At 46.3% G+C, this 71897-nt stretch overlaps 1 protein-coding gene across 1 annotated transcript; it reads right to left on the bottom strand.

Moving 5' to 3' along the window:
* Nucleotides 1-29987: 29987 nt before the first annotated feature.
* LGI2 (leucine rich repeat LGI family member 2) lies at nucleotides 29988-63128 on the bottom strand. The gene is made up of 8 exons (XM_054998855.1): nucleotides 62938-63128; nucleotides 62109-62180; nucleotides 55309-55380; nucleotides 53480-53551; nucleotides 51305-51376; nucleotides 42863-43032; nucleotides 35032-35196; nucleotides 29988-32392 (listed from the first exon to the last, which is right to left on the bottom strand). Exons 1-8 carry the CDS (start codon nucleotides 63126-63128, stop codon nucleotides 31575-31577), a joined length of 1632 nt encoding a protein of 543 aa, XP_054854830.1. The 3' UTR covers nucleotides 29988-31574.
* Nucleotides 63129-71897: the final 8769 nt, after the last annotated feature.

Raw genomic sequence — 71897 nt, 5'->3', positions numbered from 1 at the left:
AATTATCTCTGGCTTCTGTAGTAACTGCTTTGCTTCCCACTCTGATCTGCTGGGGGAGGGGGGGAGGGAGGATTGCCCCGATATTAGGTTGGCCTAGCTGTTGCCAATGCAGCATGACTGTAGGAATTGTCTCTTCATTCCCAAGAAATACAGTCTGGATAGCCTTTTTCCTAGCTCTGCTATTGGGCTTGTAATTGGGTTTTAATAGCATGAAAATAGTTAGTTGTTAATAAATCCACCAGAGGGAGCTCACATGGTCCTGTAAGGATAGGAGCTATACAGTCAAATGGACAAAGAGAATCAGAAGAAACGATCGTGCAGGACAAGCCCAATGGGAACTATTTTATTTGCTCCATATTTGCCGTATCAGTCCAGTTAATTTTCTTTTCAATTTTATGATACACGAGTCACTTGCATTGGGCTGGATCCTGCAGATCTCTTCTTCTAGCAGTGGTGCTTTTCTCCAGCACAACAAACCTCCTGACAGGCTCCAGAGAAAAATGCCGCTGCTAGCAGAATGGATCCGCACAATCCAGCCTCTATCTTCACTTGACGCAAGTTCTGCTGATTTCCTTAGGTCTGACTGCCACGTGTGTGTGCAGCGGAAGGTCATCATACTTGTTTTGTTGTTTCAATGCCATATTTATTATTTAAAGCCAAGACCATAGTCACTATCAACCAATTCGAGGGCAATTCCATATAGAGGAAGAGGAAGAAGAAGAGGAGGAGGAAGAAGAGGAGCAGCAGAAGAAAGAAGAAGAGGAAGAAGAAGAGGAGGAGGAGGAGGAGGAGGAGGAAGAAGAGGAGCAGGAGGAGGAGTGTGCTGTGGAGTTGCAACCAACTCATGGCAAGCTCATCCGTGGGACGTTCCAGGCAACGGATGGGCAGAGGAGTTTTGCTGAGCTGGTACGCCTCAGTGCCATCATGAGCAGAATTACCACCCTTCTGAGTCAACTGCCTTCAATGGATGCAGAAGAGCGGCAACTCTGCTTAGGATCAGATTTCAACGGAAGGGTTCGGCATGTGCTCAACAGGGCTAGCAGCAGCAGCAGCATCACTATCCTCTCAATCTCAGCTGTTAACAATATTTTTATATTATTTTATTTTATTTACTTTGGATTTTTATTCCACCCTCCACAAGGGGAGGGTGGAATAAAATTAAACATAGAATAAGACAATAAACAAACATCAAAATTGCCACTGAAATCAATACAATTAAACAGCACTTTGAAAAAAATCCAATGGCATTAAAACTTGATCATACCACCAGTTATTTTCAAACATCTCCTAGACCACGACGTGTGTCTTCAGATCCTGGGATAGTGCCAATTGTACTTCTTAAAGGAAGGTCAAGATGGGTAGCCGCGCTAGTCTGTCTGTAGCAGTAGAAAAGAACAAGTGTCCAGTAGCACCTCTAAGACCAACAAAATTTGTGGCAGGGTATGAGCTTTTGTGAGTCACCTGAAGAAGTGAGCTGTGACTCACAAAAGCTGATACCTTCCCACAAATTTTGTTAGTTTTAGAGGTGCTACTGGACTTCCGCTTTTTTTTAAGGGAAGGTATTTTGCTTAGCGGCAGAGCTACTCCAGTCTAAACTCATTGATTTCAATTGATTGCCTTGTAAATTGTCTAATTTTGGTCGGATATGCTCAATAACGTGTAACTTTTAATAACCTTTTGTGAATGTGAAATCCTGGGAATCTGCCTGCAGCCTAGTACATTCTCAGCGGCAACTGAGCAGAGGCCACCAAGTGACTGTCCTCCTGGGCTTCTGTGGGTGGAAGATTTCTTAGTGTTGTATGTATCCTGAAGAGCTCTTCATCTCTACACTGACTTTCAAGCACCATTTTTCCACAGGCACGAGCTCATCTATCTGCTTTTATTTGGTTTAAATCAGTGAGTTTAATTTTGCTTCTAATTTGGGGTGAACTAAGCTATAAGCAAATTATCTGTTAGGATTTGAAAGGATCTTATCTAGCTGGGAAGTAATCCACGGTGCTTTTGTTAGGGCTTTAGCAGGCCCCAGGAGAGTTTTGAAAAAGGAATGGCTTTCTGGCATAGCACACAAACAGCTATGATTGCTGATGTTCTGTGATTATGGCTTTCAAAAAAGGGGCAAAAACAAGGATAAAGGTTTTATGTAATGCACACATTCAAACAGAAATATATGGATTTGGGAGGTTCATTAATGACAGGAGGGGGAGAGGTGTTGTCCTTTGATGCAGAAGAAGTAAGAGGGCATGTCAAAGTGACCTGGGAGAAAAAGCAAGAATGGAAAGGGGACACTTCACAGGGGTTTTCGACGCTATGGCCCCTTTGATACAACCCAGGATTGAATTAGCCTTTTTTGCCACCGCATCACACTGACTGCTCATATTTAGTTTACAGTCCACTCTTACCCCAAGATCCCTTTCACATAGACTACTGCCCAGAAGTGTATCCCCCATCCAGTATTTGTGCTTCCCATTTTTGTGGCCCAGATGTAATACTGTGCACTTGTCTTTGTTGAATTGCATCCTATTCACAGCTGCCCACTTCTCCAGAGTATTCAGGTCTTGTTGAATTTTAATTCTATCTTCTTGGGTGTTTGCTACCCCTCCCAGTTTGGTATCATCAGCAAATTTAATGAGCAGCCCTTCCACTCCTTCATCCAGATCATTGATAAAGATATTGAGAAGTACCGGGCCCAAAACCGAGCCCTGCGGCACCCCACTGAACACCTCCCTCCAATCTGGTGAAATGCCGTTGACCACCACTCTTTGAGTGTGGTCCTCTAACCAGTTCCCTATCCACCGAACTGTCCTATAGCCCAGTCCACAGTCTTCCAGTTTGCCGATCAGAATGTCATGGGGGACCTTATCAAAAGCTTTACTGAAATCCAGATAAATCACGTCAACAGAGTCCCCCCGATCTATTAAGCTGGTCATTCGATCAAAGAAGGAAACCAGGTTGGTCTGGCAAGATCTGTTAGGAACAAAACCATGCTGACTTCCCTGGATCACTGAGTGGTCCTTCAGATGCTTACAGATTGATCCCTTTAAAATCTGTTCTAATATCTTCCCAGCAACAGAAGTCAGACTGACCGGCCTGTAGTTTCCCGGGTCATCCTTCTTCCCTTTCTTAAAGATTGGGATAACATTCAATCTTCTCCAATCTTGTGGCACATCCCCAGTCCTCCAGGAGGCCTTGAAGTTGATGGACAGGGGTTCTGCAACGGACAAGGGTAGTGGTTTGAGGACTGGGGATTTATCTGGATTTCAGTAAAGCTTTTGATAAGGTCCCCCATGACATTCTAATGAGTAAACTGGAAGACTGTGGACTGGACTATAGGACAGTTCAGTGGGCAGGGAACTGGTTAGAGGACCATACCCAAAGAGTGGTGGTTAATGGCATTTCCTCAGATTGGAGGGAGGTGTCCAGTGGGGTGCCACAGGGCTCAGTTTTGGGCCCGGTACTTTTCAATATTTTTATCAATGATTTGGATGAAGGGGTAAACGGGCTACTCATTATATTTGCTGATGATACCAAATTGGAAGGAGTAGCAAACACACAAAAAGACAGAGTTAAAATTCAACAAGACCTGAATACTCTGGAGAAGTGGGCGGTTGTGAACAGGATGCAATTCAACATAGATAAGTGCACAGTATTACATCTGGGCCACAAAAATGTGAAGCACAAGTGCAGAATGGGGGATACACTTCTAGGTAGTAGTGTATGTGAAAGAGATCTTGGAGTAAGAGTGGACTGTAAACTAAATATGAGCAGTCAGTGTGATGCGCTGGCAAAAAAGGCAAACTCAGTCTTGGGTTATATCAAAAGGGCCATTGCATCGAAATTGCAGGAGGTCATAGTCCCTCTCTATACTGCCCTGGTCAGGCCACACCTGGAATATTGCGTGCAGTTCTGGAGGCCTCACTTCAAAAAGGATGTGGACAAAATCGAGAGGGTGCAGAGGAGAGCGATGAGGATGATCAGGGGTCTGGATACTGAGCCTACGAGGAAAGGCTGAGGGCCTTGGGAATGTTTAGTTTGGAGAAGAGGAGGTTGAGGGGGGACATGCTTGCTCTCTTTAAATATTTGAAAGGCTGTCATTTGGAGGAGGGCAAGGAGCTGTTCCAGTTGGCAGCAGTGGATATGACTTGAAGTAACGGGCTTAAATCACATGTAGAAAGGTACCGGCTGGATATTAGGAAACCGGCTGGATATTAGGAAAAAGTTCAAAGGTGGAATCAGCTGCCTAGGGAGGTGGTGAGTTCCCCTTCACTGGCAGTTTTCAAGAAGAGGCTGGATGAATATTTGTCAGGGATGCTTTAGGCTCATCCTGCATTGGGCAGGGGGCTGGACTAGAAGGTCTGTATGGCCCCTTTCTGTGAGTTGGATTGGACCAGCAAGGCAACACTGGGGAATTCTAATGCTCTAATTTCTTCATTGGTTCTGTTTGCAGGAGGAGACATCAAGGAAAGAGGGAGGGGGAGGAAGAGGAGAAGCAGAAGTAAAGAGCAAGTAATTCATACAAATGTGTGTACTTTTTATAGGCATGTGTATGAGTTTTTCAGTTCTTTACAATGTTTAAAACGTTTTATTTGCAATACTTAACATCACCTTTCTTATTTGGAACTGCATAATTTAATACATTTAATTAATAAATTGTATTTTCATTTTAATACACATCTGTTTTATGGAGGATTTTTAAACTGTATATTTTGTGAGAAACTGTGGGGGAAATATTAGTTTTATAGATGATGAGTAATTTAAGTATTTATTTCTTATGGCATCTGCAATTAAAGCTTAACTTTTGAAACTTTTGAGAGTTTCAGTAATTGGGAGGAGAGAAAGACAACACAGATCTGTCTTTTTCCATCTCGTTGCAACCTCTATCCCATGTACCGAATTCTGCGTTGCCAGACCATTTTGATCAGCACAGCAGCTGTCTGCCTCCTCCTCAAAGTAGGCCTTGTGAATCAGAATTTTATTGTATTTGGCCATTGGCCATTACAAGTTTACAGAACCATAAGATACAATAGCTAATAAAAACTTTAAAATCTAGTGATATAATTAGTTTAAAACAGTTAAAAAAATAAAACAGACTATTCCAACCAGAAAATCATGAAACTACCCCAGTCAGTCCCACCCTGGATCTCATCTTCTTGGCCGCGAAGGCAAACTGAGAGACTCTGTAAGATATTAAGGAGGAGTCCAGTAGCACCTTTAAGACTAACCAACTTTAATGTAGCATAAGCTTTCGAGAAACACAGCTCTCTTCATCAGATGCATGGAAGGTATGAAGAAACTGGCCAGAGATATATAGGTGGTGAGGGGAGGGGGGAGTAGATGCAAATCAGAGCCAAGCTACAAGTGACATTTTGCACGTGAAGGACACTTGATTGTTTTCGCAAGTTTTTCTGAGAACTGAAGTCCCTCTCCCCCACCCCGTTTCCTTCTGTTCCTTCCCCTCTCTGTTAGAATCGCTGCCTGAAGAGCCAGAGAAAGCCAGCAGCAGCAGCTTTTGCAAATCGTCTTGCTGCCGGGGAGCTGCTCTGGAGAAAGCTGGGAGTGGGTAAAAGCTGGATCCAGATGATTTTAAATGGATCCTCATGAATTCATATGATTTTTATATTGAAACAAAACAAAAAGGCTGTCATAGTATAGATCATGTCCTAGTCTACAGACAGCAACAAAACAATCATGCATCCACTAATCCGTGGCGCTGCCACGGCACAAAAACATGCTAAAAAAGCACGGATCCGCATGGATCCTCTTGATTTTTAAGTGGGGGCACCCAAAATCCACCACACAATCACAGACTATGTCTGTTGCCACAAATGGGACCAAAAAAATTCAGCCATCCACTACTTCGTGGAACCACCACGGCGCAAAAATATGGTTCAAAAGCACGGATCCTCATGGATCCTCTAGGTTTTTACATGGGACCACCCAAAATCCACCATACAATCCCAGATCATGTCCATTGCCACAAAGGGGGCAAAAAAAAATCAGTTATCCACCGCTTCGTGGCACTCCCACTGTGCAAAAACATGGTCTAAAAGCAGGGATCCTCATGGATCCTTGTGATTTTTATGTAGGGCCACCCAACATCCACCATACAAAACCAGATCATGTCCATATACACAAATGGGACCAAAAAAATCATTCATCCACCGCTTTGTGGCAGCGCCACGGCGCAAAAACATGGTTCAAAAGCACGGATCCTCATGGATCCTCTTGATTTTTACATGGGGCCACCCAAAATCCAGTATACTGTCCTAGATCATGTCCAATGCCACAAACAGGACCAAAAGATCTAAAATATGACAGCCTTTTTGTTTTGTTTCAATGTAAAAATCATATGAATTCATAAGGATCCATGTCTCAGATTCATGTTTTTTCACCGTGGCAGCGCCAAATATTTTTGGATCTGTGTTTTTTATATTTCAGTCTGTGGACCTGGCTGTGATATGTGATTTGATGTTTCATTTGTGTTTTTCCTATTTAAAAAACCATAGGATCCGTGAGGATCCGCGTGGATCCTGGTTTTACTTTCTTCCTCTCCAGAGCAGCTCCCCAGGAGCAAGACGATTTGCAAAAGCTGCTGCTGCTGCTGCTGGCTTTCTCTGGCTCTTCAGGCAGCGATTCTAACAGAGAGGGGAAGGAACAGAAGGAAAAGGGGCGGGGGAGAGGGACTTCAGTTCCCAGAAAGACTTGCGAAAACGATCAAGTGTCCTTCACGTGAAAAATGTCACTTGTAGCTTGGCTCTCAGTTGCAAAAGTCGTGAAAGAGGTGGAGTGCACAATCCAGGCTGGGTGTGATCCCTCCCCTCCATAGCTGAGTCTGAATAGTATGCCTGAAAGGCAGTTACTTCTGATAATGAGAGAACCATTCATAGTCTCTATTCAGTCCAAGTCTGACTGAGTCAAATTTGAGCATATTTGAATGTACAGAGATTTTGTGTTAAATAGTGGGTTCAGACATGAGGTAATTCAACAGCTCTTTATTTAGCAGGAACACAACACACACTGACAGACTGAACAGAAGCCCTCAATATATATACAGCAGCTCCACCCCCAGAATAACTGATGGCCAATGAGAATACATACTTTAGAATACCATCATTTGCATAAACTATATACAATGTTTGAAGTAACCAGTGTTTAAAGACCACTGATTGGTCTTTATTATAGAGGACCGATTGGCTGCTGTCTTGAGAAAGTAACCAGTGATATTGCAGGGATTATGAACCAATGAGAATGCAGGCTTTGGGAGCCTTGACTGAACCTCAAGCTCAACACAGTATAGTGCATTACAATCAATACAGTAACTACTTTAGAGGCCTTGCTCGGCCCAGTACACAACATTTTGTATGAGGATATTGCCTGTGATTATTATGCAACATACTATTTGTACTTGCTTGTAAATTTCTGAGCACTTGTACACTTTATAACTTATAGAAATTTCCAAAAAATTGAATTTATCGGAGTAGCTTTTTTTCCTGGACTGTGGATTTCCACTATTGATTCTAGCTTTTGGTACTGGGGAGGCTTGTCTTGTAAGAATTATTTTTGAGGCTGTACCCACCAAATGAGGTGAGGAAACAAATCTACTGTTTGGCATCAGTTCTGTTTCTGTGGCCTAGACCTTTGACAGCTATAGGACAGCCCTGACAGTAATTGTGGTGGCAGCAGTTGAGGGACAGTCTGCCGGAGCCAGCTTGGATCTGAACATACAAAGAGTGCAGGTACTGAAAAGTAGTATATCAATTGGCAATGTCATGAATAGGGTTCCTAGGTGTCCACTGATGGCGGACAATTTTCCTGTGGTTTGCCCCATTGCCAGCATCGCGGGCAAGAATGCAGCAGGCATGTTCCCAGAGGGGTGCGACAACATAACTTCCTGAACCTTCTTTTAGAATTGGCCCTTGTCATGATCTGGCTGTGCCAGGAAGGCCTAGCAAGTTCTCAGAAGCATGTTAGCAGTGGGAGTAGGCCTGCCTATAATTCCCAGGAGCCCCCGGGCCATTTTGGCACCCTTTTTGGCCAGTCAGAATACAAGGGGCTGGTGCTATATAAGCCTGAGGGCCAGACGACAAGTGACGAATGACACAGGCTTGACACTTGTCAGCTTCCCTCAAGTTTTGATGGGAAACGTAGGCAGCTTGTTGGAATGTTGGACAAGTGACAGTTGAAAAGTCCATTGGACAGCAGTCAGAGAGCCAAGCTGCAAGACCAGGATGCCTACATTTCCCATCAAAATTTGAGGGAAAATGACAAGTGTCCAACCTGTGTCATTTGTCACTTGTAGCTTGGCCATGAGAGGGGAAAAAAGCCAGGGTTCTTTCTCCCAGGGAGCAGGCCAGAGGAGGTTTCTCTAGGGGGAGAGGCCCTTATCCAGGTAGGGTGAGAAGGCAGGCCTGGCAGACAGGGAGCTCAGTTGTGCTAGGGCCTTTGGTTTATTTTGCTTTCACCCATCTGTTGTTGCTAAGGCACCTTGCTTGTTTGTTTGATATTAACTGACCTCCTTGTAAATAAACCCTTTTGTTTGTTGTTACTCTGCTGGGTCCTCACGCCTGTTTACTGGCCAAGCTACGGAGTTCAGAAGGGTTGGAAGAGTACTCTGGGCCTTCCCAAGGGACCCTAAATCCCAGAGTGGTGGCAGCGTAAGGTGGCTCACCGCACCTGAGGCATGACAGCCCTATATGAGAAGTGTGGGAGCATTCCCACACAAAACATGGAAGTAACATCATCGCATTGGCACCGGGAGCACACACACACAAAGAGCTCCGTACTGGTGAGAAATGGATTCCTCCCTCCTGCCGGGAGCGTATGGGAGCCTGGCAACCCCAGTCATGGAGGTCTTTCATGCTGCACAGAATATATCCCCCCTTCCTAAGGGGAGCTGGATTTGAGGGACAAATAGTTCGCAGCTGTGTTGCTGTGCATTTTTTATTGGTGCCCTGGGCCTAGACTTACAGTATTACGCTGCCTCCGCAGAAACTGATCTGATGCATATAAGACTGGGAGAAATAGCTGTGTGTGATGGGGAGGGAAAAAAGCAGGCGACATTGCAGCAGAATGAAACATCTGCACAAGGTTATTCTACTGTAAGAAGCGTCTGTGCTCAACAACATCTTCTTAACCCAAAATTTAAATTTCAAAAATGTAGTTAGCCATTACACAGCAAGGTCAACAAAATGTCCATCAGAGGAAGAGGAGCAGAACCAGTATATTCCAAGTGAAAAACAACAAACAGGTGTCACCGGGGGGGGGTGTTGTTTTAAAAAAAACGTGCTAGTATTTATCTGCTAGGTGGACAATGCATCTGGTCACACCTCCTGGTCACACCCTACCTGAGTCAATCTCCTGCCCTAGATACTTCCCACTCAGCTTCATCCAGGGGCCAGGGTAAAGTTGCCAACCTCCAAGGAGGCCTGGAGATCTTCCAGAATTGCAGCTGATCTCCAGACAGCAGGGATAAGTTCTCCTGGAGCAAATGACTGCCCAAAGGAGGGTGGACTCAATGGCATTATACCCTGCTGAGGTCTCATCCTGACCAGGCTAAACTCCCAAATCTCCAGAATTTCCCAACCTCTAGCTGGTAATGCTAGGCCAGGCTGATTGCTCAGGCATGGTTTGGCCTAACCTTTCCTGGGCCTTTCATCCCATCATTGCACCCACTAATGAATGACCTCAGCTAGTGTGATGGAGATATTATATTGGCTGCTGCAGGCAGGCACAGGCCTCTAGCTACGGATCCTAGGTGCCTGCTGGTGGCGGGCAATCTCTCAGCTGTTTGGGCAGTTGCTCGCCAGTTACTGGTGACCGGTGAGTGGTTTCAGGCTGCCCAGCCATCGCCCGCCACCAGCAGGCCCCCTGGGAACATGTGTGGTACACGCTCCCCCAAATACGACGATGTCACTTCCAGAAGTGATGTCATTGCGCCAGCCGCAAGAGTGCTCCAGCACTTCACTTGGGGCCGATTCTCAAAGAGTCATTGGTCAGATCCAAAAGCTGATCAGAAGGGGTAATTACAGCATCTGTATAAGTAAAGTTTGAGTTCTCCAAATTCTGTTCCATCTTTCAAGTTCCACAAGATATTTATTTTCAGAAAACACCCCCCTCTTAAAAGTGCAGGACTCTTTCAGGGTGTGGACGAGGTATATCCAAAACAATGCTACAGTGTTCAGTATGACAAAAGGATGTATAAGCAAATGGCTGACCAAAGGAACCAGCCGCGGAAGGCAAGAAGGTGTGATGAAGAGGACCCTCAGCAGTGCGACAGGAGTTCGCAAGGCAGCTATCTTGTAGACACTGTCGCAGCTGTGTCCCGTGCAGCTGCGCTTGTTCTTTTGTTCCCTTAATTATAGTGCTGTGCAGGATGTTCATTAGGCAGGCATCTTCCCTCTCTTAGTCACCAAAATGCTCCGAGCGCTCTGCCGATGCTCCATATGCTCTGAAAAGCAGGGACTGGGCCTTCTGGTGGAATGTGCTTGGTCTAAGCAGATGTGAAAGAAGCTGTGTGTTTGCCAAGCAGGTTTTGCATGGGTCAGACAGATTCTCACTGTCAGAAGGTAGCATAAATACAAATATTTACAATGGATTAATCATTTGACCATGAAAATACTCAGAATATTTTCCTGTTCCCGTCTTTCCAGCCACTTCAGCTTCTGTGGGAAGCTTTGCCTCAGATTCACTTCCACCCAGTTCCTTTTTTATCCAACTCCACGGCTGTACCCCTCAATGTTTTCTCAAATCCCTGCTTTTTAGGCTACTCTTTACTTTGTTCAGCTTTTACTAGCCATCCTGTCTCTTGGTGCGCCTCCCTAGTACTTCTTTTTCCCTTCGCTATCTAACAATACTGCATAACTCTTCCCTTCATTGTGAGGTTTCCTGAAACACTCCTCTCCTTTTAGTTCCCTGCCTCTTCATTTCTTTTTCTCAGCCTTCCTTCTCTTTTTCACTTGTTCTTTCCTCAGGTTCTTCTTAGTCTACTCTGTGACATGATGGGTAGCCGTGTTAGTCTCTCTGTAGCAGTAGAAAACAGCAAGAACCCAGTAGCACCTATGTGTGTGTTATATGCTGTCAAGTCACCTCCGACCTATAGCAACCCTATGAAGGAAAGACCTCCAAAACATCCTGTCATTACCAGACTTAGTCAGCTCCTACAAACTGGAGGATGTGGCTTCAGCCATCTTGTTTTAGGCCTTCCTCTGCCTTTCACCTTTCCTAGCGTTATTGACTTTGCCAGAGAATCTTGTCTTCTCATGGTGTGACCAAAGCACGATAGCCTCAGTTTTGTCATTTTAGCTTCTAGGGAGAATTTCAGCTTGGTTTGATCTAGAACCCACTTATTTGTCTTTTTGGCCATCCACGGTATCCGCAGAACTCTCCTCCAGCACTACATTTCAAATGAATCAATTTTCTTCCTGTCAGCTTTCTTCACTGTCCAACTTTCACATCCATACTTAGTAATGGGGAATACCATAGTTTGGATTATCTTGATCTTGGTTCCCAGAGAGACATCCTAATCTTTAAGGATCTTCTGTAGGTCCTCCACAGCTGCTCTTCCAAGTCTCAATCTTCTTCTGATATCTTCATTGAAGTCTCTCTTTCAGTTGATGATTGAGCCAAGGAATAGAAAATCTTGAAATCGTATAATAGAACCTATAAGACTACCAAAATTTGTGGTAGGGTATAAGCTTTCATGAGTCACAGCTCACTTCTTCATATACCTTCCCTATCTAATAATACTGTATAGCCTACCACAAACTCTGTGACATGAGGCCTTTTCAGACGTTACAATCACACATACCAGGAGCCTACACACTGCATATAATGGGAGCCTGGTGATCCTTCCCATACATGCAGTTGTCATGTTGTGCGAACAAGGTCAACACAAGTTTTTTACCATGGGTGTACAGGTTTGGCACATGCAATACGACTATTATAATTTTCAGGGTTTGTGTTCATGTCTACAGAGGCTGTATGTACAGTCCATACCAAACTCTTGTTAAGTCTGTTCTCAGAGCATGGAGACCAAACGTCCCTTTCTCAGTCTAATGTACTTCGTAGAGTTGTTGTGTGCTAAAATGGAAAAGAGGAGAATAATGTAAGCTGTTTGGGTCCCTATAGGGGAGGAAGCCAGAATATAAATAAATAAGTAGATAAAATATCTCTTCCTATCATTGTCTTCCAACAGCAGGTAGAGACTTTTCTGTTTTGTCTGGCATCTTATTGAAAAGGAAACAAAATCTACATAATGCCTTCCACTGGGCCCAACCAAAATGACAAAACACTTTGGGTATGCTTTGGAGTTCATCACAATTCTTCATCAGGCAAATTGTACAAAAGTTTTAAAATGAAGGAGGAAAAGGCAGTTTTTCAGGACTAGATTTTAAGATGTTGTTGTGCCAGCTTTGATGTTAGGTGGCGACAGGCTTGCAGTTTAAATGCTGTAGGTTGTTAAATTCCAGCAGAAGATGCAAATAATCATCTCATTGGGGAAAAACAGAGTTTGGCAAGGTTCCTTATTAACCCTCCTTCCTGTTTTAATTGGTGGTTATCACATATATACTGTTTTCAAAGCTGGTCAGTATTGTCTTTTTGAAATATTCACTGCCTTAAGTGTCCAAATTGGGTGGAAAGGTGGGATGCAATGTTTTAAATAAAATAATAAATATTGGGAAGATCATGAGTAGACATGGGCACGAACGGAAAAAAAAAATCAAACAAGCCGTTCGTTGTTCATTGCCATCCACGAACAACGAACAATGAACAGTAACGAAGATGACCCTGTTCACAAACATGTTCCTTGTTCGTGGCCCCTTAAAGATCCCTTTAAACTGTCAGCTGGCAGGCGGCAGGGGGAATTCCCCCGTTCTGCCTGCCAGCTGATAATTTAAAGGGCCCTTTTCTGCCACGTGCAAGGGACAGGGCCCTTTAAACACCCCACAAACGGACCTTCCCAATGTCCAATACCCACCAAATTTGCAGAGGACATAGTCCTCACTGTCCTCCAAAGACCCCCCAAGGTTCAGAGATATTGCACCCCGGGAAAGGCATGATCCATGTGTTCCCCCCCCCTTTGCTGTCATTTTTTCTTCACAGTGGCAAAAATGGGACTCTCTGGTAAAAGCTATTTTGAGGGGTTACAAACTGACCTTCCCAATGTCCAATACCCACCAAATTTGCAGGGGACATAGTCCTCACTGTTCTCCGAAGACCCCCCCCCCCAAGTTCCAGAGAGATTGTACCCTGGGAAAGGCATGATCCATGTGTCCCCCTCCTTTGCTGTCATTTTCTCTTCACAGTGGCAAAAACGAGACTCTCTGCTGGAAGTACTTTGAAGGGTTAAAGCGAGAAAGAAAGCCAGAAGGAGTTCAGACAGAGTTCAGTCCCTGCTGTTGCCAGGGGAATTGCTTGAAAGGCCCCAGACTGTCTGGCTTGACGGCTGACAAAGGCAACAAACGAGGCTTGCAACGACCACTCTGTTTAGAATGGAGCCTCACGAATGGCTTGTTCGTGAACAGATGAATGGGCTGTTCATGTTTTTTTTCCGTTTGTAATGCTGTTCATGCCCATGTCTAATCATGAGTAGTGTGTTCTTGGTAGGCTTCTAGTATGTGTAATTGTAACATCTGCAAAGATGTAGTCCAAGAACGAGGGACAAAACAGGGATACAATTTTGGGCACCAAGCACATCCTCCATAGTCTACTTCTGCGTTGAGACAGGTACTTGCAAAGGGAAGGGACGATCACATTGAGGGTAAATCAAACTGTGCACTGCCTATCCGAGCTGTTAAAAAAAAACTTTTAAAAAAATCATATAATGAGCACCAAGTTGGGATATATACACATCCGCTCTAATTCCCGGGAAAGACATGCCATTGCAAAAGCTGAATTTGGAGAGCTGCTATTATAAAGGTGGTTGTTATCACAATTAGTATGCAGCAGACTTTGGTCTCCTCACATCCGCTAACCAGTTCTCCTCCGGACATTCAAAATCAGGCGCTTATTGATAATAGCAGATGGCAAGTGTTTTATTAACTGCTGACCTTACACTCACCACAATGAAAGAGAGCAAAATTGGAACCAAGCACCTGCAGCCAGACGATGATTCAGGCTGCTGCGAAGGAAGTGGAGAAAATGATAATTTTTCACACAATCCGGCCGTGATGTCCAAGCAATAAAGAGAATTAAGTGTTTGGAGAGAGGAGCCCATATGTGGGAATTAGCCAGTGCTGCATGTTTGATTTAAATGTGGCAATGTAAGCCTTTACAGATGACCTTCAGAGATGCACACTGAGAACAACAGAGTAAAAAAAAATGGGGGCAGAAATGTGCAGATTGTGCACGAGATTGTATTTTTGGCATGACCTTGAGGTTGAATTAAGGGCTCCTAATGGACCCTGATTAGTAAGCGTGGAGATCATGCCAAGTGCGAAGCTTTGTAATAGTATTTCAGAAGTCTGTTGAGAAGTTTGTACACCGGCTTTGGGATCTCTTGCCCTGACCAGGGCCAGCCTGATCTTGTCAAAGATCAGAAACTATACAGGGTCAGCTTCGGTTAGTTATTGGATGGGAGACCAGTAAAGCACATCAGAATTGCTATGCAGAGATGAGGAATGGTGAACCACCTCTGTTAGTCTCTTGCCTTGAAAACTCCAGCAGGGGTCACCATAAATCAGCTATGTCTTGACAGCACTTTCTACCACCACCATAGGGTGACAACAATAGTTGCTGCATTTATTCCTAGCCAGGTTCCTGGGTCTTTAACAACTGCATGACAGGCAAGTTTATGAGATCCAAAAAAATCGGAACACAATCTCCATGTTACCTTTTATTAGGACCCACCAAAATGAACTCAAAAGCTTACGCACGTTTATGTGTTATTTGGTGGGTGCTCATAAAAGGTACTATGGCGTATGGTTGTTTGGATTGTACTTTGGGACCCACATGGCTGCTAAGAACTTCTCTCTAAGTTCATAAGAGCCAGTGTGATATAATGGTTGGGGGTGGGGGTGCATTGGAAGAAGACTGGAAAGAGCCAGGTTCAACCCCCCAACTTGGACATGAAGCGTATTGGGTGACCTTGTGCCAGTCACTTGTCTCAGTCCAAGCTACCTAATAAGGTTATTGTGAGGATACATTTTAAGTTAAATATTTATCCCTGTTTTTTATCCTAGTGCCCCTTACCACACTGTTCTTGAGGTCTCCATTTTTTCCTCGCAATAGCTCTGTGGTTAGGCTGAGAGCATGCGACTGGTCCAAGCTCATCTTGGATGCTTCCATGGCAGAGTGGGGATTCAAACCTGGGTCTCCCAGATCCTAGTCCAACACTCTAACCACTACACCATGAAGGCCACGCCAAGTTTTCCTTGGGGGAAGGTGGGATAAACATGAGACGGATTCCTAGTATAGTTATGCAAGCACAGGCATCCAAAAGGGAACCCTGACTGGCACAATCTAGCACAAATTAGGCATTTTCTAGACCATTACATAGTGGTTAAGTGGTTGAGTTATGAATTAGCACTCTGTTGGTTCATATCCCACTACTGCCATGAGCTCAGCAGGTGGCCTTGGGAAAGCCACTCCTCTCAGCCGTAGCTCCCCAGCTGCATTGTGGGGATAATAATACACTGACTTTATTCAGTGCTCTGAGCGGGGCACTAATCTGTCTAGAAGAGTGGTATATAAATGTTGTTGTTGTTGGGTCCTAAGTCCCACTGAGTTCATGAGATGTTAAGATGAAGAACTGCTGGAGATGTGCATTCTCTGTAGTGGCCCCGCCTTGTGGAATGGCCTGTCTGAGATGGTCAGGAAGGTTCCCATGCTTTCAGAATTCCTCAAAGAATTGATCAAGAGAGAATTTTTATAAAGAGTTATTTTTAAAAAATGGATCAGGAAAGTGTTTTTATAAAGGGAACAGAACTGTGAACAACACCACTATGTTTAGTAGGTATTATCTGTTTGCTATCTGTCTTATCCTGCTCTCATTGCATGGTTTTATACTTACGTAATATCTTTTTCTGCATTGTGTAAATATCATGTCTAATATTTTGTGTATTGTTCCAGATTTCTGCAATCCTAGTCCTTTTACATTGCTTATTAGATGTTTCATCCTATTCATTGCATTGACTTACACAATGTAATCCTCTTTCTGTACAATCCCAAGTGGGGGGTTGCTCAGGGAGCTAACTAGCCCCACTGCCGATGTACCTGGCACTTATGTCATCATAAACCCAAGTTACGCTGTGGCTACTGTCCGGGGTTGAGCAGTCCTGGCAACCCGGACTTGTCACAGCCCCCTTACCTGAAGGCAGATGGGATGCCAGCGGCAGGCGCAGGAAGCCCCTGGGAGGGGGTGCAGCTCCAGCCAGCAGAAAGGGAAAAGGGAGCCAGAGGGAGAGACCAGCCAGAGGCACGTCTCCCAACCCCCCCTCAAAGGGCAAGAGGTACACACACCTGTCCACAGTGCCAATGAAGTGGTAGAGGTACGGGAAGCCCCTGCCCAGGCCCCAGGGGAAACCAGCAACCCCAGCTGACAAAGGGAGCTGGCTGCACTCCAGGAGACCAGCCCAGCTCCTCGTGAGCAAAGGCAGAGGAGGCAGGGCCGCATCACCTGGAAAGGCCCGGCCAGCCCTGATCTGCAGGAAAGACTGAGGGAGAAGGGAAGAGGGAAAGGAGGCACACCCGGGGAAGCCCCAGTTGGGAGACGTTCACATTCAGCCCCACCCTGCAGGAGAGGCCAGGAAGGCCAGGAGAAAGGAGGGAATGGGGAGGAACACCTGAGGGCAGACACAGCTGGGCAGCATCAGGCGAGAGGAGGAGCCTGGAAGGAAAGGCAGGGGAAGGTGGAGAAAACCCTACAAAAGCAGACTCAGGGGAGTGTTCGTGGTGGGTTGTGGAGGAGTGGAGGAGGAGTGGAGAGAAGCGAGAGAGTACAAGGAGGCAAGTGGACAAAGGAGGAGAGTAAGAGTGGCGACGGGGTCAGGTTGAGCAGGCCAGCGAGTGGACTGAGAGGGAGCCGGGGTGAGGTATACTGCCCCTCCTTCCACAGAGCAGGGTCCTGCAGTATCCCTGACACCCCCCTGAAGTTGGAGCCAGGCGCACCGGTGCCCCACCCAGCGGCGTCCTGACAGCTACTCCCTGGTGCTGCTCTGGCAGGCTGCCATGCTGCGGGGAGAGCCACCAGCATGCTTCTGTTTTCCTTCAGGCAGGTGGTAATCCAACAGGGAGACTTGGGAACATGGCATCACAGTCCCTGGTGATCCTCCCAGACTTCATTTCCAGCTTGTCTCCAGGAGTATTTTCCCTGGGGCAGCCATCCAACCGGAGAGTTTCCTTCGCTCATGCACAAAGCAACACAAAGGATGGCCTGACTGGCCTCTGAAGGGCCCTTGGGAGTTGCTCACACAGGCTCAGGTGCCACACCAGAAGAAGAGAGTTGTCAACCTGCCCTTCACATTTGGCTGTTCAATAAAGTCTGCGTTGTCCCACAACTCTCTCCCTGTCTGTTGCTTGCCTGTGGATGACAGTAGCTCCACACCCCTCCGTACCCTCACGCCCCAAGCCCACCATTTCCCCATAAGGCTGCCCCCTTCACACATCTCAGAGGATGGCCTCTGGCTTGGGGGGGGGGGGTAATGCTGGGCTGCAGGTGCCCCTGGACCTCTATTTCGTTCTGCTGTACAACAGAGCAGCAGCCTGCTGGCACCTTTGAGGCAGAGGCCACACTTAGCTTCCCACCGCCCTTCTTCTCCTTTAGATACTCTGCAGGGAGCAGGGTGGGACTTGGAGGGCTGTTCGTGTGCATCCACCCTGGGGGGGGGTGCTCTAAGGAGGTCCCACATGCTCCCACAGCACTTCTGGCATCTGATAAGCCATGCAGATGGTTAGCACTTGGGGGGAATCTGAGGTCAACACAAGGGTACCACTGGCATGGATGCAGAAAAGGGGAACTTGTGCAGCCACATACCAGCCAAAAAGATGCCCCATCAGCTAGGCCATCTTGCTCCCCCTTTGGCTGTTTGCGGGGGAAGGAGTCAGACCCAGGGTTTAGCCCATCCACCCAAGTGAGTTTGCACCAGGAGCCCGGCATCTTTCCACTGAGCCACGCTGATCTGCATGATGTTCTCTGTCCGGCCCCATGTGGCTGGTGGTGACATCAGAGTTGCAGTGGGGTGTCTGGTCCCTCCTGACATGTCTTTTGGGGACCTCTTGTCCTTGCTCTGAGCCTTGGGGGCTGGTCCTGAGAGTTTAAGACTGGCCAAGGAATTTTTGGTCCCTTTGCCTTTCTATTTTTACTTTGCCGGGGGGGGGGGCAGGGGTGTACCTGTGGCTCCAAGTGGGGGTGTTTGTGAGTTGAGGGCACTTTTGCTGCCAATCTGGCCTTCGTGCGCAATGGGTTGGGCACTCTGCCTGCTACTTGGGTGTGTGTTGTTCCCAGGCTGGGGCGGGGCCTCTTCAGCCAAGTGTCGAGCTGGGATTTGCGCCTTGTTGGTCAGCTCTCTGAGGGGGAGCGGAGAGGCATCGAGAGGCAACAGTTTCGTTTGTGGCTGGAGACGGGCTCCATCATTGCCTGCCGCTCTTGGAGCTGCCAGTGGCAGCTGTCATGTGGCTGGTGGATGCTGCAGGGGGTTCTGTGGGGACGACGAGGGAGCTTGCGCTGCCGCCAGGCCTGCTCACTCGCTCCTCTCTCCTGACAGTCCTCTCGGTGCAGACCAACATCGCCAGAGTTATGTGGGCATCCCTATGCCCTCCCAGCAGCACTGCCTAGGATTGCTGTGCTCAGGTCTCAGTGAGAAAGGGGTATTATAAATAAAGAAATGGAATAAATAAGTTGAGAAATTTACAACCCGGTCCAAATTATTTTGCTTACAAGCGACTCCCATCAATTCTTTTGGCTGAGTTCTACTCTGCTGGCATTCCTGACTTGAGCCAATGCCTTCATTCTACTGTTAAAATTTGTAAGACGTAAAAGTGGCTAGTATTTAGTAAGACGTGGCAACTCAAGGAACAAGGGGGAGGAACTAAATCCCGACCAGTGTCATTGAAGACCACCCGAGACCCATGGCTTGAAAACCATGTTTCTCCTTTTGCAGGCTTTGCACTCCTCCTGGCTATTTCAGGTTTTTTTAAAAAAAAATTCTTCTAGACTGTAAATAATTGAAAACAGGTACATGGAGACCTGCCAATGGACAGCGGATCAGTGCCAGGAAAGCCTGGAAGCTCTGTTCTTTTATTGAACGGAGAAGGAAACAACTGAGCTTTTCAGTACCGTGCCCCTGTTCGGAATTCTGATGGGGCTGTTGCAAAAGAGAACCTTTAAAGATGTTCACAAAGTATATTAATAGAACTGGTTTGGATCAAAATGTAAGTTTTACCACATAAAACCAATTAGGCTCATTTATAGTACAAACCGAGTAGTTACAGCACAACAATAAATCAAATAATATTAAACATGCATTGGGAAAGAAAAACATTCCTTGGGGAAAATTTAGCATTGGTAAGCGAAAGTCTCTTAATTCTCCCTGAAATTCAACAAACCATTTCTTTCCCTCTTTTTTAGGAATTTGGATTCAGTTTCTCATCCATTCTGTTTTGATGGAACGAAAGAGAAATCTTTTTTTCAAAAGAAAAAAGAGAGAGAACAACAAAAGGAATCAATGGGCTATATTTAAAAAAGTGAATTGTGGAAAAAGAAATTCTCTTCCTCATAACAACACTTGGGAAAGAAATATGTGAAGCTTCCAGTTTCTGAATTCCAAAATACTAGCCCAGTGATGATAGTCAAGGAGGCTCCACAGAGGTTGGGGGAGTGGGGGAGGGGCTTGCTGGGACCTGTCAGAGGCACTGTGGTTAAGTGGCTTGGCTGTGAATCAGCAGCAGCACTCCCCGGGGTCGGCAGGGGGCCTTGGGTCAGCCACTCCTCTCAGCCCAGCTCCCCAGCTGGACTGTGGGGCTAACACTGACTGGTTCACCGCTCTGGGTGAGGCACTAATCTGTCTAGAAGAACGCAGAATATACGCACAGTTTTTGTTGTTGTTGTTGTTAAAATCTGGTAGGCTGCAGGGATGGGGAGCCTGTATCTAGCTTTTCAGGACTTCTATGGTTTTACCATATAAATGTTAAAATTCCTAGAGCGCCCTGTCATCACTTCTGAAACCAGGGCCCTGTTCACACTACTTACTTGCTTCCCTAACACCGGGATATGTAGCGCAAAAACCACGGAAGATAGCATCTTCTCGCGAGAGTTTTGTGCAATGTCGCACAAAACTCTCACGAGAAGTCGCTATCTTCCACGGTTTTTGCGCTACATATCGCGATGTTTGGGAAGCAAGTAAGTAGTGTGAAAAGGGCCATGAAGTGATTTCCTGGTGCTGCTCCCCCCCCTATTTTCCTTCTGCTACTGCACTGAGTGAGGTTGAGGTCAGGGAATGTCACTGGGACATTCCCCACCATTATCTGATACGTGGCAACTGATAGGGTTGCCAGCTTCCAGTTTGGCCCTGGAGTTTCCCTGGAATTACAACCTCTTTCCAGACTATAATGATCAGCAACCTTGGAGAAAATTGCTCCCTCCCCATTAGGTACCCACCTGGTGGTGGTCAATCTCCTGGTGGTTTGTCAACTGGCAGAAGGTTTCAGGCTGCCCATTAATCGCCCGCCCCTCAGCAGGCAACCTGGGAACATGCATAGGACATGCACTCCCAGCAGATGCAACAACATCACTTCTAGAAGTGACGTCATCGCACTGGCCGCGTGAAAGTGCTCCTGCGCTTCGCTTAGGGCTTCGCTTCTGGAAGTGACGTCGTCACGTTTGCCAGGAGTGCACGGGTGCAAAATGCACCGGTGAGCAAGATCTTCCCGGTAAGTACCAGGCCCCCGACCCGCACCAGGAGGTTGCAGGGACCTGACAACTCTACTCCCCATCCGAAACTCTGTCCTGCCCAGGCACCATCCCCAAATCTGCATACATTTCCCAAGCTGGATTTGGCAACCTTATCAGGGTATGATATAAACTCTGAGAAGCCATATTGGGGGAAAAATACTTGAATAAGGAGATCAAATTCTAGACTATATAATTAGGAAGAGCTTCCTACTGACTTCTAGTGGAGGCGATGGAAAAGGCCGTTGTTTGGAAAAGAGGTTTCTTTTCTTGGCTAGGTGAAAAGAGACTGGAAAAGCAAAAATCTCCTCATTGGAGTCTGATAACTTGGAGCCGTCTCCAGTCTGGGACTATCTTCACCTGGGCAAACTGGGTAAATTTTGCTCGCATTTTCCCACTACTGTCCTCTTTGTGATTTTAAAAAAGCAATATCATGTTAACAAAAGGAACTGATAGAACTACATGCTTGTTTTACCAACTCCATAGAAGAACAGAAAGGGAAAACTGGGACTTAAATGCCCGTTAAGAACTCAGCGTTGCATCCTGGCGTTTCCATCCTGAGTTCTCTGTACTACCTGTTCTTTTCCCTTTGTTCTCATGATTTTCAGACCGAATATCTGAGGGCAGAGACTTTGAAGGAGGATCTTTTTTTTCCTATCTAATTTTAATGCTGGTGGTGGTGGAGAGTGCCCTCAAGTCATGGCTGACTTATAGCCTCCCCGTTGGAGTTTTCCTGGCAAGAGACTAGCAGAGGGGGTTTGCCACTGCCTCCCTCTGCAACCCTGGTCTTCTTTGGAGGTCTCCCAACCAATTTCTAACCAAGGCCAAACCTGCTTAGCTTCTGAGCTCTAACGAGATCAGGCTCACCTGGGTTATCCTAGCAGGACAATTTCAATGCTGTAGGTGAATAAAAAGTTGTTTTAAACATTGTGTTATTATGAATTAACTATGGCTCAAGTCTCTCCATTCTGGGCCAGTCAACTTACAGAAGGTTGGCTTGTGACATATTTTATAACTTTGCAGTTTTGATCAAGGAGGTGTTTCTTGTTTATTGCTGGGGGGTGGAAGTAAGAGGTCTGACAACTCCTTCCAAAATCTTCTAGTTCGTATTGGCAACTCTGGGTTGTGAAATTCCTGGAAATTTGGGGGATGGAGCCTGGGAAGGGTTAGGGTTTGGGGATGGAGCTCAGTGAAGAATCCAGCTTCCAAAGCACCCATTTTCTCCAGGGGGACTTAACTAATCTGGAGATAATTTGTAATTCTAGGGGCTCACTAGGCCCTGGCTGGAGATTGGCAACCCTATGCAGGATTGCCAGCTCCAAGTTGGGAAGTTCCTGGAGTTTTGAGAGGTGGAGCCCGAAGAGGGCAGGGACCTCAGCAGAGTAGAATGCTATACAGTCCATCCTTCAAGGCAGCCGTTTTCTCCAAGGGAGCTGATCTCTCTGGGCTGGAGATCAGTTGTAATTCTGGGAGATCTCCAGCCACCACCTGGAGGCTGGCATGTCATTGCACCCCGCCCCCCTCAGGAGTGCGCTCGGGAGGCCTGTTCTTCCAGCATCCCCCCCCCCACCAGCCAGGTGAGTGGTAGCAGGGGGCAGAGGGTGGGCGTGAGGGATCCCACCCCCACCTAAGGACCTGGGATCCCTCTATGAAAAGTGTCAGCTGCCCATTTCGACACATCAAGCCTCTGTTAAAGACAAAGGTCTTTTTTCTCCAGGTTGTTGGCAACCCTGCTTCTTGCAAACCTTCATAACCTCATTGACTGTCTAGCATAGCTGCCAAGCAGGAGGACTGTACTGTTCCAGCAGCAAGCTGACTATATTAATCAATATGTACCAGACTAGAATGTGTGCTTATAGTTTTAAGAGAAGTGCATCTTGGGAGTTGTAGTGCCTTACCCCACAGGTTCAGTTCCTGGAGCATTCAAAGCCCACCAAAACTTGTCAAGGCCATTTCCTCTTTTGTTCATTCACACCTCAGCAGGGAGAGGAGCAAGTCATCTCTCTTTTTTCACCACATTAATTGGGTCTACAAAGCTCCACCAAGTGCCTTTATGCATGAAAGATGCACTCCTTTCATTATTTAGAAGAATTGTGAGTAGAGATTCCTTACGTGTATGAAGAAGTTAAATAAAACTATTTAAGTTTGTAACCCATGCGTGTGCATTGACACTTGATGACAAAGGGTTGGGATTCCCTCCTCGCGTCGGAATAAGGACTAAGGGAACAAAATGCCAGTGGGTGTGGGTCACTGCAGGCCCAGGGCCCACGGGGTCTGGACGAGTCACGTGACTTGCTTTCATATGATGCCTGGGCTGGGTCAGGGTAGTGCCAGGGAAGCCCAGGGATCTTCCCTTGAAAAGGCTGGTGGTGGCTCTCAGCAGCCTGGCTATCCAAGAACGGTTCTGCTGTCAGCAGGAGTGCTGGACAGTGAAATCACCTCCTCGTAAGCAGTTGCAGGCAAACATGCTGTCTCAGAACGGCTTCCATGTCAAACAGCAGATGAACTCTTTCTGATCAACTGGACCTTCTCAGATAGGCAAGGCTCTCAGCTGCCCGCCAGTGGTGGGCAATCTCCTGGTGGTTTGCTCCATTGCTCACTGATCACTGGCAGGCTCCCCAGTCAAGAGCGCAGTGGGCATGCTCCAGTCCTGGCAGGATGCGACCACATCATTTCCAGAAGTGACATCGTTGTGCCGTCCACAGGAGTGCTCCTGCACTTCGCAGGGCTGAATGGGCTGAATGAGCCCAGCGCAAAGCACGGCAGCACACCTGCCACAGGTGCAATGATGTCACTTTCAGAAGTGATGCCTGTTGGTGCCAGAAGTGTGCGTGCGAAGACCATCCTCCTGGCGAGTACTGGTCTCCTCCCCACCTGGCAACCCTACGGCATAGAGAGTCTAACATGGCAAGAAAGCCAGAACCATCACATGTGAGGAGACTTCCTCCAAAGGAAGTAGCTCTGATTGGCACATACGTCTTAGTTAATACATGTTTATCCCAACGTTCTTCTTGGGAGTTCAGGGCATCTTACATTGTTCGCTTGTCCTGTGTTTTATCCTCACAACAACTCTGTGGAGTACATTGGGGCTGTGAAGTACGTTAGGATTCTTGCCTCCCTTTTATACTCACAACAGCCCTGTGCAATAGGTCAGGATGAGATCACGTGACTGGTGTCTCTGCCTCAGAGCAGAACCACAAGTGACAAAAGGCACAGATTGGACACTTGCCAGCTTCCCTCAAGTTTTGATGGGAAATGTAGGCAGCTTGGCGGAATGTTGGACAAGTGACAGTTGAAAAGTCCGTTGGACAGCAGTCAGAGAGTCAGGCTGCAAGATCAGGATGCCTACATTTCCCATCAAAACTTGAGGGAAGCTGACAAGTGTCCAACCTGTGCCTTTTGTCACTTGTGGTTCTGCTCTCAGTCTCCCAGATCTTAGGGAGTTGTCCTGAAGGGCGGTATAGAAATCGAATGTTGTTGTTGTTGCTGTTTGAACCTGGGCCACCCAGATCCTAGTCTGTATCCTTTGTTGAGCAGAGTGTTAGGACACAAACCATCATCAATGGTTGTTATTTTTCCGAGCCCCATTTTATAAAAGAACATGTAATGACGATGTTTTATTCACTTTATTCACATACCAATGGCATATATGTAGGCATTAAACCAATATGGTTAGGTCAATTACTGCCCCCAAACCATGCTCAGTGTTATAGCTGTATGACCTGCTCTATTTATACGTCCTACATAAAAACGGGGCCCAGTGGCACGAGACCTTGTACCCCAACTCTTGGCACATTTATCAAGGACAAGACAGTATCAGGGATGCAGAGCCATCCCACCCTAAAACAGAGGGTGAGATCCTGCAAATAGTTAGACGCTCAAGTCTTGGACAAAATGGAATATTCACGGCCTGCTTTACTCACCCGTTGAAATCCGAAGTCTTTCCATCTGCGTAACAAGGAGAAGGCAGCACGGTATAGCCTAATCTCAGTTGATTTTGGAAGCTAAGCAGGATCAAGTGCTTGAATGGGATACCACCAAGGGTTGCTCTGCAGAGGATGGCAACGGCAAACCACCTCTGCTCACCTCTTGCCTTGAAACCCCCTTGATGGGGTTGCTGTAAGTCGTTTGCAACTTGACAGCACAGACATACATGCATAACTAGGGCTGGATCATGTCCCTTGTTCTTTCCTAAAACGTAGGAAATGGTGACAGCACAGCCGCTGCCCCGTTTTCCTTTTCTCTGGGAACTTGGGATTTTTCTTTCCTGGGCTCAGTGCAGTCTCTTGTCCAGTTGCTGCCATAGACTGGAAGAACAATCAAGACTTCTGTTTACAATGGTCAATCTTTCCATTTAGAAAGAAAGATGACTGGGAGAGGGAAACATAATAGAAGTTTATAAAATTATGCATGGGATCGAGAGAGTAGAGAGACAACTTTTTCTTTATCTCCCCAAAGACTAGATCTTGGGGAGATTCAGGACAGACAAAAAGCGGCACTTCTTGACTCAACAAGTCATTAAAAAGTGGAATTCACTGCAACAGAATGTAATGATGGCCATGAGCAGAGATGGCATTTAAGGAGAGGAGGCAGATTCGTGGAGGAGGAGTCTATCACAGGCCGCCAGCCATGGTGACTGAGAAGAGCCTTCATCTACAGAGGCAGTCAGCCTCTGAATATGAGTGCCAAGGAACATCAGGAGAAGGACTTGACCTTTATGTCCCGTTACTGGCCCTCCAGAGTAACTGTTTGGCCACTGGGTGGACAACTGGCCTGATATAGAAGAGCTTTTATTATGTTCCCGTTCAAACGATGACGGAACCAACCTTCCTTCCTTCCTTCCTATCAGGGCTGAAGTCTGCACGTGAGGCTCTTCATTTGTTGATTTGACCAACTCCTCCCTGGTCCTGTGAAAAAGGTGCTGCCACTTTGGTCCCCGTTCTCACGCTTAGCGGTAAGCTGTGTTTTAAGTGTGGTGGTCCACACAGATTCTTTGAGCGCCAGTTAAGTATTCCCGTTCCCAAAAAACTGATCTTTTAAAAGCTGTTCACTCATTGTGCTCTGTGTGTATTTCGATGAGACATAAAGACATAAAATTTCCCCAGGATTATACAGAATCTTTTATTATTTCAGGAGGAAAAAAGATTGTTTCATTTCAGTTTTGTTTCATGCAGGTATGATCCTCTTTGCTGCATCGCATTTTCATGATACACGTTTTAACTTTTTAATTTTATAGTTATCCCTTATGCTTTCCCCAAGTGACTGGTATTTTTGAGCAATAATGCCACTTGTGTGATATAGTAAAACTTTCTGTAGCATTGACAAAGCAGATGTAAATGTCTTTCTGAAGGCAAATCCCCACTGGGCAGAACTGGGTTGGAATTAAATTATATTGAAATAAAAGAGGCTTAATGGTACAGGCTATGATACAGCTTACCACGTGTCTGACTGGTGCTGTGTTATCTGGTGCGAGTCCTTGCCGTAAGTATTCATCATTATAAATGAAGATACGCCTCGTGTGCTGTAAATGATTTTTTAAAAAACATCTCCATCACAATGTGTGTCTCCCCCATCCTCTGAGGTCTAGAATTTCTGTATCCCATGAGTCACTGTTATCAAAAGGAAATAGTACAAAAAACTATTATTTTGAAGGAGACCTGTAGGTGCATAGATGGTTAGGCAGTCTCCATTCCTTCAGAATCAGAACTCCATGACCAGGGCTTTTTTTCTGGGAAAAGAGGTGGTGGAACCCAGTGGGTTGCCAGCACAGGGGGCAACTCCTGGCAGGAGGTGGTGCCCCTGGTACCACATGCATGTGCGCAAAGTGCGCGCACACTCCCAGAACTGCACAATGGAACAATGGGGGAGTTTTTTAAAATTTAAATTGCCCTCGGTGAAAATGGTCACATGGCTGGTGGCCCCGCCCCCTTATCTCCAGACAGAGGGGAGTTTAGATTGCCCCCACGCTGAGTGGTGCTGAGGACAATCTAAACTCCCCTCTGTCTGGAGATCAGGGGGCAGGGCCACCAGCCATGTGACCATTTTTAAGAGGTGCCGGAACTCCATTCCACTGTGTTCCCGCTGAAAAAAAGCCCTGTCCATGTCTAACAGATAATGGAAACATAAAATATACCACTCTAATTGCCTCTAATTGAGAATGCCAGCTAGCAACTCAACATGCAAAAGGCAGGCCATTTTCACACTGCTTACCAGTCACAGAACATCAGGCCAAGCTCCCGGAACGGCAGTGTCTTCCTGGAGCGATATCATGCATAATCGCACCAGGAAGACGCTGTCGTTCTGGGAGCTTGGTGCGATGTTCCGTGGCTGGTAAGCAGTGTGAAAATGGCCGCACATGATTATCTTTCTGAATGAGCAAATACTTCGGAACAGAAAACTCCCTATGGTGAGTGTATCATATAAACTGGACCTGTAGACCCCATTTCATTATTTTCAACAAACTGTTTTCTGCACAGAGGCTGATTCTGAATGAGGAGGAGGAGGAGGAAGAAGAGTGTGAAGTCTTTTTATATACTTTGTCTTACTTAAATCCCAACAGGCAGATGAGTATTTCCGCCCCCAGCATTACAGGCAATGCTGAGAGAGAGGATTTCCTACAGCTACCTCATTCAAGATTCAAAATTAGCACTGATTTATAACTCTGTTCCATAGCTGCCAAGATATATAAGCTGGACTCATTGAACTAGTTGGTTGTGAGTGACTCCGTCCTGATGTGCATAGCTAGTTAGGACTATCGGTTGAAATGCTCAGCTAGATGCCAGTGACTAGGCTGTATTTTTGTTCAGCATAGAGAAGAGTGCCTCGATTGCACATATCGTTGGACACTCTCTCGAAATCTGCAGCGCTACTTCCCAAGTAAACAGGACCGGGATTCTGATGTCCAGTAAACAATGTTTACTAAGAATGACTGGCTTTATAATGCCTCAGCAAAATGCAGCTTTGGCTTTCCAGTCAAGGAAAAGAAGAAACAGAGCTGGCGGTCAGCCATTTCTCTTGTATCACATCGGATGGGTCTCATTAATGTAACCTTGGTTTTAAAAACAGCCAACTAAAGATCTAGCCCATCTTGGTGAAGATCCCAAATCTGTAGGGTGAAGAGGATATACAGAAATCTGTTGCAGTAAGGGTCACCCAGCTCCTTATGGTCTTCAACGTTTAATAAACAACCTGTTTATTTAAGAAGTTCTTCTGAAATAAAGTTTGCAAACTCGGGGCATGATGCCATCAAAAAGATGCTATTAAAGTCTCATTTATTTCAAAGATCCAGTGGAGTTAGCCATATTAGTCTGTCGTTGCAAAATAGTAGAGAGTCTATTAGCACCTTTAAGAACCAACTTTATTGTAGCATAAGCTTTCGAGAACCACAGATGCATCGTTCTCAAAAACTTACGCTACAATAAAGTCGGTTAGTTTTAAAGGTGCTACTGGACTCTTTGCTATTCCAAAGGCTGTTTAACCTTTGATGGATCATCATGCCTTGGATCATTGTTCTTCTATGCATCAGAAGAAAATGTAGGAAAACAAAATGACTCAGGCTTCATTTTCATTATTTCAAAGTAATCCATTTTTATATTATTACCTAATGCAATCATATCAAGGGAACTATTTCTTCGCATACGATATGTCATAACATAAGCCGTCAACAAATCATGCTTATAGCTGGACATGCTACTCAGTTTCCATGATTAGGGGAAATGGGGTTAACCAGCGCTAGAATGGAATGGCCTTCTCTGCTGGGGGTTTCCGCTAATTTATAATGGAATGACCCCAGTGACGGGGAGGAGAGATTGGGCACAATCCAGACTGGAGGAAGTTGCACCGTGATTTCAGTGGAATTGGATTTTCTCTGCAGAAATTATGATGATGATGATGAACGATATTTATATCCCGCCCTCCCTGCAAACAAGCGCAGAGTCTAACGGGTGGCACAAGCTTTCATGGCTGCATCTAAGTGAACTCTCACCCACAACAACTCATGCAAAATAAATATGGTGGCCTTTAATGCACAATGAGGCTCTTTATTGTTTTCTCTGGATTGTGGCCATGATATTTATTGCCTTACCACGACACATATTGCTAAACCCAAACCCTGAGTGTGGTTGCTGATTTACAGATATTCAAATGGAGAAAGAGGAGCTTTCCAAATTGTCTGGATCAACTCTGTTTCTGGTCATGCTTTTTCCACTGAGCAAGAGATATTGCTTCATAACCTGCACGGGAGAGGAGAACCCTGTTTGTCTGGGAGAACAGCCTTTCCTCAGCCATCCATGGCAGAGTCGCCACTCTCTGCAGATCCCCTCTAGTTATGATGAATGACGGCCTCTACCTAAATGCCCTCATCTGTAACATTTCTTTTTAAAGGCTGGGTAAGTGGAAGTTTTGATTCCTGCAGTACGGATGGGAGTTTTGGCTTTTAAACAGCCGGATCACAAGGACTGACCTGCCATTTGGAGCGCTTCATTTAACACCACTGCAAACAGCCATTACTTCACTGGCTAGATTCAAGGGAGTTACCGCAAAAAGAGAATTTGTTTCCCACAAACAGTGCGCTCAACAAGAATTTGAGCATGGAGAGCATAAGCTGATTGAAGAGCTCTCTTCTAGACAGGCCTCTGCTGGTAGTTGCTCAATCAACTTTACATTTAGGAGAGCAGTTTGATTCTGATACAGACCCCTCGACATGTTGCTGAAGTTGTGCATAAGGATGTTCATTAGTTAAGATTTACAGGAATCAGGTATTTACCATTGGGAGTTTTGCTACCTTGGCACCTCTTCACAGGTCCTGTCTCCCATCCTCCTCTACTACTTGCTGCCGATGTCTCACTTGTAGACAGGAGCAGGGACAAGAAAGGATCCGCATCCTTTCCTCCTGTGTGTGCACTGGGAAAGGGAAGCCTGGCGAAGCCATCATTGGGGCGTCTTGATTTTGAGAACAGGCATGGCTGTGTTGCAAACACAACCAAAATGAACTCTGCATAGATAAATGTTGAGGATTCTTGTTTAAGATCTTCAGGAAAAAAATAAACATCATGAAAACTGGGCTCTCATTCTGAATTACGAAGACGTGGATAAGAAAGGTCTCAACTGGAGAAGTAAAAAAGTCATTTATATGTTATCAAGAGTCAAGACATTTATTTTGGTAATGTAGAAGTGGTACCTATTATATTTGTAAGCCATTTGAGGGAGTGGAGGCTTTATTGTTTGCAAGCATGTTTTTTACGGAGTGGAGGAGAAAATAAATTTATTTTTTTTTAAAAAATCACGACTGCTTACCATGATGCACTGGCCATCTTTTCATTTCACCGAATTCAGTCCTTTTTTAAAACAATGACTATAGGATTACTAATTATTGGAACTGATTGCGTACAGCCATCTTCACACTGTTGCATTGTTGCGAATTCAGATAGCCTGCAACTGAATGAGAAGCTCGCTATGATCTTATGCAGATCCTTCTAACCGTGTTGTGAACAATACAGATGAACGAGTGGATCAGTCCCTTCAAGCAGTCTGCAACTTAAGTTCTAAAGGTCAGGTATTGGAATGCCATGCCAAAATGAATTAGGAAACACCAAAGAAATACGGCAGAATTAATCAATCGAATTAAACACCGTACAGTCCAGCTTCTTTCAGTGGGAGGTTAGGGGTATGTACAATTCTCTTCCACTGAAATTTCTAGTATTTTGAAGTCCTTTGAAGAACTTAACTTTGGTTGGATGCTGGGTTACCTGAGGGGCAATTAATGAATTGAGGCTGGAAAAACAGGGCATGGGATCGTGTACCATCATATTGCACCTTTAATTTACTAAAGGTGATCAGAGACGCATGGCAGAGCCCTGGCTTGGAGGCAGCCACAAATCCGGGTATTATCCATCTGGGTCAGTAAGAGCCAGACTGACTGATGAATGCAGGATTTCTGTAAATTGGCTGTCAGGGGAACATGATTATGGACAGGATTGCATGTGAATTGCTTCCCTCGAGCAGACTGAACATTCCAAAACACCCAGAAGTTTTCCTCCTCTTTTCCTAAATCTGGATTTGGCAGTGCCTTCTAGAGGCTCAGCCTGTGATTGCGACTCCAAGGAACCAATAAGTAGAACCGTTTCCTCTTCCTGCTGGGTTTTCCAAGGCGCAACCCAGGTCACTCTTGATGAGCACAAAGCAAAGATGACAGGACACATCCCCCCTCCCCCGCCATCTCAGTTAATTTTAACAAAAGCACTAGCAAATATGTGGAGTTGCTCTTCAAATACCAGTGCTGAAAAGGTCAGCTGAAAGGGGAGCTGCCACATGGGAGACCTTCCCCACTGCTTTTGTTCCGATATGGAGTCCACCCAGCCTCTCCGGGTTTTCCCATCTCCTCCCTTCAATTCTGCATTGATGTTTTAAATGTGTTAGAATTAATTCTAAAGCATTGCACACTTTCTGAGAGTAATTATAGGCTGTAAAATGTCTCTGCCAATGGTAAAATGGGCATGGCATGCAGTTAGCCAAGTTAATGCGATCCCTGATTAAATATGCAAACATCTAAAAAGTCCAGAAAACTCCTGACTAATGCCACAAGGCACACCCTACCTTCTGGAAGTGAGTAATCCGTCCTTTCTCAGTGTATTTTAAGTGAAAATATCATTGTACAGGAGTTACCCCCCCCACCCACCTCCCTCCCACAGCTTCTTCATAAACTCAAGTCAACAATGATATGTTCAAATATTTGCGTGTGGCCTTTAAAACTGGAAGCGAAGAAAAAATCTCTTCTGTCTGTGGATACAGCTGTGAATGAGCGAGGTGCCTGGACATAGATTTCCTTAAATATTTTAAAGAGCTTCTTCTCATTATCCCACTGGAATATTTGAGAGAAGGTGTAGTCACTGCCCAGGGCTAGGTAGTGATTATTCTTAAAGGAGAATGGCTGGAGCGTCATAGCTCCCCGCGAAGGAAGAGCCTGGATCTCCACAAACTGCTTGCTGTTCCACCTCATGACTCTCGAGTCACCTATAAATCTTGTGAGCGAAAGGTAGAGGTTGTCTTGTATTCGAAAGCTTTTCACAGCCAACACATCCTCCATGTTGGGGATCTCACTGTGTGGGAGGAACTTTTTGGAATTTTTGTTCCACTGCAGGATTATGGGGATTTGCGAGCGGCTCGACAAAATCAGATGAGCTTTTCCATCGATATCAACAAACTCAGCATCTGTGTCCCGGAACCATTCGTGCAGGGACTGGTAAGAATAGAATCCCTTGTTATTCCATTTGTAAATGGTTGTCAAACCAGCTTTTGAGCTATCAGCAATGACAAAGAATGTTTCACTCTCTATCTGAAAGAGCTCGATATCATTCGGCTTTGAAATGCGGGAGACTTCTATGTCTTGGAATTTGACAAACCTTGTCCAGCTGTCATCATACTTATATATATGTGAGCCACCAAAAAGTTGAGCCACCACCACGAAGACCTGATCATCAATCAAGATGGCTTTGCATCCCACTATAGATTGACCTGTTGAAACAAACGGCAGTGTTACAAGTGAGAAATTTAACCTTTAAAATATAGAGGATGTTCTCAGTTTCTCATTGTCCTGAACGTCTTGGTCTCACCCCATGAAGCGATCAAAGCAAAGGAAGGAGGCGATGTTCCATTGAGAATACAATTTGTGAATGTTATTGATGGTCTACGGAACTACTATCAACTGCATGGATATATTATTGTTAGAATTGCCTGAACCTGCAAAAGGGCACGGAACACTTCCAGCATGTGATGGAATGACATGCGCCAAAGCAAAAACTATTTCTGTCATAAAGGAACAGAGCTCTGTGCTCTGCCTCAGAGCCCAGCGTGACCTTTGCAGGGTTGTTTCCTTGAGGATGGAGACGTGACACTGAATTGGAAGAGATCTGAGCACACACAAGGTTTTGTTTATCATAACTGAGACCTCATGCAGCCAAAATAGGCACCACGTTTTCAATAATTAGCCAACAACTAGCAACCTGAAAGCTATTATGCATAATGAAGAGAATGGGAAGAAAAGAAAAGGAAGAAGAAATATAAGGAAAACAACACAGTCATGACTTAGGAAGAGGGAATTGATTAAAATTTTGGGCTGACAGTTCTGACATTCTCCTCCCAAATACTGCTTGTCTGATCAAGAAAATCTTACGCAGAGAAAAAAACAAAGGGATTATGATTTTGTTCAAAAGATTGTTTTTCCTTCCGGATGAACAGATGCAATTATTTGACAGACTCAGATTGAAATGCGAGTTCGTGGCTTCCACCATGTTCTAGTGTGACCAGGAAATGGTATGGAGGACAGAGAGATACAATTAGGATTGGGTTTGCTTCTAAACGTTCCTGTTAACCTCTATAGACAAAGTCAACAGGCCTCAGCTGGTAATAGTGTTTGTTCATGATATACGTTTATTTCTCAAGAAACTAGGGAAATACGCAAGGGGGCAGATGTAGACTAATCCCCAAACACACTCATGCTGCCTTATACTAAATCAGACCAATGGCCTATTCATTCAGGGAGCAGCTCTCCAGCATCTCCGGCAGCAGGCTTTCACATCATCTGCCACATGATAAACTAACTAACTTGGTAATGCCAAGGATGGAACCTGGAACCTACTGCCTGTCATGCAGAAGCTCTACCACTGAACCACGTCCCCTTTCCCACGCCTATGGGGGAAAAGTAGAGTGCCATATCCCCGATTCAGGGAAGGCACAGGATAGCACAATGTGTTTTAATCAGCACATTGTAGAGCAATAAATTGTGCCCCCCAGGGGTTCCTGCAAATTATAGGTCTTTTCTTTGTTTGTTCATCCTAATGATAAAATTGCAAAAAAAAAAAAAGTGATTAAAAATGTAATATGAAATCCCCCCACCCCCCAGAATCAGAAGTATATTGAAAACACCCCTGATGTGTTTTCAAAATCTTTTGCAGGGACTTTAAAAAATATATCAGATCAGATAAAGTTATATTTAGAAGACACATTAAAATAGTGTTACTTAAGAATAAATGATATATTCCTAAACTTTATTCCTATTAAAATCAAAATTTAATACAGAGTAAAAAGCATTTAAAACGGAAGTAACTTTAAGAACAGTGAATTAAGAACTAGTCCAAAGAAGTGTCATTAAAATAAACTGAATTGAATCCTATATATTTCTTCTATTTATATAGCACTGCAATGAACTGTAGAAGCCGTCTTCCAGTACTAGCACACTCTGTCCACACCAGGGCCGAATCCACATTACCTCCGCGCGTCCCGGTGTTGCACTAAATGTCCGCGAAACACCCAGAAGTATAGCGTCTTTCAAGCGCGATTTCTGAAATCGTGCTTGAAAGACGCTATACTTCCGGGTGTTTCGCGGACATTTAGTGCAACACCGGGACGCGCGGAGGTAATGTGGATTCGACCCAGGCGAGCAGCATGCAATGAAGAGAAAGTACCAAGTTCCAAAGGAATGCACTCTACAATGCCTCTACAATACAAGACAGCATTGCGTAAACTGAAGAAAGATGCAGGATCCAAGCCTCTGACATGAAAATAGCATGCAATATAACAAACCGCTGTAAAAGACGTATGGAACTGACAATAGGTTCATGAATATTAAGAACCTCTCTCTAAAAACAATAGAAACAGGGTTTTAAAGAAAACAAGAAACACACTTTTATTATATCCATGTTAATGCATATTCATAGTATTTTAATGTGCTCTTAAATATAACATTATCTGATATTACATATTTTAATAGATTCCCCTGTACAACATTTTTTTAAACATGTTGTTTTACAAAAAAAGGCGGAAGACGGGATTTCATTAAATACACTTTTTTGGCTTTGCTCCTGCCTGCTCCAGTGTTTGGGGCAGATTCTTCTGGTACGTGTATTCAAATACGCCAAAGTTAATTAGATATATGTGAGTACTGACAAGTTGCAACTCCCTTACGGCAATCCCTGCAAAGGGTTGTCAAGCTAAGAGATGAGCAGAGGAGGTTTGCCATTGCCTTCCTCTCTTCCGCAGTGCTCTCCCATCCAAGTGCATCTGAGAACAGAGATCGGGGTATACCATGCTGCCTTCCCATCCAAAATTAAGGAGTAAGCATTTAAAATATGTGAGACATATACATTCATTTTTACCTGTAATGTTGTCATAGCTCCTGAAGTTCTTCTCAATGTGATCCCATTCTAGCACCATGCAGTTTTCCATGCTGGGCTGGGCAATGGCTACATACACATCATTCTTTGAATGGAATGTGTCTACCGAAACCGATTGGTAGGGTAAAATCTGATGAACCACAAAATCTGAAAACACACATTTAATTTTTTTTTTAAACAAATGATTCTGTGTCAAAAACATGAAGTAACTGAGAGGGGAATATTGATTGCTTACTGAAAGGTTAATGTTACTTCAAAGTATTCTTCCTCACACACCAAAGCTGCATTTAGACATCCTATTAAACCATGACTCGCCATGAGAATGCAACTTTTTTTTTCATATTTGCACGCTCCCCTCACTCTCCCTCCCTGCCCCCTTCCTCAGAGGGAAACTAAAGAGTCCTGGTTTCAAACAAACAGCGGTTTCCCAGGACGTAAGAAAGTAGGTGCCTTGCTGAAATAGTTTGTCTAAACCCCACAAACTGGTTTATTTTCGGGTGGAATAAACAAATTCTGATTCAGAGGGGTGTCTACATTCACAGGCAACTAGAGTTTGTTTCAAAGCAGGAATTCCTACTTTCAGCCTGTGCAAGATGGAAAGGGCAAGGGCTGTATGGAGGCAGGAGAAAGAACCTGTATTCATGCCCTTTGCATTGGTATGACATCTGAATGCAGCTGAAATAGGAAATGTTTCAGTCAAGGAAGAGAGGAGGCTTAAATTTCTTAATAATTTAATTAATAATTTCTTAATTGGTGGTGGTCTTAATATTTGGTGGTGCATATATAACATACTAGAACAACGCCTGTTGTGTGAAAAAATACAACAGGCTCTAGAAAACTGATTTGGCGGGCCCCCTCTTGGCAGCAAGTGGATGCTTCGCAGCGGCCTGAAAGTCAGAGTGGGAGGGTGCTGAGGGGAGGCACAGGGAGGAGTGCTTATGCCATTGATTCAGTGGCCCCCCTCCTGGCAGCAAGCGGGTGTTTTGCAGTGACCTCAAGGCCAGAGTTGTCAGCTATGTGCCTGCACGAGGATAAAAAGTGAGTCGTCGCCAATACGGCTTGCTGTTTATATAGTAGGATGCTTAGGGTGGGCTGCACCAACAGCAATAGTAATGTCTCAACCAACATGATACTAAACTGTCCACCTTGGCTGATGTCAAGGGGTCTTGATGTCATTGAGCCTATGGGAACTTTTGGAATTTTGAGGACAGACAGTGCGCACCACAACAAAATGGCCAGGAGGTGGAGTCATTCACAAAATACTGGGAGGCTGCAAGCACTGCCCTCCTATGAGGAGGAGGAAACCAGGATTGCTCTTTGCTATGGAAAGAGGTGTTGTGGGCAATGGGTATGCTATTGCTCCCACTGCTCCCCAGAAGCACACGCATGCTCTCCCACACTCCCTCATCGCACCAATGACGGAGGAGCCCCAGGGTGCACTGAAGCCCAGTTCAGCACAGGTGATTTTTACTGAACTGAGTTTTAGTGCCCACTCAGAGTGGTTTACAAAGTATTGTCAGGGCTTGCCGCGGCTGCCGCTGGGCGTGGCACTGGGCGGTCTGCTCCTGACATCACAGGGGGGCCAGGGACTCTGCAGGACCCTGCTCCATGGAAGGAGGGGCGGTATACCTCACCCAGACTCCCTCTCAGTCCACTCGCTGGCCTGCTCAACCTGGCCTGCTTACCCTCTGCGTCCTCCTTCATCTCCTCCTTCCAGAACTCTCCTCTAAGCCTCCACCCTTGCATCCTACTGCTCTCCCTCCACATCATCACTCCTCACTCACACCCACCACCTCAGAGCTCTTCCTAGCCACCTTATATAGGGCTTCCTTTCCCCGCCCCGCCCTCCTTCTAGGCTTGTGCCCTCTCCTGACTTGGCCCAACTGTGCCTTCCCTCAGGTGTTTCCCTTCTACCACTAATCCCTTCTTGGCTTCCTTGCCTTGCTGGCAGGGTGGGGTTGAATGCGAGCCATCCCCAGCTGAGGTCTCCTTGGCCTTGCTCATGAGGAGCTGCCCCAGCCGGCTTCTGTGCTGCTGAGCCTGCCTGGCCTTGCTCACGAGGAGCTGCCCCAGCCAGCTTCTGTGCTGCTGAGCCTGCCTGGCCTTGCTCGCGAGGAGCTGCCCTGGCCAGCTTCTGTGCTGCCTGTTCATTGATGCTGGGAGGGGCTACCCATCTCCTCCCCCAGAATGCCTGTGGCAGCTCCACCTGGAGGGGCTTGGCTCCTAGCACCTCCTGAGCCAGGCTGCTGTCCTCTAGCCAGGGTGTGGCTCTGGGCTGTAGTGGCTGCTTCTCCTCCTTGGAAGGTAAGGGCTCTGTTTGGGCTGTTGCTGTGTCCCTATTCCCCTTGCCTTGGCCCTTTTCCTCTAGCCTGCTTTAGCCCCCTCTCTTCCCCATGGTGGGTGGGACTAGCTGGCTTCTCCCTGCTCCCTCCAGCCTTCTGAGGCTTTGGCCTTTCGCCCCTTCCCCCTGGAGTAGGCAGGTTCTGGCTCTGTTTGCCAGACAGAGCGGTTGAACTGCTGTCTCCCGGCTGCCCCCTGCCGCTGTCTGTCAGCAAGTCCGGGGGCTGGGCTGCTGACCCCGGACAAGTATGTCATTATTATCCCCACAACAATCACCCTATGAGGTGGGTGGGGATGAGAGAGCTCTGAGAGAGCTGTGATTGACCCAAGGTCCCCCAGCTGGCTACAAGTGGAGGAGTGGGGAATCAAACCCAGTTCTCCAGATTAGAGTCCCACAGTTCTTAGCCACTACATCAAACTGATCAGATGCCAATGAAGACAGAGCTCCTGAACTTTCAAAACTGTGGAGAACATTGGATGGGGAGGTTAATCATGACTCACAACAGGGTCTTGCCCTGAGTTAAGGGCATACAGGCAGCACCACAATCATTATACAACAAGATTTTTAAGTACAGCCGAGAGAGTGAGAGGCTGCATTCAGAATCACAAACAAACTTGTGTTTTATTACTGGCAAGGACGACCCTACTTTATTGTTGCTATAAAGCACACACGTGCTCATTCCATGCATAAAGCATGATTTAAGACATCCTAGTTTTAGAAGTCATCCATCTAGCTCTCATTTCTGTTCACCATCTGAATGCAGAAACTTCAACTAATTTCAGTTTTTCTTCTTTCCCAGTAAGTGTGATTCCAAGCCATGTCCTGAATCAGAAACCCAGAGCAGAACCACAAGTGACAAAAGGCACAGATTGGACACTTGTCTGCTTCCCTCAAGTTTTGATGGGAAATGTAGGCAGCTTGGCGGAATGCTGGACAAGTGACAGTTGAAAAGTCCATTGGACAGCAGTCAGAGAGCGAAGCTGTGAGACCAGGATGCCTACATTTCCCATCAAAACTTGAGGGAAGCTGACTAGTGTCCAATCTGTGCCTTTTGTCACTTGTGGTTCTGCTCCCAGTTACTAAAAAAACAAACTCTAATGCATAGATGTTCCGCATTTAGACATTACAACAAACTGGAGTTAGTTCCAAGTCCTTCAGTCATGGGGGAATGAGCAAGTTCACAAGTCAAAATAAACCAGGTTCATGCTCATCATGAATAAACTTTGGTTCCTTTGTTCATAAAACTTGAATACAGCCTGAGACAGACACGATAGTCACCACAAACAAATTTCATCCTGTATTACATCCTGTATTCTTGCCATCACCTGTAGTAGTTCCCTTAACTCCCAAGAAATACGCTAAGTAACTAAGTAAAGCACTCTTTTTCGTGCTCCTGCTAACCTTCCTTTGGGCAATGTGCTTTAGAGTGAGGAATTCTGAACAGGATAGTAGTGAAAGCCAAAGGAAAGGAGCTTAAATGATACATTTGGCTTGTTCCAAAGGGGTACAAGTTGTCAGGTTCAGTGTGTATATGAGCTGTACTGACTCCATTTTCTAATGCTTCTAGTGTTTAAGTGCTTTCTCCACAGGTGCACAAGTTCCCAAGCAGACTTCTCACCGAAAGGGATTGCTTTGTCTAATAACGTCCCACCCAAGATTGGCCTTGAGAGAGTCCAGCTTCCCAAGTCTGAAAGATGTTGTTTTGAGAACTGTGGGGGGAGGCTGGTTCAGCTGGGAACTGTTACTTTGTATCTCATGCTTTTCTCTTCATTGGTAACAATGCTCTCGTACCATCCTGAATCTCCTATTCAGGCCAGTGGACTATAATGAACTATTTCTGCAGTAAAGTTTCCTTATTCAAACAATGGACTCTTGTTTGCTTGTAAAGGAGAACCTGTAGGAAAGACATTATCTAGCCACAGTCTGACACAAGTTAGCAGAAGGGGAAAGAATCTCAGCCATTTGTTTCACAAAATGGACGCTCAAGAATTCCACCTCACACCACTGTAACACTCTCTGAAGGATTTTATATCTGTCCTAGAGGCTGCCTAAAGATAATTCCTTTACTAACAGGCAGGGCTTTTTTCTGGGAAAAGAGGTGGTGGAATTCTCTATTATCACATGTGCGCGTGCAAAGCTCTCCCAGAAATGCGTGATGACACTCCCGGACTTCCTGGAACCCAGCACAAAGCATTACGACAAGATAAATGTTAGTAAGCTTGGAAAATTACACTATTACGAGAAAGGATTTTTTCCTTTATGTATCCTCTACAAAAAGTGAAATCTTCCATTCTCTTTCCCAAACATTTCATTTCTTTGGAATCGTATTTTAAAATATGCAAGGAGGGAGGGGCTCTAAAAATCCAAAACCCATCTCACAAATCTAAATTCTAACAGATTCCTTCTTCCAGCGTAGAAAAAAAATTCTGAAACTCTTTCTCAAAATTCCACAGTCTGAAATTCCTAATCTAATGAATATTGAATTTTCAAATTTTCAGGGAGGATTTTGCTTTACTGGAGCAATTTAAAATTAGATATTCAACTTTAGCTGCATTAGATTTATACTTAGTTTTAAACGGCTTTTTTTTTGGTTGCCTGCCAACTCTACCTTACCAATGGCTAAGCTGTTGTGACATTGTGAAATGCTCATAAATATTCTAATGTCCCACACAAACAATAATCACAAAAACTTCCTTAACACCCATATGTCCACTGCAATTTCAGTGATGTTAATCAGCTGAGGGTGGGGAAAACCATTTGAGTTACAACTATTAAGACATAAGAACACCTATCTACTGATGAATATATTGATGACAGCCTTCTGTGACTTGGACACAGCTATCCATTCTTAGCATAATACTGGAATAACCATAACTGATATTTTAACTAATACAAATAACCATAACTGATATATTTAACTAACACAGAACCAATCTGGTTTCAAAAGCTGTGGGAACCACAACAATGTCAACTTCAGTCAACAAAAGAATGAAAGCAACACACACACACAGCCTCACACAGCCCCATGAAAAGAAAGCAGAATGAACTCAAAGCAGCACACACACACAGCCCCACCTACCCACTCCCCCAATGAAAATAAAACAGAAAGAACTCAAAGCAGCGCACACATACACAGAAACCCCTGAATGAAATGGAAAGCAGAATTAACTCAAAGCAGCTAAACTTCCTCTGCAAAGCCGACCCCGGCAGCTATGCATGCTCTCTCATACTCACAAATGAAAAAAGCAGAATGAACTCAAAGCAGTTAAAGCCTCCTCTGCAAAGCTGACTCCAGCAGCTCTGTGTAGACTCGCTGCCTCTCTCTCTCTCACTCATGAATGAAAAAAGAAGAATGAACTCAAAGCAGCTTACCCCCCTCTGCAGAGCCCTGTTGGGCCCCAGCTCGTTCTCTCACTCTCATTCTCTCTCTCACACACACAGAGGAATGGAAAAAAAGCAGAATGAACTCAAAGCAGCTAAGCATCCTCTGCAGAGCCTGCAGGGCCAAAGGAGAAAGGAATCACACGGGCAGATTCTAGAGCTTCCATAATGGCATTCCGAAGTGTTCCCCCTCAAAAAAAGCCTTGCTAACAGGACTGCCCTGGCTTGCTCAAAAGTTTCTTCTACTGCAGCTGTTTGGAAAACTAGAACATATTTAGCTGAATTTATCTATTATAAAGCACCGATTCCCCCCCCCCCCGCTCCCCGTCCCCTTGCCATGCTCTGTTGTTCAGTCCAGGTACCAAGCCCATTTCCTTTGTGTTCCTCTTAATGCATTTTTCAAAAAATCTTTGGTTATACAAATTTAAACTCAACCAATGACACAGTCCACGTCTTTCAAGTCCAAAATTTCCAAATCAGATCTTAATAGGGTTAAGCACCAGAAATAAATGTCAATAGTAATAGCTATTTTTATATATTTAGGGCTTTTCTACATTACTTCCATACCCTGTGGAATGGCCTGCCTGAGGAGGTCACGAGAACTCCCAGTCTCCTGGCGTCCCCCAAATGATGCAAAACCGAATAATTCAAAAAGGATTTTTTACTCAGATAAGAGGGTTGTATTGTAGGGAGGGGATCTCAGATGATCTGCTAATGAGTTAGGAACCAGAGACCTCACCTCTGTGTTGTATTGGATTCCTGTTAATGCTATGACTTTGTGAACTTGTATCTATTTACCCTATGGCGTTGTTTATGGAAACGTTCCTGATATTGACTGTACTAACCTTACACTGTGTAATCTGCCTTGAGTCTCAATGAGAAAGGTGGACTATAAATGACATAAATAAATAAATAGATATCAGAGATGAAGAGGGGTCTGGTTGCCTGAAGATACCACCACCTCTGTCCAGTATGAGATGAGGTCTGAACTTAGACATTTCAGCTCAGAGTATGCTCCTATCCCCTACAATGCAGTCCTAAGCAGCTTTACGCCCTTCCAAGTCCACTACCTGAGGTGAACCTCCATGTTCAGAGGCAAAACCCGTCCTCTAAATACCAGTGCTAGGAGGGGAAGGCCTCAGCCTCTATGCCCCATTGTTGACCTTCCAGACCAACTGGTTGGCCACTGTGTGAGACAGGATGCTAGACTAGATGGGCCAGTGGTCTAACCTAGCAGGACTCTTCTATTAAACAATGACTTCACTTTCCTGCTGTAATACAAGAACAAAGCAAGGGAGTAACCTAAGGGGGAAAAATATGACTGGAATGCAAAGAAGATACGTGAGTGTGTAAGAAAGAATTTGCCCGTGGCAGAGCTCTCCCATTTTTCTGCAGCCATCTCTGTTGCCACAGAGAAAAGCCACCGTTCTAAATGAGGCTTGCCTCCTCAGCAGCAGGAAAGCACAGTTGGGGCTGCCTTTCCAGTGTCCTCATATCCCGTCTCTCTGTATCTCAACATGTATGTTAGAACAGAAGACTTAGGGTGGATGTTACAGGAGGCACCAATGACTGACAAAAACAGGATCTATCTCGCGTTCTCCTGATCCCGCAAGTGAAACTCATCATGAGACATGTTGTCACCACATAGGTTCCCCGTCTCCTTTCCACACATTTGCTGCCATAAGCAGGGTGCGGGGAAACGTGCAACGTGGTAACATAATGATAGAGGGTGCATGCTACTAGGAATTGGGGAGAATGAGGCATGCTGTCTGTAACAGTTAATTCACTCCTTAGCCTTGGCTAGACTTGACTTTGCTCTGTCCATGAGGACTGGGATGGATTCTTAAAGAACTGTAAGCAATAGAGAGGCTCAGAAAAGCAGGCAGTAGGTAGAGGGTGATGAGAAGAAAGGACAGCTATTTAAAAATATTTTCATCAAGCTTCTTAATTAACGTAGCACATAATGGCTTCTTAATCAGTGGTCTTATAAAGAATAACTGAAAAAGAGAAATTTGCTAAAATGTTATACCAAAACATGTTGAAAAGATGTATTAGATAATCATGGGCAATGAAATATACTTTCTGAATTACCTGTAGTGGTGCATTCATCATCAAAACTGGAAACATCATTTAACTTCTTGTCCTGAAATTCTGCTGGACCAATACACAGGACATCAGAAACAGTGGAATTGGTCATCTTTAACCATAAAAACAACCATTTTGCTTTGCAGTCACACTCAAACTTATTTCCCCTTAGATCTCTAAAAAGACACAAAAAAATAAACAGATTTGAAAAAGTTGATGTTGGATCAAAGTCAAAGATTCATTAAACTTCCATATAATATTTATTTATTTATTTATGTGCAGTTGAAAGTTGATTCTGGTCAACACATGGACAGCCCTCAATTCTACATGTGACCCGATGAAATGAATAGGTGTTGTCTTGGCATAGTGCATGGCGGACAGTAGTACAGAATCTGCTCACTTTATTAAAGTCAATACACATTTTTATTCAACAGGGTAGCTGTAAATGCTTGGCGTCAGACAATGAGAGGATCCTGTGGATAAAGTAAAAGAGATGCATGATCGTTGCTGGACCAAGTCATCGAACACTTTGCAGTGGCTTATTTACCAAAACAATTATTTATGAAGTCCAATAAAATTCACTTATTTCTATGATTCATTACACTGGTAACTATAAGTAACCAGTGAAAAGTGACCCATGCTATTGGCATCTTGTCCTTCATCAAAGGATCTCTGGATAGCACATATGTACTTGCCCCCAGTTGATCTTTGTAACAATCCTGTAGTTAGAGAAAAGGGGATCTTCCTGGTTGAGCAAGGATGTAAACTAGTCTCTGTAGTCCAAGCTCAACATTCTTTCCAGTGTACAAATTTTCGGTATTCACAGTTGCTCTTTTATCCCCCAGACAATGGCCTGTATTCTACCACTCTGCTCAGCAAAGCTTGAAGCCTTCCTCCAGCTCGAGTGCCTCTTCTATTGGAGGATTGAGCTCTTTAAGTTGGAGGATGTCTCCTTAGGCTGGGGGGTGGGGCGGGGGGGGGAGTTCAGACTTTGCTGAGCAGAGTGGTAGGACACAGGCCATTGTCTGGGGGATAAAGGATGCAAATGTAGGATGCAGGGCCAGCAAAGCAGAGCCCATTTGACACGCAAACTGACCTGAGATAGTCAGGTCCTATTAAAAAGCTGGCGCCACCTATCAGTAAAGGTTTTGTGCTTAAGGAGCATATATATTTCAGCACAGGATAATCACTCCATGCAAATTCCAGGGAGAGAGAGAATGTGAAGAAGGAACAATCTCTGCCCCTTACAACTTTGTTCTGCTTTTCCCCAGGACCAGAACCGTCCAGCCTCTTTACCACACCAGCAGCCTGATACAATCGCATCGATGACCAACATGGATTCCTGAGCCCCAGTTTGCCTTCCCTGCTCCACGTCAGACCAGCTCTCAGTCTCTGCCAGCCCAGCTCAAAGGCTTGTCTGGGCAGCATATGAATGGTCAAGACAGCATCCATTAGCCTGCGCAGTGGCACAAACAACAACCATAACCAAAAAGACAAAGGCAAGGGATTAAAAAGAAAGCCTAACGGTTACCCAAGATCAACACTGTGTGGAACAAATAAACAACATATTCTTATATACAAATAAGCTGAGTTGAGCTGGAAGAGCTATGGGGGAATTGCCATTATCATCACAAGTACCATTTTCACACCTTCTAGACACAGGAATGGGCAAAAGAAGTTCATTACCTCCCGCCCCCCACCCCCATGAAAATCAAAGAATTGCGCTGGCAGATATAGAAATATTGCACACTTTTAGAGCACGATAGTATTCTTCCTGTGGGAAGCAATTTTTGTCTTTAAAATACATCTCGTAAGAGACCTGCAGCCACGAGGGCTTGGCTGGTTCTTTCAGATGACGACCCACCCCTGCAGCTCTTGGCCGCTGTGCCGCTCTCCTCCCCTCTGCCAGTGCCCTCCTTGCCTTTTAGATGCCTCCCTCTGGCCCTTTTCTCTTCCCAGTTGCCAGCTCATTCCTTTAGCTCCCTCTCTCCACCCTTCGAGGTTGGACACTCCTCTCCTACACTCTTCCCCTTCTCTAAACCTGCTGCCCTCTCCTTTCTGAGCTTCTTTCAGCATCTGAGCGGTGCAGTCAATGGCAGCTAGACTCTTCTAATAGCCCTGCCTCTCCTGGACCTTCTCATTATTACTATTTTCTTTATTTATACACTGCCTTTCTCCCCAATGGGGAACCAAAGCAACTTCCATGGTTCTTCTCTCCTCCATTTTATCCTCACAACAACTCTGTGAGGTAAGTTAAGCTGAGAACATGTGACTAGCCCAAGGTTACCCAGCGAGTTTCTGTGGCACAGCGGGGATTTGAACCTGGGTCTCCCAGTCTTAGTCCAGCTCTCTTGCCACGACACCACACCAACTCACATCCGCTTAGTTGCCAACTGGCCAAGGGGAGAAAAGCAAAATTAATTCGTTGTTTGTTTGTTTTTAAACACTCTAAGCTAATTATTAAAACTCTGTGTGTAAAACCACGTGTGTTTTAATAGCTTGTTTAAATAATAATAATAACATTTGATTTATATACCGCCCTTCAGGACAACTTAATGCCCGCTCAGAGCAGTTTACAAAGTGTGTTATTATTATCCCCACAACAATCACCCTGTGAGGTGGGTGGGACTGAGAGAGCTCTGAGAGAGCTGTGACTGACTCAAAGTCACCCAGCTGGCTTCAAGCAGAGGAGTGGGGAATCAAACCTGGTTCTCCAGATTAGAGTCCCGCTGCTCTTAACCACTACATCAAACTGGCTTTTTATATTGATAACTTATTGTTGTAAGCTGCCTCAGGCAGGACTAAGAACCAGGGTGGTAGATTGACTAGAGTGGCAGACTAGAATCTGTGGGCCAAGCTACAAGTGACAAATGACACTTGAAGTGTATTTCTCCCTGTTCACTTGCCCTCCACTCAATCCACTTGCCAGGCAAGTGTCTTTCGTCATGTGTAGCTTGGCCCTGTGTGAGCCAGGGTTGATCCTTGCTCTGTCATGGAAGCTTGCTGGGTGACCTTGGGGCCCTCAAACACTCTCAGCCTGATCTACCTTACAGGGTTGTTCTGAAGGGAAAAAATGGAAGCGAGGAAAATGATGTAAGCCCTTAAGGTCTCCAGTGGGAAGAAAGGCAAGGTATAAATGAAGCCAAGTAAAATAAAAATGTTGAGAAGTCTCCTATCCAAAAATTTGGCCTGAATCAAGGCGCACAAGTTGAAAGAAGGCACAAAGGAAAGAAATGGAGATGGAGGGGAGATACATTTTGACGCTTATACATTGTTACTTACAATTATTGCTGATTTATACAACTATGTCATAGAATATTTTTTGCTTTCTTCTTCAATATCATCCTTACTGCTCTGTTTTTTTCATGATTGGATCAATTTTTTTATACACAATGGGTCAATTCATTAAATTTAGACTGTATAACTAATATTAAAATAGATTAATTGTTAAGCTAAGTAGTTAAATTAATAAGCTAATAAATATTATGAGGCTGAATATAATGTTGATTATAAAATGTTTAACGACTCACCTTGTGTTGAATCTTAAAAATATGTTATTAGATATTTTACCTAAAAGTATTATAGTATGAATATGTGTCTTTGGCTAAATTAACTTCTTTTCTGTATAACATACCAATCTTGTAATTTCGAAAAAATAGACTTTCTTTTTTGAATAGGTAGCAGAAAATTAGGAAAAACAAAGAATAGTTATTGTTGAAGTAGATTAACTTTAAAGTTAAAATTTAAAATGTTGAATATAAAATACTGATAAATTGTATGAATATGCCTCTATGGCTAAATAAACTTCTTATATGCATAACAGACCATTATAGGAATTCCAGAAAAAATGGAGAGATTTCTTTAAACATGTAAATAGAAATTAAGAAATATTAAGAATAGTTAACATGGATATAGATAAATTATAAAACTAAGATTTTAAATGTTGAATATAAAATATGATGTATATGACAGTTGGCCTGAATCGGCCCAAATGCCGCTCCGCAGCAGCTAGATCCAGGCTGATTTGGCCCAAATTGGTCTGCTGCAGAGTGTAGCAGATAGAGATGGGCACGAATCCAATTACGACCCAAAAAAACGCACAAACGAGGCTGGTTCGTGGTTTGCGACCTACGGTTCATGGAAGCTCCTTTCTACGAACTTCCATGAACTGGTCACTGGTTCGGGTTCGTTTGGGTCATATTGGGAAAGGGACAGTTTAAATGGCCGTTTCCCCGAGGAAATGGCCATTTAAACTTTTCCCTGCAGCTTGCAAGTGGCAGGTCCCTTTAAACTATCAGCTGGCAGGCGGCAGGGTGGCAGAGGAAGCCGAAAACGGCCTTGCCGCCCCTCAAATGACCGCATGGCGAGTGTGTGAAGATGCTGTAACATCTCTCCCCTTTTCTCAGGCGAATCTTTCACGCACCCTTGGTGGACACCCTGGAGGGTGAGCTCCCCAGCCTCCAACACAGAGAGAGAGACAGACAGAGAGACAGAGACAGAGAGAAGGTGGAGGCTGACAGCTGACAGCCTTCAGATGAGGCCTGGAGATCTCCCAGAATTACAACTGATCTCTAGACTACATAGATCAATTCTGCTGGAGAAAATGGCTGCTTTGTTGCGTGGACACTATGGTATTATCCCCCTTAAAACTCTACTGAGGTCCCTTCCACCAACAAAATGCCACCGTCCTCAGTCTCCACATATGTATCTCCAGGAACTTCTCAACAGTAAACATAAAGTAGGGAGTTTCAGATGGGTAGAAGTTCTTAAAAGCAAAATATTGCAGGCACAATCACAAATATTTCCAATGAGAAGGAAAAATGGGAGGAACCTCAAGAAGCCATGGTGGCTCCATAAATAGCTTTCTAAAGATCAGTGGATCAGGCTTCCTCAGGAGGTGGTAGGCTCTCCTTCTGTGAAGGTTTTGAAGAAGAGGCTAGACGGCTGTATGACAGCAATGCCGATTCTTTGACTAAGTATAAATTTAGGAAGATTGTGAGAGAGAGGGCAGGAACGGGTGAGTCCATGCGCGGTTCTTGTGGCCCTTTCTTATATGCCCAGGGTAATGCTGATTGCCACTTTGGGGTCAGGAAGAAATTTTCTTCCTTGCCAGATTGGCAGGGGATCCAGGACAGGGTTGTTTGCTTGCTTGCTTGCTTGCTTGCTTGCTTGCCTCCGGGCACAGAGCAGGCGTCAAGGAGCCGAGTGGGGAGGAGCCTGTGAATTTCCCTCATTATGCAGGGTTGTCAGCCTTTGGACTAGATGACCACTGGGGTTCCCTCCAGCTCCTTGTTCCTATGTTTTACTAAACAGGGCATGGAGTTCTTGTGTATTTGTTGCAATCCTCGGTAATACTAAGTGAAATCTTGCTAAATTTCAGGAATCCTGAAAACACATTACAACGAGACAGTCTGAACAGGAGTTTGAGATACCAAGAAGACTATATTCTTAAAAAGAGGCATTCCTCAAAGTACAAATGTAGTTGAGTTGCTTTGGTACAACATCTGCTTTCTGGCATGCCTTGCCAAGTAAAAACTTAAACTAGGGCATTGCAACTGCTGGGCCGGTGCAGAGTCAGGAAGCACGGAGACTACTCAGCACCGCCTGGACGCTTTTCGAGCAAGTTCTTTGAGAGCTGCCTCCAAAGCAGAGCAGAAGGCTACTCTCCACTTGACACAGGCATGTGTGTCTTCACCTCAACAGTCAGGGCTTTTTAAAAAACTGAAATGCAGCTTTGGAAGGGGCAGTTGAAAGCAGAAGAGCGTAGGGGAGAAGAATTGTTTGAGGAGGGGCTATTCCTTTCGACTATTTACTGACTCATATGCACATACACACAATGCGGGGGGGGGGGAGCTGAATGTGAACTGGAAAATGACTCCAGTGAAAGCAGCAGCCTGCCAAAGCCGCTTTTAGCTAAGAAAAGAAATGTGGAGGAAAGTAACTCCGTGTGATGTCTAGTTTGGCCTAGAGATGCATTGGAAATTCTAGCAGCCTTCGGGAATTTTTAAGGAACTTTCAGTAAGAAACAATTTTGGGGGAGAAAATTCTCAGTTCCCAGTTGAAGGATAAGAAGCCCTGCTAGACCGGGCTGAAGGTCCATCTAGTCCAGTATCCTGCTTCCCATCCTGGCCAACCAGATGCCACATGGACATATGAAGCTAATTTGCACTGAATAATAATAACAACAACAATAACAACAACAACATTTGATTTACATACCATCCTTCAGGACAACTTAATGCCCACTCAGAGCAGTTTACAAAGTATGTTATTATTATCCTCATGACAATCCCCCTGTGAGGTGGGTGGGGCTGAGAGAGCTCCAAGAGAGCTGTGACTGACCCATGGTCACCCAACTGGCTTCAAGTGGAAGAGTGAATCAGATAATCAGTCCATCAAGATCAGTCTTGTCTCCTCTGACTGGCTACGGCACTGTCAGGGCCTGTTATCCATTGTGACTCCATGTTGTATTCAGATGCCTTCTCATGCTGTAGTTTTCCAGTGCCTTTCTGTCCGCAGGTTGCAGACATCCAGCTGCACTCCCAGGGAAACGGGAAGGCACCTTATCTCCTAGTCCTAAGCAGCGTCCTTGGAGGAAGTTCTCCTTCGCGTTCTCGGGCTTCAACTGTAGCTGGACAATGGGGGGGGGGCGGAATTCTGAGGGACTGTGTGATATACTGCTTTTGGTATCTATCAAGTCATTCTCAACAAAGCTTCCCTGTCAGCCAGAAGCTTTGATGCCTTTGGATTAATTATGGACACTTGTGCTATGAATGTAATCTTTCAATAAAGAACCTTTTGACTCAAGACCTTGGATTTCTTGTAGCAAGGGGTTGGGAGATGAATTCAGAGTAACTCGAATTCCATAAACTGACAGGCACTGCAGGGTCTCAGGTCAAGGTCTTTCACATCACCTCCTACCAGATCCTTTTAACTAGAAGTGCTAGAGACTGAATCTGGCACCTTTTGCATGCCAACCAGATGATCTACCACTAAGCCACAACCTCTTCTATGAACACCGACATTCAAGACACAAAAACCAAAGCTGCACCCCTCTCCAGTTGCAACCTCCCAGCAGCTGGTATTCAGACACAGCTGGATCTCTGCTTGGAGCAACAAGACACAACACAACAGGCCCCAACGCACAGCCAAGAGGGGACTGGCACCTTCTCCTGGGCTGTGCTTCTTCCAGTGGTGTTGCTGCAGGCGTTTAGCTTGGACTCAGAACATCCTTGACCATCATGGCCAAGGAGGTGATGGGTGTACCTTGCTTGGGGCGACAACATACTATGAGCATACACTGCCTCTAAACATGAAGGCTCCGTGTCCAAGGAAGCATTCTCGCAGTTTGTGGGCGAGATCTTTGATCGCAACGTGATAAAACATCATTACAGGAAATTATTAGTAAAAGATAATGGAAGCCACCCCCCTGTACAAATTATCAACAGTTCAAGCCTAGGCAAAGTGAAGGCATAAACAGAAACGACAAAGATCCGTCGGTAAAAGGTAAATTGCACATTTGCATAGCTGCGATTTAGATCAGGGTCACATTTGGTTTCATTCCTGGGATCTCCACGTTTTATTATTCTTTTAAATTAAAAAGATAAGTTTTTAAAGTTCAAACCTTTCCCCCTTAAAACTAATAATAGCATAGGGAGCTCGGTTGTGATTAGCAAAACAAAGGGGAGTCAGAAGAGTTAAATCTCCTCTCCTGTTTCCAAGTGGCCCAGATCCAATTCACAAATATGTGCATATATGGAGATCTTGTCCCATCCGTTCCTGAATCTGTCCTGCATTCAGAGATACCCTCCCTCTAAACATGGAGATCCCACGTCAAAGGAAGCATTCACAAAGAAGAACTAAAGCAAGTTGTGCGTGAGATCTTTATCACAACGTGATCAGCATTATTATAGGAACTTATGAGCAGGGCTTTTTTTCAGCAGCAACTCCATGGATTGCCCTTGGAAAAAATGGTCACATGGCCGGTGGCCCCGCCCCTTGATCTCCGGACAGAGGGGAGTTTAGGCACAGAGGGCAATCTAAGCTCCCCTCTGCCTGGAGATCAGGGGGCGGGGCCACCAGCCATGTGACCATTTTCTCCAAGGGCAGCCCACTGAGTTCCACCACCTCTTTCCCCAGAAAAAAAGCCCTGCTTATGAGTAAAGGATAATGGAAGGCATCCCACTGTACAAATTACCAACAGCTCTAGCCCTTAGATGCCCGTAAATCCATCGGTTTCGGTAGGTGTTATTGAATAGTTAACACTGCCTAGAATCAGTCTTGCCAGACAGTAAACACTGGCTGATACGTTCACTTTTAGCACCAGTTCCAGGAACAATAATCCCACGCGTAAAATTCTGAATTCCAGGCTCAAATTTTAAAACCCACAGAAGAATAGTCTTGCAATTTTCAGAAAAGATAAAGAAGGTCTTTGTTTGCTTTACTTACAGTTCAATCAGAGAATCCAGATCACCAAAGACATCCCTTGGCAGAGCTGTAATCTGATTATTGGCCAAAGAACTGGAAAAGTAAAGTTGGGTGTTAAAACGGTAGAGGCAATAACAACTAAATCCAGTAACACTGAGCTAATGTTGGATGCTGCCCAATTTTCAGCACTAACAATGAGTAACAGGATTATGAATGAAATTAATAAAGCCTTTTACAGTTAAAGGACTTCATAACAGAACAGAACACTGGTGTGTTTTTGTTATTCACACTGCAGAGAAAATGCACAAATGAAGTTGCTGGTTGAGGGTTTGTACAAGCATGTCTATCATGTATTGTCTGTGTGGGAGAGAGCCACCCCCAGAAGCCCCAAGAAGGGCAAGGAAACACTTCCTTCAGTCCCCAGAACGTCCTCAATGAGGAAGGTGTGCTTAGCATTGCCAACTCTGGGATGGGAAGTGACTAGGTATTTGGGTCTGAGGCCTGGGGAGGGACCTCAGCAGGGAGCCTGTTTGGTTAAAAGTGGTTAAGAGCAGCAGGACTCTGATCTGGAGAGCCAGGTTTGATTCCCCTACTCCTCCGCTTGAAGCCAGCTGGGTGACCTTGGGTCAGTCACAGCTCTCTCAGAGCTCTCTCAGCCCCACCCACCTCACAGGGTGATTATTGTGAGGCTAATAGCAACACACTTTGTAAATGGCTCTGAGTGGGCATTAAGTTGTCCTAAAAGGCGGTATAATAACTGAATGTTATTAATGTTATTGTATAATACCACAGAGTCCACCCTCTGATCTCTCTTGTGCGGAAAGCAGCTGTAATTCCAGGAGAGCTCAAATGTTCCACCTGGAGGTTGGCCACCCTAGCTGGGCAACAGGACAGGGTTGGAAAACTAAGATAGGGAATGCCGAAGGAGGAAGGCCACGGATGGCTCATGCTGGCTGTGGTAGTTGTGAACTAGGTGGGCTCCCCAGGCCTTAGCCCACCCTCAGTATTCAAGCACCAACGGGCCCTGACCCACACTCCCCCCCCCCAGCAGTGCACTGCACTTGAAGCCTTTCTCTAGTGAGGATTCCCAACACTGCCTCTGCAAAGGGGCTCCAGTTTGTTAGAGCATCTCAAACATCGTCGTATCACGCTTGCTTTATGCTTGCCACAGAACAAGACGGGAATCGGGTGGTAAAAGGCTGAAGCAGCAAAAGGGACTGGAGCACCAGGCTAGAGGAAGCAGACTGTATTTTGAGAAGCTCATTCTACCTCCTCATTCTCCTGCAAGTATAAACTGGGCCTTGATGAGCTCCTAAGCCAACCAGCATAGATCTTACTTGCTCCCCCTCCTCTCCTTACTACCATCACTCTGGCAGGGTAAGATTGCCAACTCCAGCTTGGGAAATTCCTGGGAATTGGAAGGCAGTGCCTGGGAAGGGTTTGGGGAGGGAAAGGAGCTCAGTGGGATGCGATGCCGCAGTGTCTATCCTGTGAAGCTGCCGTTTCCTCCGTGTGGCCTGGAGATCAGTCATAATTCCAGGAGAATCCCAGGCCACACTTGGAGGCTGGCAACCCTATGGTGGCTCCACATGGCATGGCCAAGGAGGAGGGATGAATGGAAGCGCTGGCTGACGCCCAGCAGTCTTGGGCACATGCTGGCGCTTCTTAAGCAAAGTGGTGTCTAGCTGCTCTTTCAGAGGCTCAAATAGGCAGCTTAGTGGTGGTCCCCTGGCCATATGTGCATCCCGGCAGATGCCAGGCCAGTCCCAATTATTTAAAAAACAAAACAATAACGAAGTATTTTATCTTGTACTACCCATGAAAAAATCATTTGCTAGCCATAAAAATCAAAACCTAATAATGACTCCAGCAATGTGAGGCTCTTGAAAAATGACAGCGTTGCCAACTGAGTGCGCTGTTGGGTTAGCAGCACTGCAATGGTTTTGGAACACACCACCTTTCTCATTCAAGAAGCATATGATTCCCTTTCAAGATAAAGATGTCTCTGCATCAATGAGGGCTAAAATACTTTGTTTCATCAAAATCTAAGACTCCAGAGGCCAGATTCCATTTAGTATTTTGCTTAGCATTCTATCAGATACATGAAGCATGCGGCTGCTCTATTCTATGTAAATACTGGAAAAGCTACTTTTATGCAAGACAGGAAAAAAATTCAAACTAGAATTAAAGACTTACAGGTGGGTCAGGTCTCGAAGGCCGCGAAATGCATTTCTTGAAATGGTTTCTATTTTGTTTCCTTCGATAAATCTATACAAAAAGATTTGTTTTGGGGGGAAAAAACAGATACATTAAGGGGAGACTTTTGCTGTTTAGTTTAAGATTGGGGCATACAGAGGTACAGTGGCTGTATAGAACTGTTTGACTCCTTTTTATTATTTTAATTTGCTTCAGGCACAGTATCAGAACAGAAATAGGTAACTAGAAAAGGTGAGGAGAGAAAAGAACAGCAAAATACTAATGCAAAAGTGTGTAACTCCGTGGAAATAGTGTGTGCCATGTTTTCCTGGCACCAAAGGTCTGTGATTTGATGAATCCAAGCCTCTATCCATATGCTGTGCCCAAGTGAGAACTGCCTCAGCCCTGAAGCACGCACAGTGCTCCCTTTGCACGCACAGGGTTCTAGGAGCGAGAGAGCGGGGAGGGGGAGGGGGTAATCCGCAAGGGCACGGCGCCCCTGCAAGTGATGTCAGTGCTCTCTAGGGATTCCTAGAGAAGAGTCACATAACATCCCAGCGTTCCCTGCAAGTGACAGCAGTTTTACGGTGTGCTAACAACCGGGGCCAAGGCTGTCGTTCATACTGCCTCCTTTTGTCATTAGCCCTGTAGCCCAGAAGGAAAATCTATTGGCCAGATAACAACACAAGACATGATCAAGCTTGGGGGAAAATGGTTACAGTCAAGCTGTCCATTTTTCAGTGACATTCCCTGACTTAACTTTTTCTAATTCAGCTTTTCAAGATGATCAAGAGCCCATTTCATGAGTCTTAAACATTCTATCAAGTTTAGACATATTACATCACTCCTGGAATGAGGCCAGCAGTTTAACACCAGCTCCTGATCATTAGCATGTTGGCTTGGACCCAGAGAGCTACTTTAGGTTCCCCTGAAGGCTTGAACATGTCCAGGGAGATTGTCTTCTATTTCTCGAACAGGAGACCCACCCACCCACCGGGTCACCGTCTGCTTTTCAATATGCCTCCATTTCAAAGGCAGTGTGAGGCGGTACTGCGAGGAGATGGGAAAATTTTAAAGCTCCATTTATACCTCTTCTTTCTCCCCAGAGCGGTTTACATAACTCTCCTCCATTCTACCCTCTCAACAACCCTGTGAGGTAGGTTAGTCTAAGAGTGTGTGACGGGCCCAAGGTCACCCAGTAAGCTTCCATGGCAGAGTGAGGATTCAAACCTGGCTCTCCCAGATCCTAGCCCAACACTTTAACCACTACACCAAACTGGCCAATAACTTCTTGGGCACGTGGACCATGTGGAAGGGTCTCTGGATCCAAGCCACTATTTTTCAACATAAAATAACCGCAGCAAGTCTAATGCATTTGAGGAGTACGTTGCCATCTCTGCAACCTTGTAAGGATCCATATGGCACGTTTGGTTCCAAAGAACACTTTGCAAGTTGCAGCTTGAAGGACAAATCAGGAACATGAGTGGATTCATGCTTTAGATTCCCCTTGTATATTTCTAACGTACAGAGAAAAGCATTAACTTTTCCTATACCAGGAGCCTGGGTGTCCCCTTCTCACAGAATGGCACTCCGTCCCTGGTTTGCAAGTTACAGCTTGTATTGGAAAGCAGACACACCAGGTCTTCTTCGCGGGTCTCCTTGCCTCAATGTTACCAGGTATTATATCCATCCAGCTAAAGGAACATGAACTGCTGGACGGCAGTCAGGAATGAGATACCCTTTTGCCTGGAGAGGGCATTGGTAGATCATCACATGAACATCATGCATTTGAAATCTCTTTGTTTAATACTCAAAGACAATGGACTTACAAGTACTCTAGATGAAAAAGACCACCAAAGGCATCATCCCGTATTACAGTAAAGGAGTTAGAATTCAGCAATCTGAAAAGAAAAAAGAACACAAACTTTAAAGTGTGTGTGTGTGTGTGTGTGTGTGTGTGTGTGTGTGTGTGAGAGAGAGAGAGAGAGAGAGAGAGAGAGAGAGAGAGAGAGAGAGAGAGAGAATGTGGTACTATACAATTCATGGTACGGTCAGTGCAGAATTATGCTTAGGAATTTCACTGAGAATCTTTTGTTATCCCTCCCAGGTGTAATTGTTGCATTAAATGATATATACACATTCAATACCCTCCTGCTCAGTGCTTGAATTAACGGGGGCCCAGGAGAGGTCTCCTACTACTCAGGTGACTGTTGTTAGAAAGCGACCCCTTTTAGCTAGTTTTCAGAAGGCCACAGGCTAGGCAAGGATTCTAATTCTGTTCAAAAGTAAGAGTAAAGGGGGAAGGGTGGTGGATTTAATTATGGAGAGCAACTCCCACAATCTGAGCTCCACCCTTCTGTGGAGCAACCAAGCATGTTGTGCCCTGTTTACAAAGACGGCCCTTCCAGTGGCAGAACAGAGGGGTTTGCAAAAATTAGACATCTTGTGCGTTAAAACGGAACAAGAAGCAGGAAGGAGGAGGAGGAGTTGACCTGAAGCTCTGGTAGCTTTCAAGAATTACAGGTGGAGAGGAGAAGGGTTTAGGTCGCGTTTCAACTACCGAAAAGCTGAAAAGGGAGCATACGAGAAGGGATGGATGACAAACAAGAAGGCTTCTTGCTGTCTAATAAGGCTTCTGGCCTCATTGTCCAAGTAAGCAGCAACAGGTGAACTTCAAAATCGTAACGGATGGAATATTTATGATACGGAATTATATTTTTCAATGAACGCATCTTCTTCAAGGCGGAAAGCATTCTACATTCTCCTAGAAATCACCTTCAAGTAAGTACCCTAACCCTAACCCAAGCCTCCTTTCAACGGGACACGCTGAACACATCCTTTCTCAGCGAAGACTTTCTTACTCTGGTAGAAAGAGACGATAATCTGACCCAAAGCAAACTTGAACTTGTCAAGTACACAACACACTAATATACAGAAAATACGTAAAGAGAATATGAACGGTATAGAAGGTGAAGTGTCGGGCCAAGACCCAGGAGGCCCAGGTGCGAATTCCCCCTCTGCCATGAAGCTCCTGGGGCAACCTTGGTCCAGCTTCTCTCTCTCTCAACCACTGATATCACCGGGTGACTGAGGACCAGATGGGAGAGAGGAGAACATGATCCTGAACTCCTTGGAGAAAAGGGCAGGATAAAAATGTGGTAAACAGAGAGAGTATAGGGAGGACAGCAAGAAGAAAGGAGGGCAACTGAAATGTAATTGACAAAGTCTCCAGAAACTTTTACATAGTCCTGTGCGATGGAGAGTGCCCTGACCTCACAGCTGACTACAGCTAGTGGGGTTTTCGGGGCATGAGACTAGCAGAGGTGGTTTGCCACTGCCTGCCTCTGCCACTGCCTGCCTCTGCACTGGAGGCCTTCCATCCAAATACTAATGAAGGCCAACCTTGATTAGCTTCCGAGATCTGATGAGATCTGGCTATCCAGGTCAGGGCCATCTCATTCTACGGCAGGCAAAAATTCAAAGTAGAAGTAATGTAACAGGTCCCAAAGTTTTAATGAATAAAGGATAGTCTAGTCTTGGTGCACGCTTGGTGTCTAAGGCGCATGTTTTCTCATGCAAGAGATGGTGACTTCAGTAGGAGACTGGATAGGTGGAGGAAGGGAGAAAAATGTACACCACCAGCTCGGCCCAAGTGGAAAAAAGGGCTCCACCCCTCACTCCAATGAGCCTCAACAGCAACAGCCTCGATGATCAAGAGGAGGGGCAGTCGGCCGGGGTTGCACGTTTCTCTGCCTACCACTTCCTGTTCATGGAGGCCCCTCACAGACGAAATAAGGGTTCTTGCTCCAATTTCTTTAAAAATCTGACTTGTTTTCCCAAACTGATTGCAGGTTCCAAGCCATGGGGAGGAGATGAGGAATACTGACCCATCCCACAAAACTAAAGTCAGGAAGGGGTAGGCAGAAGAGGCTGCCTTCAGAGAGGGAGGCTGGACATTGCTTCCTCTAAGACGTTCCTGCCAGCGGCAGACGGGTCACCCAATATGAGCAGACTGACAGACCTTGCCCGACTACAAAATGGTCTCCAACTGCAGCACTTTAATTTTGCTCACAGGAATAAATGACACCTATACGGAAGGAAGCAGAGAAATATACTCAACGGCACTCTTGGAGAGGGGACGAGATCTGCTTCCCGCCACTGACAAGCCTACCAATGCATCTCCTATCTGCAAAGCCTCCTCCTGGTTCTATTTCTTGTTAGCACTAGAGTGTCGAAGGAGTTCTAGGGAACTGGAGAGAGAGGTTTTTTTACATCACTGTCACTACACTTTTTAGCATTACTATGCCAATGTTGCCATTTCACTTCGTCTCATGTACATTTTGAAGCTTACAAAACAAAACAAAAAGAGCTGAGTATAACCAATAGGGGTAAAAATCAATGCAAAATATAGTAATAATTTAATAACCATCAAAAATATTAATTCAAACAATATAATGATTTGTTTGGAAGAGGCTCTTAACCTTGGCTGTTCCATGCTTCCTCCCAGCCTAATCCTACTATGTAATTCCCTTAGCGTCTTTCAGACGATGCACTTTTATCCTGGTACGCCTGCGCGGGCACACGAGGATAAAAGGGCGCCGTGGAACGCCGCCACTGGAGGCGGAGGGTCAGGCGAGTCTGCCCGGCCTCCTGCCGCTGAGCTAGGTAGCCCAGCTGGAGGAGGAGGGTGGCACAGAAAGAGCAACGTGCCTGCAGGTGGAGCCCGGGCAACGGGGCGTGACTGAAGCACCCGCTGCCCTGGAAGCCCCGCTGGAGCCACCGTGCACCGCTCTCGATGGAGCCGGGGCAACGGGGTGCGAACGATGCAGCCACCGCCCTGGGAGCCCCACTGGAGGCGCAGCACGCTGCTCTTGGCAGGGACTGGAGGCGAAGCACTTGTCGCCCTTGGAGCCCCACCGGAGCTGCGCTGCACCGCTCTCAGTGGGAACAAGGTGGAGGTGAAGCGCCTGCCACTCTCAGGAGCCCCGCCAGAGGCGCAGCACACCACTCTCAGCAGGGACAGGGCGACAGGGCGGAGGCGAAGTGCCAGCCACCCTCTGAGCCCTGCTGGAGGAGGACCACGCCACTCTCGGTGGAGCTGGGGTACAGTGCACCCCAGCTCCAGCGGGGTTCACAGGGGTACAGGCGCATCGACCCCCTGCGTCTCAGCCATCCCCAGACTCCCCTTACCAATCCTGCCAATCCTCCCCAGACCCCTCCTGCCTCTCAGCCCTCCCCAGACCCCCCTTGCCCCTCTACCTGCCAATCCTCCCCAGATCCCCCCCCCACGCCAGCCCTCCCCAGCCCCAGCTTTCTAGAGCCTTGAGATAAAATTATGAAAGACTGGGCTCAGGACAGAGTAGAGCAACCAGAGTGCCTTTGAAAGAAACCGTAGCTGTCCCTTTAGCTAAAGAACAAGAACTAATCATTCAGTGTCACTCTCCTAGGCAACACGCTCTACCAGCTTGCCTTCCCAGAAGACAGAGTCTGTGACCAGTGTCCTTTATCTCCTGAGACACGAGATAGTTGCCCCACTTGCAACTAAACTTGGTCTGAAAAAAAATGGCTGTCAAAGTTCCCAGGGCCTTGACTGGCTATTACCAGATCGGTGAACATTCCAACCAATTTAAAGGGGATTGGTAATTTTCAGGAAATGGGCAGGACTTTGACTTGTCCATCACACGCCCATATAAGGGCATGCCTGAAGAAGACAGCTTGTGGAACCAACTTCCATGGGTATATAGTTGTAGCCCTACAGCCCCCAAATTCCACCCAAACTGGATGCTAGACCTAATTTGTGTTTGGTTGCCAACCTCCAGATGAAGCCTGAAAATTTCCCAGCATTACAACTGATTTCCAGAATACTGAGATCAGTTCCCCTGGAGAAAATGGCTGCTTTGGAGGGCGGACCCCATGGCTGAGCTACTTCCCCTCCCCCACGCCCACCCCCAGGCTTCACCCCAAATCGTCAGGAATTTCCCAACCTGGAGATGGGAATCTAGTTGCATGAACTATTCTGCAATCCACATGGGATTCCAGCAGGTCCCATTAGTTCTGCAGGGTCTTACTAGGCTTGCCCACAAACCTCTGCATGCCAGTACACACAGATAACATTATCAGCACGAGCTGATGCTAGCAGCCCATGATACACTGCATTGATTTTTTTAATTTACAAGTTTTAAATGTTATTTCTTAGCCAAAAAAAGTGGTTATCATAACTGAAAGTGTAAACATTACTGCAACTACGAATTATAAGAAGAAAATTGATTCATTTGAAATGTGGTGCTGGAGGAGAGTTTTGCAGATACCATGGACAGCCAAATAGACAAATAAGTGGGTACTAGATCAAATCAAGCCTGAATTCTCCCAAGAAGCTAAAATGACAAAACTGCAGCTCTCGTACTTTGGTCACATCATGAGAAGACAAGAGTCTCTGGCAAAGTTAATAACGCTAGGAAAAGTGGAAGGCAGTAGGAAGAGAGGAAGACCTAAAACAAAATGGCTTGACTCAGTAAGAGAAGCCACGTCCTCCAGTTTGCAAGACCTGAGCAAGTCTGTTAATGATAGGAAGTTTTGGACGTCTTTCCTTCATAGGGTTGCCATAGGTCGGAGGTGACTTGATGGCACATAACACACACACACAAATTATAAAAACTAAGTATTGCACACAGCTTATTTTAGAAAATTCAACCTAATCCTGTGCAAAATTACAAGATCGTACTGCATGCCCAAGCATAGGTCTTGAAAAAAGAATGCCAAATGTCAGGGATCCCTGCGCTGTGTTGCTTCCACTGAGCTGACATTAATGGTCTTACACTGGAGTAACTCCACACAGGATTGCACAGTATGAGTACTAATAAATTAGTGTCAGCTATAATTACTAATAGCCTGGGGGATGGAGATCAGGGCCGGCACGCCCATAGAGGCCAGGCAGGCGGTGGCCTCAGGTGCGGGGTGCCGGAGGGAGCGCCGGAGGAGGCGCGGGGGGCGGGAGCACGCGCCACAAAGCAGCAGCCTCCTATCCCTCCTGCCCCGCGCCGCCACTGCCGCCGCCAGCACAAGCCCCCGGCCGGGCACAGCTGCGGCGGGCAGGCATCTGCGGTGGCGCAGGCAACCGAGCGGGAGAGTTTGGAGGCCACCCACTGCAGCGATTGGGCCGGCAGCGGGGTGCGCACATGTGCGCGTGCTCCCGTGATGATGTCACATGTGATGTCATCACGCAGGCTGGTGCGTGTGCGCTTGCGGGCGCGCAGGGAGGTGCCCAGCCAGCCGCCCATGAGCACCGCAAACCCTTGCACCGTCCCTGATGGAGATCACTTCAGTTTGTTGCCACATGTTAAATGTCCACACTTTTTCATAGTTCATTACTTTCACTTCAATAAATTGTTTCCTCAACTGTTGTACAACAACTGCAGTTCTGGAGACACTGTGTTGAGCCACAGGACAGCCGACCCAACTGCTACGGGCGATCTGATTTCAGATTTGTGGGCTGGAGGAGCTTCAGGGCTGAACTGCCAAGTCACCTGGATTAGTCCTTACGAGGAAGGCTGCTGAATTCGGTCACAGTTATCAAAAGACAAAACGCAGCAGAAGTTGTAGTGGTGGGCACAGCTTTTTTGTTTTAAGTGAGCTCTTCCCTCCACAACCCTCTGAAGACGTGACCCTGGCTCAATGGAGCAGCATCTGTGAAGGTCCCAGATTCAGTCTCCTCCACCTCAAGTTTAAATGACCAGGTTACAGGTGATGTGAATGACCCTGAGACAGCCAAGACTGACACTGATAGACCAATGGTATAATAAGGAGCTTCTTCATGCGTTCACGTGAATGTGGGGAGACAGCTGCCCTTTTCCTGATGAAATCAAGGCCCAAAGAGTCAGGACCACATCATGGCTTGTATTTAGAAAGAACAAGGATGACCAAGGCCACAAGAACCACCTGGAGACGGAGAATTGTCTAAGACCATTGAAGGGATAAGCTGGGGTTCTACTGGGCCAGGGCGGTGAAGGAGCGTGATGCACTAGGGCAAGCCGGGACCCTCTGCAGCTGCCCCGCGACCCCCTGAATTGGTGCGATGCCTATAGACACAGTGCGCTGCAGTGACCGAACTCCCGAGTGCAGCTGATCCCTCCGGCCTCAGCTTCCCCAGAAGACTGGGACTGCAGGTGCGCACCATCCACAGTGACCTAAGCTTGGAAGGCACATTTGAGCACGAGTCTCGAAAAAACACCAGGGATCCCTGTTGTGTGTCTCTCACACTGCCCGTATGATCTAATGGGAATTACAGAAGTTGCTTTGCAATTCCATGCCAAGACCAAAGGTTGTTCTCAGTGCAATTCTAACACAGTAAGCACATACTAATCCTTCCTTTCTAAAGTTCCTCAACTTTTTGATATGAGGTACCAAGTTGGTCTTCATTTGGGACTACCCTTTCAGATGTTCCCTGGATACAGAACTTAGCGCACCACCATGCTTTTATTATTTGAAAGTCAGGGACCAAAAGGGGACCTTCGGTTCACTGGTGGATCCTGACACGTGATCTGAAAAGAGCTGCTCTGAAATCCCATCATGCTGCCATTCAGGGATAAAGTTGACTCATATTTCTTAATTTTTTAAAAAATGCAATACTTACAGCAACTGAAGGGAAGGCAGATGAGAAAACATTCTCTCTCTGATTTCAGAAAAGGTTCCATTTACCAAACTCCTGAGGAGGGGAGAAAAACAGGAACAAAGCTGGGCGAGGGGGCAGAAATCCACAGGAACTAAACGCAACATTTCTCTCTTCGTCATCATCTCCTGGGCTAAAGAGCTTTACCATTTCCTCTCCCAATAAAAACCACCCCCTGCCTTCTTTTTCTACCATCTATAGATGTCAAAACCCCACCACCACCACTGTCCACCTGCCCCTCTATGGCTTCTTTCGCTGTAGCCACCCGTTTACTGGGCATCTCAGCCCTCTTTCCTCCCAAGAGCAGAGGCTTATTTGCTTTGTTTCCCTCTTTGTATTTTATATTTTCGCTGCTGCTGCTGCTGGATTTTAAAGCTGGGCTGATTTTAAGGGGGTGCGAGTTTTTTTTTTAAAGCTTCCATTTTCAAATGCAGCTAAGTAACTCTCAAGTTGCAGGCGTGTGAAGCGTCTTGGTGCCAAGGGAGTCATCCGGCTGCAAATGATTCCTTGACTCCTCCGTAGGGCTCAAACAGGGTCACTGAGGCATCTCCCCCCCCCCCCAGCCTTTCTGTTCCGGAGACCTGTCTCCTCCCCGGTCTCTTCCCTGCCTTTCCGTGCTTAAAAAAAAGAAAGGATCTTTGGCGAAATCTAACTCTCCCCCGCGCCGCGCCGCGCCGCGCCCCGCCGCCCGGCCCCACGCGAAGGGCGCCCCGGACGGAGCAGCCGGGCAAGGAAGCGCCGGAGCGCCCTGCGCGCGACGCCCGTCCCCGGGAACGGGCTCGGGGCGACTTACAGGGAGCCGATGTCGCTGGGCACGATGCGCGGCACGCCGGCCGAGCCCACGCAGATGATGGACTCCTTGGTGCAGCTGCATGTGGTCGGGCAGCGGAGCGCCTTCCTCGCCGGGGCGCGCTGCAGCAGGCAGGCGGCCGCCAGCACCAGCAGCCAGAAGGCGCCGCAGCCCCGGCCCGCCCGGCCAGCCATGGCGCCGCCGCCGCCGCCTCTGCCCGCGGCGCCCCCCCGGGCCCTGCGCTCCCGGCTCCGGCGGTGTGGCTGGGGCTGGGGCGGCGGCTGCTGCTGCTCCCACCGAGGCGGCTGGGACTGGAACGGGCGCCAGGCTGCATGCTGCACCCGTGCGCGGCTCCGTCCGCGGGAGAGCGAGCGAGAGGCAGTCCCGCGCCCTCGCCCTTTGCAGCAGCGCAAGCCGCCGCCGCCGCCGCCGCCGGGCGCCCGCTGCGCAAGGCTTTGCCCTCCACGCTGACATCAGCACTTCGCCCCCCTCCCCACGTCTTGCAATGGCTAAGTGCTCCAGAGCCGGGGGAGAGCTTACAAATACCCCCCCCCCGCTGCCACCCACGCCCCAAATAGCCCGGGGGGGGTTCCACCCCCACCCACCCCCCAGCCAGCCTTTGGCCTCTCCCTGAACACTAAAGAGGGGGACTATGGCGGCCTCTGGCAAAGGCCGGGAGAAGGAGCCAGCGCAACCCCTCCAGGAATGACAGAGTCCAGAGGCGGGGGGCTTCCAAGGGCCAGGCACAAGCCAAAGCAGCCGCATGGGCTTCGAGGGGCAGCAGGGTTTTTGTGCGGTTGGAAAACGGGCTGCTAACGCTTTACTCGGTCATTGAAGACAGAGCAAGGTGGGGAGCCGTGTAGCAGCAGAAAAGAGCAAGAGTCCAGCAGCACCTAGAAGACCCAACAGAATGGAGGGTAGGGTGTGAGCCTTCGTGAGCCACAGCTCTCTTCTTCAGATATGTCATTGGAGGCCTTGTCGCAGCCTGGTGGGCATGCACAGGGGAGATCTGGGTTCAGATCTCCCCTGCTCAGCCTTGATCCTCACTGGGTGAGGAGCTGTGAAGAAGGGAGCTGTGGCTCACGAAGGCTCACACCCTACTCTCCATCCTCTTGGTCTTCTAGGTGCTGCTGGACTCTTGCTCTTTTCTGCTGGTACAGGGCTCCCCACCTTGCTCTATCTTCAATGACCCTCAGCCTTAGGCTTGGCCTGATAAGGAGGACTTCTTCATGCCCCAAGGGAAGCGGACAGATCCTGAACGGTACAAAAACACAGGCTGGTGGTAGCAGCATTGGGAAGCCTTCTGGAATTCCTTCTGGTGCTTGCCTTCGTTAAATGCATGAATGAGCACATACATTTATTGCCTTTTCCCTTAACTAAACAGCCGCTAACTCTTTAATTCTTTGTGATTGGGAAGTGGGTCCGTGCCCTCAATTTGGTTGTGATTTGGTTGCCGGTTTGCAGCGTGTTATGATACTTCTTTTGCGGGGGGTCCATTAGAATTGCGGAGAGCATTTTGAACACAGTTGCACGGTGCACATTAGTGAAATCAGCTGCGGGGGGGGGGGGGTTCCCCGCCAATGGCAGTCTTCAAGGAGAAGCTGGACGAGTCCTTGTCGGGGATGCTTTAGGCTGTTCCTGCACTGGGTAGTGGCGGGTGGGGGGGGGTCTATAAGGCCCCTTCCAACTCTATGAGTCTATGATACCTCCTGTTTTATTTTCAGCCCCTTTCCTAATATTTTTTTAGACTAACTTTCCCACTTCTCTAGCAGAATGTGGCTCAATCTGCACATACAGAAAATGGAAATAGCATATTCCAGAAGTAGTAGAATGGATTGTACCACTTCAGTCCACAGGAGGGGGAATACCACTTTTTGAAAGTAGAAAAATCAGCATAACGAGCAAACTGGGTCAGAAATTTTCTTCGAGATATGCTATTCATTTACAGGGAGTTTTAACCTGCATGCAAAAACAGTACCTGGAGTCTGAAATGATACAAACTGGGTTCTCATCTCAGGATTCTACCATCTTAAATATGTACATAGGTCAAGGCACTGTTGAATTTACTATTAAAAGTAAGCCTCGAGTGGAAGCCATCAGTATCCTGTCCTCCCTTCCCATTCTCTTCCACAAACATCAACCCCACCCAGTACATTTTTATTCTACCCTTCCTCCAGATAGCTCAGAGCAGGGCTTTTTTTCAGGGGGAACGCGGGGGAACGGAGTTCCGGAACCTCTTGAAAATGGTCACATGGCTGGTGGCCCCACCCCCTGATCTCCAGACAGAGGGGAGTTGAGATTGCCTGAGGGCAATCTCAACTCCCCTCTGTCTGGAGATCAGAGGGCAGGGCCACCAGCCATGTGACCATTTTCTCCAAGGGCAACCCACTGAGTTCCACCCCCTCTTTTCTCAGAAAAAAAGCCCTGGCTCAGAGTCATTTTTCCCATCATCAAGTTATCCTCCCAACAACACTGAGAGGCAGGTTAGTCTGAGGGTGTGTGGCTGGCTCGCGGTCACTCAGTGAGTTTCATGGCCACGTGGAGAGCAGACCCTCGTGCAGTGCTCCAGCCTCTACTCTGGCGATTCTAGCCACTGCTCCAATTTCCTTATCAATACTGCAACACTCAGTGCAGTGCTGAACATTAATGATTACTGGATCCCCAGATGCATCCAGAACCATGTATTTTGGCAGTATTTATCTCAAACTTTTGGGAAGTTTTCATATGGAGGGCTTATGTTGCTCATGAACCGGTCTCATACACTCTGAGTTAATGTCTGATTCCTGTTCAGATGGGAGAGAAAGAGGAAAAGAGGCATTTGTAATGCAGCGGAGCACTGTGGCAAATACAAGTTATTCATTCCAAATCGGTGAGAAGCAAGAGATCCTCAATTTACCACACACTTATCCTGTCATTCCCCCAAAGAATTCAGAGCCATGCCTCTCACCCTCCTCATTCATCCCAAATTTTATCTTCACAGAAGCCCCATGGATTAGGCTACTTTGGAGAGAGAGTGATTGGCCCAGGGCTTCCCAGAGGCCTTCCTAGCTGACTGGGGACTCAGCCTCATATATGAATATCTGTGAAGTCTTCTATTGGACAAATTAACATGGTCCTTATTCTCTCCCTCCCTCTCTCTGTCCCTCTGTCATCCTCCACATGCTGTAATGAAGAAAAGAGCCCCTTCTGCACCAGGGTCATGACTTCTCATTTTTCCTGAAGTCCAGCCAAAAGGCATGGCATTGGCTTGTATGTGGCCATTCACACCTCTCTAAAATGCGGTATTAAAATCTTTATTTTTGAAACCCAGATATTTAGCCTCCTATACAATATTCCCACCCTGTCAAAGCAAAAAGAATAAAAAAGGAACTTTCCCCGAGTTCTTTCAAACCAGTGATTCATCAATTCTGTGGACTTAAAAAAAAATTTTTTTTAAAGGGAAGAGGGGAGTGGGGAAGAATAGAAAGGAGGGGAGGGGCGTGGCTGGCTGGACAAGAGTAGCCAATCACAATCCAGTGGCCTGGCAGGGGGCAGGAGAGGGGGGAAGAGGGGGGAACACCAAAAACGGAATAAAGAATACGCATGGGGAAATAGCCTACTGCAAAGTGGATTTAAAAAAAAAAACAGTATGAGTGCTCCCAGGAAAGCTGAGGAAAAGTTGAAGTTACTAAGCCTGGCCACAAATAATAAGAAGAAGAAGAAGAAGAACCGCGCTTATATACCACTCTTCTAGACAGATTAGTGCCTCACCCAGAGCAGTGAACAAAGTCAGTGTTACCATTATCCCCACAATACAGCTGGGGAGCTGGAGTGAGAGGAGTGGCTCACCCAAGGCCACCTGCTGAGCTCATGGCAGGAGTGGGATTCGAACCAGTGGAGTGCTGATTCACAGCTGAACCACTTAACCACTGTGCTACAGCTGCTCATTGGTGTTGATGGTCATGAAAACACCCACTGCAGTGTAGGAGGGACTGAACTGGTGAAACTGACCCATGCAGTCTCAGCTACAGTGTGAGCACAAGATAAAATTTGGGATCAAATAGGAAATTATTCACCATAAGAAGAAAAATGTGTGGCAGACAGCCTGTGTGCAACTGTATATATCTTTTTACTGCCTTGGTGCGTTAAATGTCTACCCTAAATTACTAGAATGCATGTACACATCTGGCCAGTTATGGATATGCATAGAGCATGGAACAGTCCAGTCTTAAATATTCATATTTGATAGTCTTCATAGCTTTGGTCAAATCATGAGAAGACAAGACTCTGAGAAAAGGACAGTAATGTTAGGAAAAGAGGAAGAGCCAACATGAGACAGCTTGACTCAATAAATGAAGCCGAAGTGTTGGCATAAGCTGGAAGAGACTTGACAGCACATAACACACGCTAGGGACAGAGACTACACAGGGAGGAGTTCATTACAAAAATTCAGTTTTGTTTTCAGTGGTTTGCTCATGCTTCTCCTTTGCTTTTTAAATAAAGTTCTTCCATGTTGGAGTTACCAGCAGCTCCAAGATCTCCCAGATCCTGGTCCAGCTCTCTAACTACTACTGCAACTATCTCCTTGTCAATACTGACCTCCAAGGACCTTTAGGGAGGGAGGAGGAACTGGAAATGTGAAAATGAAGGGTCAGGCTGGAGGCTGATTCTATAAAAATTGGCCCCCAAATACTGCGGTTTGGGCCACTTTTTGATAATTGCTCCCTGGTGCGACCCGTTGCTGCTGCATTGTGCCAGGAATTATGTCACTTGCCAGCAGCACCACAGGCACATGGGATACTTTGCACATGTGCACAGGTAGGGTCCTGTCACTCCCCACACACCTCACAGTTTGCCCACAGGGTCATCTGGCAATCCTGGTGTAAGCCTAGGTGCCTGGTCCTCTAGCAAAGGGAAAAATAAGCTAACCAAGAAGAAAAAATGTCCTGCGCAGAGAAAAGCATTGCCCTTTTCCCCCATTGCTAGCACCTTAGTGATGGGCACCTTTGGTTGTTATAACATCTTAACGTCATAACATAGTAACACGTTTGGGCATTCACAAAATAGAAAAAGGGGTGGTGGTGATGTGATGGCACCAGCGACACAGACAGTGACCCCAACGATAACGTCCACATCTCACCACATAACCCTCTTCATTTCATGGCGGTGCAGACAAAAAAAGACGGCACCCATATTGGGATTAAAAGCAGCGTGCTGGCCAAAATGAATCTGATCCTTGAGGAGCAAACGCTGGTGAGAGCCAGTTTGGTGTAGTGGTTAAGAGCACGGGACTCTAATTTGGAGAGCCGGGTTTGATTCCCCACTCCTCCACTTGAAACCAGCTGGGCGGCCTTGGGTCAGTCACAGCTCTCTCAGAGCTCTCTCAGCCCCACCCACCTCACAGGGTGATTGTTGTGAGGATAGTAATGATGTACTTTGTAAACCGCTCTGAGTGGGCGTTAAGTTGTCTTGAAGGGCAGTATATAAATTGAATGTTGTTATTTTATAACAAAATGAGAGGAGTAACATCACCTGTGCAGAAAAGGCCAGGGTTTCAGTTGAACATTCGGCCTTCAGGCATCTCAGAATCTTAAAAAGGGAAAAAGTTCCCATTTTAAAAAACAAACTTACCTTAAGGTAGACATCCGTATTCCTTCATCAGCCCAGGCTAACTCTTGGTAGCCTGACTAGCAAAGGTCCAGAAAGGGCCCAGAAGCCGCTGTTGCAAGACCAGGTCTGTGTAGGGCTGTCAGGAATTTCACCCCTGTTCTCTGCGAGAGGGACGGAACCTCATTGCCCCAAGCAGCTTGGGAAGAGCCACAGGCACAGCAGGGCCTTGGACTAGAAAGGCCCAGCTTCAGATTTCCATACTAGCTACATTTGCCTCAATAGCCACAGGCAAATCACTCCCTTTCTTTCCCCAGCTGCCCTCAGAGGGTGGTTGTGATGCGAAACACCCGTCTTGTGTGGCACAGTGGTAGTGTGGCACAGTATAAGACTAGGATCTGGGAGACCCAAGTTCGAATCCCCACTCTGCCATGGAAGCTTGCTGGGTGACCTTGGGCCAGTCACGCACACTCAACCTAAGCTACCTCACAAGGTTGTTGTGAGGAAAAAATGGGAGGAGAACAATGTATGTTGCTTTGGGTTTTCGTTGGGGAAGAAGGTGGGGGATAAATAAAGTAAATAAAGATAAATACATATGGGAGAGGAAGGGAGCGGTCTCCCATAAACTCTCTGCCTTTCCACACCACTGTGTTTCTCTTTCGATCTGTATTTAAGGACCAGAGCCTCACATTTAAAATTAGGTGCAGTATTAAAGCATACCTGTGTCTTTTTATTCAAATTTATTCTTCTGTATTCCTGTATTTGGATTTATGCTTCTTTTGAAATATCTGCAATGCGTATCCTATTGTATTGTTTGTAGAATATCCCAGCTGGTGATCGTATTGACTTACAATGTATAATCCACCTTGAGTTTCAGCGAGAAAGGTGAAAAATAAAACAAAAAGATTACATTATTAGCAATATATGAATAATAAATACATAATAGTGTGGTTCAGTTCAAGAAACACCAACAGGTAGGGTGAATGGATACAAAAGAAAAGCAGGAACTTGAGCATTTGTAAAGCAACCATAAAAGAGAAAATATCAGTAGGTATAACTTTGCTGTGTGCAGACGTGAAAAAAGAGGCACCAAACAGGGTCCATTTCAGATTTTGCAGGGATGCAAGCATAGTTACCAGCAAGGTTGAAAAGCCTGTTGTCAGATATATACAACATTTTAAATGGAGGAGAGACGCAGCTGACATTGTACAGTCAGACCCAAGGGAAGAGACAGACGAAGGTGTTTGCCGTTGCCTGCCCCTGTGTACTGGCCCTGGACTTCCTCGTGGTCTTCCATCTAAAGAGTAACCAGGGTGAACCCTGCTTAGTTTCTGAAGTCTGACATGACTGGCCTAGCTTGGGTTATCCAGTCAACGTTAAGCACTTTAAATCCCATACATTTCAGCGGGAGAGGCTTAAGTGCATGAACTCTCATGGATGGAGACTTATTTAATAATATTAAGCACATAAAGGAATAGGTCCTTCCTGGGAGAACCAGCATGGCTTCTGTAAAAAGAAACCCATCCTCTCTAGTCTTTGAGTTCTTTGAGAAGGCTGCTCAACAAATACGTGAAGAAGGGTGATCAGGTAGACTCTAATTATTTGGACATCAAAAACCTTTTGAGAGTCCCTCGCCTGAGTAGCAGAACAGTCATTGGATAAAAAGGATTGATTAGTGTAGCGTGCTGGGAGCTTCAAGCAAAAAGGCTTTTACAGCAAGGTTCCGTACAGCTGCATTCCGATTGGCTGTGTTGTTGAGCCAGCCAATCAGGATTCCCCTACAGCCTAATGAACTAGCAAATAGGGTTTCAGGATACCCGGTGTTTGCGACTGGTTGAGTTTAATTGTGGGCGTGTTTTGGAGGGAGCTAAGTGTCCTGTGACGGCTGTTTGATGTTTGTGCTTTGAGTGGTGATGATGTTCCTGTTAATAAAAGAGTTATTGGAAATCCCTTGAACTGTCATGCCCACTGCATAATAATTAGAAACTTGTTAAACAACGAAGTGAAGAAAATGTGTATATTTTTGGCATAGGTGCTTTGCTGTGCACACCCCTACTGGTGTTGCCTTCTGGGAGTTGTCGTTGGAGGGATGAGAACGTGCTCCTTGTACCCCTTATGGGCTTTAATACATTAGAGGGGCTTCCCTTCCCACCCTTAGCTGAACTCTAGGGTTTTATTTTTATTAAAGCATTAATAGAAAGTTGACTTGAAGAACCACCACCACCTCACGTCCCGCCATCCTAATTAGATTTCTTACGCTTCAAGGTTCTCCACCCTGAGAAACAAGCCCCTTTTAAAAGCCTGTGGGTCAGAGAGGCCACCCGGCTGCTGCTTTTCTCCACTTCTCCCCAGTAGGGCCTGAAGCGTCTCTCACCATCTTCGTGCCTCTGTTTCCTCCTTGCAACAGCCTTGCGAGGGAGGAAAAGTCAAGAGTGTGGGACTGGCCTGGTCAGTCAGGGGCCACTGGCCAAGCATGCTGCTGGATGTCAAAGGCTCTGCTGAGCCCTCACAGGGACTTCCCTAGACATGACTTCAGAAGTGGCACGTGGGGGGGGGGGGCTCCTCCTCCTCCTGCCTCCTCTCCCCTCCCCCGGTGCTTCCATCCAAGCAAGGACTCCACCCAGTGGCGTCAATAGCTGCAGGCGGTGCGATGATGTCACTTCCAGAAGTAATGCTATCATGCTGATGCTAGGAGCTCACACACGCTTTGCACGCGCACAGAGATCATTCCTCATAGGAGTGCTGCTCCCCCTTCTCCTGTGCCCAGTATTTTTGCAGAGGCCATGTGGCAACTGTACCCCCCCCCAACTGCACCTCCTTGGGAGTGGCTTCATGGGGACAGGCCCATCTGCCTTGGGACCGGAGCCCTGTCGCCCTGCCTCTCACCCCCTGTTCCTTCTGGTCCTGGGCCTGCCTCAGCCTGGCGGTACTCTGGCCAGTCCGGCTTCCACCCCTCTCTCGGCTCCTCCACCAACCCCGTCCTGGCCTGCTTGTGGAGTTGGGGCTGGCATGGGCCTGCCGCAAACCTGGTTGGACTTCTGGCAGCATGGCTGCCCTCTTCATTGGGGCCTCTCTCCCGGAGATTCCCTGGGCACTTCAGAGGGTTGTGTTGGGGAGCGGCCTTCCACGCTCACCTCCAACACTTACTGGCCTTCCCTGCCTCCTGCAACTGGCTGCTGTCCCCAGCCTTGGCCAGCGTGCTTCACTCTGGCCTGTGTTACTGCAGCTTGCAATGGCTGCCGGGTTCTTGCAGGCAAGGAGAGCGGGGGGAGGGGTGCCCGGGCCAGACCTTATCACTCCAGTTTTGGCTCTTCTATATTGTCTCCCAGACTGTTTCTGGGCACGATTCAAGGTGCTGGAGCTTACCTTTAAAGCCC

The sequence above is a fragment of the Eublepharis macularius genome, chromosome 15 (assembly GCF_028583425.1).
Source record: "Eublepharis macularius isolate TG4126 chromosome 15, MPM_Emac_v1.0, whole genome shotgun sequence".
Taxonomy (NCBI): domain Eukaryota; kingdom Metazoa; phylum Chordata; class Lepidosauria; order Squamata; family Eublepharidae; genus Eublepharis; species Eublepharis macularius.
The sequence above is the reverse complement of the archived record's forward strand: the minus strand, read 5'-3'. Positions and strand labels throughout refer to the sequence as shown.

Excerpts from the sequence above, each read along its gene's own strand:
- LGI2 (XM_054998855.1), bottom strand. The coding sequence starts at position 63,128 with ATGGCTGGCCGGGCGGGCCGGGGCTGCGGCGCCTTCTGGCTGCTGGTG. Across the intron at positions 55,381-62,108 it reads CTGCCTTCCCTTCAGTTGCT|ATTGCTGAATTCTAACTCCT; the intron begins GTAAGTATTGCA and ends TTTTCTTTTCAG. Across the intron at positions 51,377-53,479 it reads CTTCGAGACCTGACCCACCT|TTCTTTGGCCAATAATCAGA; the intron begins GTAAGTCTTTAA and ends TTACTTTTCCAG.